This window comes from Hyla sarda, chromosome 2, assembly GCF_029499605.1.
Source record: "Hyla sarda isolate aHylSar1 chromosome 2, aHylSar1.hap1, whole genome shotgun sequence".
NCBI classification, from domain to species: Eukaryota; Metazoa; Chordata; class Amphibia; order Anura; family Hylidae; genus Hyla; species Hyla sarda.
The window spans coordinates 39,531-111,619 of record NC_079190.1 but is presented as its reverse complement, the minus strand read 5'-3'; the positions used below and the strand labels follow the sequence as shown (position 1 = coordinate 111,619).

The 72,089-nt window shown below is 48.0% G+C and overlaps 2 protein-coding genes across 2 annotated transcripts; both read right to left on the bottom strand.

Annotated features, from left to right (window-relative positions):
* Positions 1 to 34,878: 34,878 nt before the first annotated feature.
* Positions 34,879 to 46,787, bottom strand: LOC130357541 (olfactory receptor 52E2-like). Its single transcript, XM_056560236.1, is given in 3 exon segments — positions 34,879 to 35,470; positions 35,472 to 35,808; positions 46,740 to 46,787. Coding segments are annotated over 3 exon segments (966 nt in total). The 5' UTR covers positions 46,777 to 46,787.
* An 11,512-nt stretch (positions 46,788 to 58,299) lies between these two features.
* Positions 58,300 to 59,247, bottom strand: LOC130357540 (olfactory receptor 52E2-like). Its single transcript, XM_056560235.1, has one exon. It carries the CDS (start codon positions 59,236 to 59,238, stop codon positions 58,300 to 58,302), a length of 939 nt encoding a protein of 312 aa, XP_056416210.1. The 5' UTR covers positions 59,239 to 59,247.
* Between the last annotated feature and the right edge of the window lie 12,842 nt (positions 59,248 to 72,089).

Below are 72,089 nucleotides of genomic sequence, written 5' to 3'. Positions count from 1 at the left end.
CAGGAGGAGAGGATAATGTGGAGGCCGCACTGCGGGAGGATATACAGGAGGAGACGATAATGTGGAGGCCGCACTGCGGGAGGATATACAGGAGGAGACAATAATGTGGAGGCCGCACTGCGGGAGGATATACAGGAGGAGACGATAATGTGGAGGCCGCACTGCGGGAGGATATACAGGAGGAGACGATAATGTGGAGGCCGCACTGCGGGAGGATATACAGGAGGAGACAATAATGTGGAGGCCGCACTGCGGGAGGATATACAGGAGGAGACGATAATGTGGAGGCCGCACTGCGGGAGGATATACAGGAGGAGACGATAATGTGGAGGCCGCACTGCGGGAGGATATACAGGAGGAGACGATAATGTGGAGGCCGCACTGCGGGAGGATATACAGGAGGAGACGATAATGTGGAGGCCGCACTGCGGGAGGATATACAGGAGGAGACGATAATGTGGAGGCCGCACTGCGGGAGGATATACAGGAGGAGACGATAATGTGGAGGCAGCACTGCGGGAGGATATACGGGAGGAGACGATAATGTGGAGTCATTATGGGGAGAAATATTTGGAGATAATAATAATAAATCCTGATCCAGTTATAACCTATAAACCTCCAAACATAATGGAAGAGACAGAAAATCAATTACTGAGGAAATAATCATCAGAACGAGGGGATAATAATGGGGACCAGAGGGGGCGCCCTACTAGACTTAATATTAACCAACAGACCTGACCAGAGGGGGCGCCCTACTAGACTTAATATTAACCAACAGACCTGACCAGAGGGGGCGCCCTACTAGACTTAATATTAACCAACAGACCTCACCAGAGGGGGCGCCCTACTAGACTTAATATTACCCAACAGACCTGACCAGAGGGGGCGCCCTACTAGACTTAATATTAACCAACAGACCTGACCAGAGGGGGCGCCCTACTAGACTTAATATTAACCAACAGACCTGACCAGAGGGGGCGCCCTACTAGACTTAATATTACCCAACAGACCTCACCAGAGGGGGCGCCCTACTAGACTTAATATTACCCAACAGACCTCACCAGAGGGGGCGCCCTACTAGACTTAATATTAACCAACAGACCTGACCAGAGGGGGCGCCCTACTAGACTTAATATTACCCAACAGACCTGACCAGAGGGGGCGCCCTACTAGACTTAATATTACCCAACAGACCTCACCAGAGGGGGCGCCCTACTAGACTTAATATTACCCAACAGACCTGACCAGAGGGGGCGCCCTACTAGACTTAATATTAACCAACAGACCTGACCAGAGGGGGCGCCCTACTAGACTTAATATTAACCAACAGACCTCACCAGAGGGGGCGCCCTACTAGACTTAATATTACCCAACAGACCTGACCAGAGGGGGCGCCCTACTAGACTTAATATTATCCAACAGACCTGACAGAGTAACTAATGTGCAGGTAGAAGGACACCTAAGAAATAGTGACCATAATATAATACATTATAACTTGTTCTTCAATAAGGGAATCTCTGGAGGGGCCACAAAAACAATGAACTTTAGGAAAGCAAAGTCCGATCAACTCAGAGAAGCCCTGAACAATATAAAATGGGAAAATGTCCTCAAAAACAACAATACTGACACTAAATGGGATACTTATAAATATCTTAAATTCTCACTGTAAAATGTATATACCTTATGGGAATAAAAGGGTCAGAAATAAAAAAAAAATGTTCTTTAGCCATATAAATAGCAAAAAGGTTAAAAATTGAAGTGTTGGCCCTTATAGAAATTATAGACGGGGATCAGGAAAAACCAAATATATTAATCCCATTCTTCTCCACTGTATTCACTGAGGAAAATGAAATACCAGGTGAAATAAAGAGAGATAAGGTAAACTCCCCAGTACAGGTCACCTGTCTAACCCGGGAAGAAGTACAGGTCACCTGTCCAACACAGGAGGAAGTACAGGTCACCTGTCCAACCCAGGAAGAAGTACAGTGCTGCCTTCAAAAAATCTAAATAGACAAATCACCAGGTCCAGATGGCATTCACCCCCATGGTTTTTTCTCTAAAACTTTCTCTCCGGCAGAAAAGAATTACTCCATTGGAGATCGTGAACTTCTAGCCATCAAGTTAGCACTCGAGGAGTGGAGGCATCTATTGGAGGGTTCCAAACACCCCATTGTCATTTACACTGACCACAAGAATCTCTCGTACCTCCAGTCTGCTCAGCGTCTGAACCCTCGCCAGGCTAGATGGTCGTTGTTTTTTGCCTGCTTTAACTTTGAGATACACTTCCGTCCTGCAGACAAGAATGTCAGAGCTGATGCCCTTTCATCTTCCTCTGATGCCACCGAATCTGAAACCCCTCTGCAGCATATCGTACCTCCTGAGTGCCTGGTCTCCTCTGCTCCATCTTCACTGGGACAAACCCCCCCTGGAAAGACTTTTGTTCCTCCACGCCTTCGCCTCAAGATCCTCAAATGGGGGCATTCCTCTCACCTTGCTGGCCATGCTGGCATTAAAAAGTCCATCCAGCTCATTTCCCGTCTGTATTGGTGGCCTACACCTGAGGGTGACGTTACTGATTTCGTTCGGGCCTGTACTATTTGTGCCTGGGATAAAACCCCTCGCCAGAAGCCTGCTGGACTCCTCCTTCCTTTGCCCGTCCCTGAGCAACCATGGTCCCAAATTGCCATGGATTTCATTACTGATCTGCCCGTATCACATGGCAACACCGTCATCTGGGTGGTCGTTGATCGTTTTTCCAAAATGGCTCACTTCATTCCGCTTCCAGGTCTTCCTTCTGCGCCACAGTTGGCAAAGCAATTTTTTCCGCATATTTTTCGCCTTCACGGGCTTCCCACGCATATCGTCTCAGATAGAGGCGTTCAGTTTGTGTCGAAATTTTGGAGAGCTCTCTGTAACCAATTAAAAATCAAATAAAATTTCTCGTCCTCCTATCACCCCCAATCCAATGGACAAGTAGAGAGAGTTAACCAGATTCTTGGTGACTACTTGCGACATTTTGTCTCCTCCCGCCAAGACGATTGGGTCGACCTTCTGCCCTGGGCTGAATTCTCGTACAATTTCAAAAATTCGGAATCCTCTGCCAAATCCCCATTCTTTGTGGTGTACGGCCGTCACCCTCTGCCTCCCCTCCCCATTCCCACTTCTTCTGGACTTCCTGCTGTGGATGAAGTAACCCGGGACTTCTCTGTTATCTGGAAGGAGACTCAAAAGTCGCTCCTACTGGCCTCGTCTCTTATGAAGAGACATGCAGATAAGAAGAGAAGAACTCCTCCTGTCTTCGCTCCTGGGGACAAAGTGTGGCTCTCTGCCAAATATATCCGGTTTCGTGTTCCTAGCTACAAGCTGGGTCCACGTTACCTGGGACCATTTAAAGTCAAAAGTCAAATCAATTCTGTCTCCTACAAACTTCTTCTCCCTCCTTCTCTTCGTATTCCTAACTCCTTTCACGTTTCCCTTCTCAAACCTCTTGTTCTTAACCGCTTTTCCCCCAAGGTCACCGCTCCTGCTCCTGTCTCTGGCTCCTCTGATGTCTTCATGGTAAAAGAAATCCTCGCCTCCAAGGTGGTCAGAGGTAAAAAAAAATTCTCATTGACTGGGAGAATTGTGGCCCCGAAGAGAGGTCTTGGGAGCCCGAGGACAATATCCTCGACAAGGAGCTCATCCATAGGTTCCTGGGCTTCAAAAAGAGGGGGAGACCAAAGGGGGGGGTACTGTTATGCCGAGCGCTCCGGGTCCCTGCTTCTCCCCGGAGTGCTCGCGGCGTTCTTCTCTGTGCAGCGCCCCGGTCAGACCCGCTGACCGGGAGCGCTGCACTGGTATCACCGGCGGGGATGCGATCCGCGTAGCGGGACGCGCCCGCCCGCGGGTCGCATCCCAATCTCCTCACCTGCCCCGTCCTCTTGCTGTTCTGTCCCGGCGCACGCGGACCAGCTCTCTAGGGTGCGCGCGCGCGCGCCGGCTCTCTGAAATTTAGAGGGCCAGAGCACCATTAATTGGTGCCTGGCCCAATCAGTACCTACACCTTCCCTATGTGTATAAATACCCACTTCCCCTTCCTGTCCTTGCCGGATCTTGTTGCCTTGCGCCCTGTGAAAGCGTTTAGTCTGTTCCCAAGCCTGTGTACCCAGACTTTCTGCTGTTGCTCCTGACTATGACTCTTGCTGCCTGCCCTGACCTTCTGCTACGTCCGACCTTGTTCTTGCCTTGTCCCTGTGTACCGCGCCTGTCTCAGCTGTCAGCTGGGGTTGAGTCGCTATCGGGTGGAATGACCTGGGGGTTACCTGCCCCTGCAAGTCCATCCCGCTTTGCGGCGGGCTCTGGTGAAAACCAGTAACCCCTTAGACTCCGTTCCCCTGGTACGGCCCATGCCATCACCCCACTGACACAGAGGATCCACCACCAGTGTCCTCGCTGCATACCAGTCCGGATCCTGACATGTGTGGTTACCTTGGATAGGCTTTCTTTAACCAGAAATTATAAAAATATCATGGAGAAGTATTTATAGAAAACACAAATCATTTAGCCCCTGTGGTCTCACCGATTGTAATCGGTAGGTCCATTCCGCTTCCCTTTGACCACTTCCATGATTTGTGCTTTTAGATCTTCACGGCTGCTGTGGTGGTATTGTTTGAATTGGTTGGCTACCGCAGTGTTCCGTTCATGCAATATCACTTATACGTTCTTGCAATCTTTTCATGTCTTCCCAACATCATTTTTTTGGGCATGGGCATTTAAAGCGCAACTGTCATGACATTTTGGTGCAATAACCTGCACAGCCTTTGTACTGTGTTCAGGTGGTGGGTATAACAATGTTTTTACCTGAAATTTGGCAGCTTTCATGACTGCAAAAAAGGCTTTTATTCAAAGCCACTGACGGTCGGATAGGCGTGGCGCTAGGTACGTGATGCCCCGCCGCCGCCACGCCCACCCCCACGCCTACCCCCGTATGTCCGCGCTGGGACCTCTGTGTGATTGACACACAGGTCCCAGCGCATGCGCCCTTCAGCTAATCTAACCTACGTTCCGCTTTGTGTCATCCAGCAAGCGCTCGCTCCCGTCGCCGTCTTCCTCCTCAGTGCGCCTGCACAGAGCAGCATGCAATCAGGTTAGTTCTTGATACTAGGTGCAGAGAGGAAGCGCCTAGCACCTAGCACTGCGCAGGTGCACTGAGGAGGAAGACGGCAGCGGGAGCGAGCACTTGCTGGATGACACAAAGCAGAACGTAGGTTAGATTAGCTGAAGGGCGCATGTGCTGGGACCTGTGTGTCAATCACACAGAGGTCCCAGCGCAGACATAAGGGGGTAGGCGTGGGGGTGGGCGTGGGGGTGGGCGTGGCGGCGGCAGGGCATCGCGTACCTTGCGCCACGCCTATCCGACCGTCAGTGGCTTTGAATAAAAGCCTTTTTTGCAGTCATGAAAGCCGCCAAATTTCAGGTAAAAACATTGTTATACCCACCACCTGCACACAGTACAAAGGCTGTGCAGGTTATTGCACCAAAATGTCATGACAGTTGTGCTTTAAGTAGGTGCACTGCCCCTAAAGTGTCTAAAGCAGTTAGCAAAGTGTCTCATGAGATGTTCATTGCCCGTACTCTAACTTCTAAAGATCCACACATCGCCACCACATATGAGCAGATGGTACAGTGGCCACATGGGTATGTGCCGATAGTTTTTCTTGCCAACCATGTTTCCGTCTTGGCAATTGGGGCCAAATAACTATGTGTAAGGTGATCTCTTAAGTTTTCCCCCTTCTATATGTTATAGATGGAGATGGCGGAATCAAATCCACAATTGCTTTATCCGATTTCAGGATTTCCCAAAAAGTGGAAATGACCTGTCTTACTTCCACCGCTTTCTGGTCGTAGGTACCGATAATTCTAAGGGGTTCTTTTTTTATCTCTCGCTTTTTGGGAGTTAGCAATTCCGTACGGTTACTCAACAGGGCTCTGTGATACGCTTTTTTTAGGGCTTTATTAGGATAACCAAAATTTTTTAGCATAATTTGGAGTTCATTTGCTTTCCTCTTGAATTCCTCAAGGGTAGAGCAATTGGATCTCACACGTATATATTGACTTACTGGGATACCATATTTTAAGGGGGGTAGATGGCAACTCTCCCTTGTATCCACATATTGGTTGCAGTCTCTTTTCAATAAAAAGTAGTGGCAATTTGTCTGTTATGTGTTATAAAAATTTTAAATCCAAAAAAGTAAGTTCTTGTTTATGAATTGTGGGTGTAAACCTTAATCCAAGATTATTTTGGTTCAGGACTCCTACAAATTGGTTGAAAAGTTGCTCCGTTGATGAACAAATAAGGAAGATATAGTATATATACCGGATCCATAGATTGATGTATCCGTCCATGACGACATCTCCTCCAACAACACAATTTGGTCCTCCCAGTACCCTAGATACAGATTTGCATTACTGGGGGCGCATGGGCTCCCCATGGCCACACCACGTTTCTGAAGAAATGTGGTACCTTCAAACATAAAATAATTTCTGGACAAGATTAACCTAAGTAAATCCAACACAAATTCGTTATGCATTGCATATTTAGGAAAAACTTAACTGCTGCACAGCCTTTGTTGTGGGGGATGGAGGAGTAGAGACCCTCCAGTCACTTCAGTATGTCCATGGTGTCCCTCACATATGAGGACAGATCGTATACAAAAGGACGTAGAATGAGATCAACATATTGACTTGGATTCTGGGTAAGGCTGCTGATTCCCGAGACTATTGGACGCCCCCTCAGTGGGAGGTCCCTTTGTGGATTTTCGGAATGCTGTAAAATGACACCACTTTGGGACAATCAGGTTTCATTTATCTCATCTCAGCTTCATCAATAAGTTGATGCTGTCTCGCTTTTTGAAGTAGATTAGTCAACTCTGTACTGATTACGGCACGCCGAAGCAAGTTCAGGATCTCAGGTTTACTCTTTCCACTTTTACAACAATGTGTGATAATGAGTAGTACCGATATTCTGTGTGGGACTGTTTTTGCTGGCTAGCAGTGTATGGATAATTAACCATACACTGCTAAAAATCAGCCTCACTTATAACAACTCACCCCAGAAAATCGAATACCTAGATCTCGAAATTCAGAACAAGGACGGAAAAATCACTTCCACCACCCACTTCAAAAAAGTAGACCCCAACAGCTATCTTTCCTTCAACAGCAGTCATCAGAAAAAATGGAGAACCAACATACCATACAGCCAATATAAAACAATCAGAAAAAACTGCACAGAAAAAAACAACTTTCAGCTCCAAGTGAAAATACTACACAACCGTTTTAAAGAAAAAGGCTATCCAGAACCCCTCCTTAAAGAAGCATACAACAGAACCAAAGACCTCACACAAGAAGACTGCCTGAAACCAAGGCACACCTCATTTGGGAAGGACCCCCAACAAAGCAATACCAACTTCATCACCACATACAACTTTGCCCATAACCAGATCCAAACCATATCCAACAAACATTGGCATATCCTACTGGCCGATCCCCTCCTCAAAACCTCACTCCCAAGAAAACCTAAAATCACCTACCGCAGAGCCCCCACTCTTAGGAACATGGTTGCACCCAGTCGGCTCAAACAACACACCAAGAAAACCAGACAAACCTCAATAACCCCCAATGCACCAAAAGGATCATATATATGCAATACAAAAAATGCCTCTGCTGCAACATCATGTCTCACAAGAAGGACCACTTCATCAACTCTGCATCCGGTGAAAAATTTCCCATCAAGTATCACCTGACATGCAAATCCAGCTTTGTCATTTTTGTCATCTTCTGTATTTGTGGCAATAATTATGTCGGGAGAACCACCCAAGACTGAATAAACACCCAAACAACATAAAGAAGAAATTTCTCTTACACAGTGTATCAAGACACTGCGCCGAGAAACACTTGGACAACAAAAACCCAATCACCATCTGCCACATAGACCACATTCCAAATCACAATGCCAACAGATTCCAAAATCTAGTCAAAAGAGAAATGTTCAGGGTTTTCAAACTGGGGACGCTCCAGCCCCAATGGCCTTAATGAAGCCACCGATCTTATCAAATGACCATCACTCTTTCTCCCCTTCAAATATTCCCAAACTCTCTCCGCATCACACTTAAAGGGGTACTCCACTGCCCCAGCATCCGAAACATTTAGTTCTGAACGCTGGGTGCGGGCTGCGGGGGTCGTGACGTCGCTGCCATGCCCCTTGTGACAACATGCCACACCCCCTCAATGTAATTCTATGGGAGGGGGTGTGACAGCTGTGTGTGATTGACATGGCATAATAGGATGTACTATGAGAGAAATGTTGTGACACCGTTGGTTTATAGTGGTTGCTGGGGATGTTCCAGTAGGTGCGCCCCATCTTGTGTTTTTGCAGTTGGTGTGAGGACTTTTTGGTGTTTATCTTTTTTTTGTGATTAATAAAACATTTTGTGAATCATTTTCCAGTGTCTTTTGTAGGTTATGTATTTTTATTTTTTATGTGACCAGAATCTATATGACCAGGATCGGGTCTTATGTGATCAGGATCGGTCCTTATATGATCAGGATCGGTTCTTATATGATCAGGATCGGTTTTTATATGATCAGGATCGGTTCTTACAGTGTATAATCAGGATCGGTTCTGATATGATAAGGATCGGTTTTTATATGATCAGGATCGGTTCTTATATGGTCAGGATTAGTTGTTATAAGATCAGGATCGGCTCTTACAGTATATGATCAGGATCGGTTCTTACAGTTTATGATCAGGATCGGTTCTTATATGATCAGGATTAGTTCTTATATGATCAGGATCAGTTTTTATGTGATCAGGATTCGTTCTTATATGATCCGGATCGGTTCTTATATGATCAGGAATAGTTCTTATATGATCAGGATCGGTATTTATGTGATCAGGATTAGTTCTTATATGACCAGGATCGGTATTTATGTGATTAGGATTAGTTCTTATATGATCAGGATCGGTTCTTACAGCATATGATCAGGATCGGTTCTGGTATGATCAGGATCGGTCCTTATATGATCGGGATCGGTTCTTACAGTATATGATCAGGATCGGTTCTGATATGATCAGGATTAGTTCTTATATGATCAAGATTGGTTTTTATATGATCAAAATTAGTTCTTATATGATCAGGATCGGTTCTTATATGATCAGGATTAGTTCTTATATGATCAGGATTAGTTCTTATATGATCAGGATTAGTTCTTATATGATCAGGATTAGTTCTTATATGATCAGGATTAGTTCTTATATGATCAGGATTAGTTCTTATATGATCAGGATTAGTTCTTATATGATCAGGATCGGTTCTTATATGATCAGGATTAGTTCTTATATGATCAGGATTAGTTCTTATATGATCAGGATTAGTTCTTATATGATCAGGATCGGTTCTTATATGATCAGGATTAGTTCTTATATGATCAGGATTAGTTCTTATATGATCAGGATCGGTTCTTATATGATCAGGATTAGTTCTTATATGATCAGGCTTAGTTCTTATATGATCAGGATTAGTTCTTATATGATCAGGATTGGTTCTTATGTAACCAGGATCAGTTCTTTTGTCCAGGTAGAAATGACTGTTATTCTTGACCAGTGTTCACACCTGACATACCTGACAAATCCTGCGCTGCCCTGTGAGTTTATCGTGTGTGATTACTATGTGACCGGTGTCTTCAGATGCTTTAGTGTTGTGATCTGTGTTAATATCTGGTTCCTTGTTCTAGCCTAGTTTTGTATCAGTTCTCTGTATTTCCTTGTGTCTGTATCTTGTTGCTGCTCTTATTGCATTTGCCCCTTGGCTCTATACTGTTCAGTCTTATTTCTTGTCTCTGGGTTCTCCGGTTGTTTGTCTTCTGGTTTTGCAGATTAAGAATATCATTGGGGATATTTGCAGGGTCAGTGGTGTCAGTGTTTAGGAAATGATGTAGGGAAAGATTCAGGGAAAGCAAGTGTCGTTTTTTTCTTCGTTTGCTTCTCTTCCTCATCTATATGTTTCTGTTCCTGACCGCCATTTCCATCACTCTTTCTTCCATCATCTCTGGGTCCTGCCATGGTCTATTGGTGAGTTCCGATCCTAGATCTTTGTTACCTGCCTGCATTGATTTGTGTTTTTATGTATTTATTCTTGTGATTGCCTTCTTGTTATATTATTGTGTCCTACTATAAGTGCTGGGGGCAGTTTGGACATATATTGGACTAAATTCTCTCATTTATCTATAAACCTTGAAGGTTAAGGATTTAGATTTGAATGAAGTGCGGAAGGAGAACCCCATGGACTATTTAGGGATTTAAATAATCTTGGAGAAATGATTACAATGATAATTCTCCCACTGGTCCTCTTCATACACTTCTCCATTATGGATCCTGACAGGTATAAAACCAACATCAGATTAAGAATACATATGTCTGGGGCAGGAAAGGGTTAAATACCAAACCCTGAGCCCCTTGTAATAAACAAGACTAGTTATGCCTTCCTTCCCGTATCACAGTATCCTGAGTAGGCTGAGCACAAACCGTAGGCTATACAATTCCACAGCAAAGTGCGCACAGCCTTGATCTGAGGGCTGATCCCAGTGAACTCCTGTACTGAGCCTCATCGTGCACTACAAATCCCAGACAGCTTTTTTTTCCCCAGGTCCATGCAAATATCTGTTCAACTAAGACCTCTAGAGCACCTTACTTACATTAAGAGGGTTTAAGCGCACACACAGTATATCTACCACTTGTAAGGCACCAGCGCAATAAAAGCGCCTCCTTATAACATACATTCCCTTGTAATGCGCCTGAAAGAATAAAGGGAAAACAGAGCGCTCCAATGTGTAGGACGAATGATAGGAAGGGAAGAGCCCCTGGGTTTAAGAAGGACCCACCAGATAAAGTTGTGCGGAAAATAGAGGCACAACGCCCATAAACATGATCTCCTTTCGGAGGTGAAGGTGGATCAAATGTGGACTGCAGCTAATCCCGACAAGGGACAAGGAAAAGTTCACACCGGTCCGGTGCAAACAGAATGGAAATGTTTCACAGCGCTGTCCACACTCAGGTAAATGAAAGTTCTTTTAATTCTGTATTTCAGTACATGTAACGCGTTTCAAGGATGCTCCGTCTTTTTCATCAGACATGTGTTACGCCGAGCGCTCCGGGTCCCTGCTCCTCCCCGGAGCGCTCGCAGCGTTCGTCTCCGTTCAGCGCCCCGGTCAGACCCGCTGACCGGGAGCGCTGCACTAGTGTCACTGGCGGGGATGTGACCCGCGTAGCGGGACGCGCCCGCGGCTCGCATCCCAATCTCCTCACCTGCACCGTCCTCCGTCTGCTCAGTCCCGGCGCGCGCGGACCCGCTCCCTAGGGCACGCGCGCCGGCTCTCTGAGATTTAAAGGGCCAGTGCGCCATTGATTGGTGCCTGGCCCAATCAGTACCTGCACCTGCTCCCTCCTTATAAAAACCCACTTCCCCTTTCTGTCATCGTCGGATCTTGTTGCCTTGTGCCTAGTGAAAGCGTTCCTGTGATTGCCTTACCAGTGTTTCCAGACCTTCTGCCGTTGCCCTTGACTACGAACCTTGCCGCCTGCCCTGACCTTCCGCTACGTCTGACCTCGCCTCTGTCTAGTCCTCCTGTACCGCGCCTGTCTCAGCAGTCAGTGAGGTTGAGCCGCTACTGGTGGACACGACCTGGTTGCTACCGCCGCAGCAAGACCATACCGCTTTGCGGCGGGCTCTGGTGAAAACCAGTAGCAACTTAGAACCGGTCCACCGGTACGGTCCACGCCAATCCCTCGCTGACACAGAGGATCCACATCCAGCCTGCCGAATCCTAACAACATGTTTAAAATGGATAAGAACAGGGATTATATACTAACTGTCGGGAAAGACCATAGGAACGGAAATTACCTCACAAATGATGTTATATTGATATTATATTTTTAGAAATATATTTGGAAACTAAAATTGCACCCCGTGGGCTCCGCATGCCCTTTAAATCATCTTTCAAGGAGGATGCGGATTTCACACAAGCTTGGGAGGTGTATATGGAAGAGTGCTCTGCTCGAATGATTAATCGACTTTTCATTAAAAGACGCACCTTAGCCAAAGGTTTCTGCGAAAAAATTTCGGAAGTCATCCAGACTCTTTCACCCCACCAGCATACGGTGGAGTTTCAGAGACTGGATCTCTCTGTGGTATCTCACTTACAGAAATTATAAATAAAAAAAAGTAGTAAAATACAATAAAGATAAAGAGGATTATGCCACCAATCAGATAAGAAAATGGCCAAAATATAATGCACATGAAAAATGGAACGCACCAAAAACCACTATTCATTTAGATCCAATACAAACGGAAAAAAATCTGAATGAAGGAATAAATGTAAATGAAAAAGAAGGAGATTTCAAAAGAGCACCGTATAAAAGGTTCTCATAATTATAATAATAAAACGAATCATAATAGAGCACGTAACCAGATAACAAATGGTAATAGTAGAACGATTATTAATTCCTCTTGGCGAAAAAAACTTTTCACCTAAAAATCACCAGGAGTCGAAAGATTCCCCCGCAAGATCAACTGTGAATCCTCGTATACTGAAATTGTTACCGCACCATCTGAATCCTCAGTGAAAATTAACCCATTGTGTTACACATCTATGGCACCAAAGGAAGATCACGCAGTAAATGCACAGTCTGTTCCAATACCGGGTCCAAACTGTGTACCTACACCTAATACTGTAACGGATATCACACAACATTCTATTCATTATCCTTTATCTCCCACTGTAATACCGTATTTATCGGCATATAACTCGCACTTTTTAGGCTAAAATTTTTAGCCTAAAGTCTACCTGCGTGTTATACGCCGATAAGCCGCTGCAGTTCAATGATTTAAAGTGGGCGCTTTAAATCAATGAACTGCAGCGGCTTTGCAGGTCCAGAGACCGCCAGCGCTGCCGGCTTCTCTGCCCCTGCCTGCCCTGGGGTCTAGAGACCTGCTGCCGGCCCTTCTCTCCCCCTGGCTATCGGCGCCGCTGCCCGTTCTCTCCCCCTGACTATCGGTGCCAGGGGGAGAGGAGCGGCGCCGGCAATGGGGCAGCGGCGCTGACAGACAGGGGGAGAGAAGGGGCAGTGGACCCATTGCCAGCGCCGCTGCCCCGTTGCCCCCCCCATCCCCGGTTGCATAATTACCTGTTGCCGGGGTCGGGTCTGCGGTGCTTCAGGCCTCTGGTGGGCGTCCTCTACGTCGTTGCTATGCGCTGCACGGCGCAATGACTTCGTCATTGCGCCTCACCGTGCAGCGCATAGCAACGACGCAGGGGACGCACACAGTAGGCCTGAAGCAGCACGGACCCGACCCCGGCAACAGGTAATTATGCAACCGGGGATGAGGGGAGGCAACGGGGCAGTGGCGCCGGCAATGGGTCCACTGCCCCTTCTCTCCCCCTGTCTGTCGGCGCCGCTGCCCTATTGCTGGCGCCGCTTCTCTCCCCCTGGCTATCGACGCCGGCAATGGGGCGCCGGCACTGATAGTCAGGGGGAGAGAACGGGCAGCGGCGCCGATAGCCAACGGGAGAGAAGCGGAGGCAGGAGGGCTCTAGACCCCAGGAAAGGCAGGGGGAGAAGCGGGCCGTGACGGCCTCTCTCCCCCTGCCTTTCCTGGGGGTGTATCGGGGTATACACGCGCACACACACGCACACTCATTTTACCTTGGATATTTGGGTAAAAAACTTTTTTTACCCAAATATCCTTGGTAAAATGAGGGTGCGTGTTATGGGCCGGTGCATGTTATACCCCGATAAATACGGTAATTACAAAACAATCAAATCATGGAATTACACAATCTAATTATTCAGTCACAGATACAATGAATTCATGTGTTTCAAATCTGGAAACTAATCCCAATACTGTAATCATATGATGACCCACAAGCATTAGACCTTCCTATCTGCACAATTCACGATCTATCACTTTCACCTTCCATTTCATCACATACATCCAATACAATAACAGCTGATTTTTCTGAATCGGACAGTTTTATTGTCTCCCGCCCTGTGAATGTAGACATTGTCACGTTAGTCACTCCAATCCCCAGCCCGAGAACCACGAAAATCACGCAATATTTCACTCCAGATCAATCGCTCACTCCACAATCCACAAAAACAATAAAAAAGAAAAATCGGAAAAAAAGGATGCGGTAGGGAGAAAGAAAAAAATTACACTTACAGTAAGTGAAATTGAGAACACAAGTGATACTAACACATTGGTTAAATTATTTAACTTATCAAATTATAAATTAAGAGAAAATGAAACATCCCTCTTGTAACGCCGAGCGCTCCGGGTCCCGCTGCTTCCCCGGAGCTCTCGCGGCGTTACTCTGCTTGCAGCGCTCCGGTCGGCGCTGCTGACCGCGAGCGCTGCTACCCTGTCACCGGAGGGGATGCGATCCGCGGGACGGGACGTGCCCGCTCACGGATCGCATCCCATGTCTCTTCTCACCTGCTCCGTTCTTCCTCTGTCCCAGCCCAGCGCGCGCGGCCCCACTCTCTAGGGCGCGCGCGCCGGCTATCTGAAATTTAAAGGGTCAGTGCACCACTAATTGGTGCCTGGCCCAATCTACTCCAATTACTGTTTTCCCTATAAAACATCACTTCCCCTTCCTGTCCCTGCCGGATCTTGTTGCCTAGTGCCTAGTGAAAGCGTTCCAGTGTGTCCTTGCCTGTGTTTCCCGAATCTCTACTGTTGCCCCTGACTACGAACCTTGCCGCCTGCCCTGACCTTTCTGCTACGTCTGACCTTAATGATTATTTTAGAAAACTCACCCTAGCAAGGCATTTCTTCATTCAGAATAATAAATCTTGTAAATATGATGATGATAAAAATATAAATGAGATAATCCCTGAGCATAATTTCAAACATGTTAATGTATTTTGCCGAAATCATCTTTTTACCCCCTAGGTTCTCGTGGAAATTTTATAGAAACTTTTTATGCAATGGTCAGTGAGGATTTTCGTAAAATTAATGAAACCCCGATTTTTCAACCTCACCAAAAATGGGAAAATAGGTCTAAATACATTAAAGAAAAATGAGGAGATTGTAATCAGACCAGCGGACAAGGGGGGGGGGGGACTGTGATTTTAAATAGAGAGGACTACATCCAGGAAGCTCTGCGTATTTTATCTGACTCGGAGTATTATAGGATTTTATCATCAGATCCGTCAGTGGAATATTTGAAAGAATAGAACAATTTGATACAGGAAGCAGATAAAAATAATATTTTAAATAAAAAGGAGAAAGCTTTTTTACAAGTTAGACAATATTCATTACCTGCATTTTACCACCTGCTCAAGGTCCATAAGGACATAAAAAAAAAACGGACCGCTCAATAATTTCGGGCATGAATGCAATAACTTGTCACATTATGTGGACCTTTTTTTACAAACATATGTTTTAGAATTACCTGCGTATTTAAAAGACTCCACAAAGCTTATTAATGAATTATCCACTTTAAATATAGAAGGAGATTTAGCATTTTTAACTTTAGATGTCAGTGCATTGTATTCGAATATACTTGAGGGCAATAAAAATTTTTGCTTGATTCAATTACATTTATTTTAAATCACAATATTTTTTCTTTTAACAATGTGGTTTATCGCCAGACGAGGGGCTGTGCGATGGGCACGTGTTTCGCACCAAGTTATGCAAACCTCTATATGGGTTTGATTGAGAGTGTGTCCATTGCACAGTCCCCCTGGCATTTTAATGGTAATATTTTATATTTCAAGAGATTTATTGATGATTTATTTATTTTATGGAATGGGACACAGGAAGAAGCCTCGGTTTTTGTGGAATTTTTTCATAATAACGATTGGGGTTTAAATTTTACTATGAATTTTTCATTTAATTCTATAGTTTTTCTAGACTTAGAAATTTTTAAAAATATGGATTTTAAAATATGCACAAAAACGTATTCCAAAAAGTGGACGTAAATAGTTTCCTTGGCTTTGACATTTGTCACTATTCAAAATGGCTTACAAATATCCCCTACGGTCAGTTCCAGAGGATAAGAAAAAACTGTACTTTCCCCGAAGATTTTAAGGAACAATCTAAAATTTATACAAACGTTTTAGGGAGACAAATTACCTTGAATAATGCTTTTAAAAAAGTAGAGAGATTGAGACAGACCGACTAATTAAATATGGTGAAAAACAAAAGGAAAATTATGCACCTAAATTAAATTTTATCACCACTTTTAATAGTGCCACAAATAAAATAAGAAATATATTAAATAAACATTGGCCAATAATCATGATGGATCCTATTTTAAAACCTTTCGTTCCAATACGTCCCCTTCTAACTTTCAGACGAGCTAAAACTTTAAAAATCATTTAGCCCCAAGTAAATTAAAAATAAAGCTAGTAAACATAATTCCTGTAAACCCACCTTGATCGGTACATTTCGCTACGGCAATAAACGCTGCTTGTGTTGTGAATGGATTGCGGTTCCTCCATGCGATTCTGTAACGTCCTTTTCTACGAGCAAAGTTTTTTCTCTGAAAGAAAAATGAGATTGCCCCAATTCTTTTGTTATATATCTCCTCATATGTGAATGCGGACTTCAATATGTGGGCCGTACGATACAAACTATTCGAGCCCGCATAAATAAACATAGGTATAATATTAAAAATAATTTTGTATTACATAGTGTCAGGCCCAAGGCCTGATTATTAAAATCCTATATGTGTATTATAAATTATAACTGTGTGTGATTTATCATCCAAGACCTGGGGGTGGAGGTCATTCAGACTGTGGGTTTGTGTATTGCATTTTATTGGGGGTCTGTCTGTTTGGTTTCTCCTTTGAAGTCATGCACCCTGGTCCCATCATATAATCAAACAGATAAGTGGCCAGGAAGAGAGAAGACCCCCTGGTGGGATCAGAGGGGAGGGGGGAATGGAGTCTCCCTCCCAAGAAAGCAGATATAATATTTAAACAATGCTAGACTCAGGGTGTTCAATGCTGTGCAACAAGCTGACAAGACCATCCTAAGAACAGCTGGAACTCACTCTCATGGACTGCTATATCATCATGCTGTAAGAACTTCATCTTTTGTTTTCTGAACTTGCCTTGCCAAACTCTTTTATATATTTTTGTACCTGTATGTCATTTGTTCATTTTTATATAGTCAGCACTGTGATACCTTTTATCAGATTAAATGTTTAATTAATCAGCTCTGGTCTTTGATCTCTAAATTTAGGAGCTCACCTTTCTGAAGGCAGCTCGGGTGAAACACGTTTATCTAAGGGTTAATTTGGTGACTTGCTGGGACTAGTAGTGGATACCCAGAGGTCTGGCGGCTTTAACCCTTGCACCATCACACACTCTCTAGCGTCTTAGCTGGACCGATAGGGTGTGATCGTGACAACTGGTGGCAGCGCCGGGATATATTTAGAGATTTTTAGTCCTTGCTGGATTTTACCTGTAAGGAAATCTTAGCACTAAAAAGAAATTGCATACATCTTCTTGTGTGTAAATTCTAAAGACAGAGCTCAGTGCTGGTTTAAAAGACATACAAAAAGATTGCAAGACAGTTCTGTCCTCCCCATCTCCTGTTTTACCTCCTCTGTCTCATCTGGGAAATATGGAGGCATATCGCAAGCCGTCCAAGCCTGCACTGGAGCTAATGTGCCAAGAAAAGGACATCCCTACTGCAGGAAAGAACAAGGAACAACTTATTGCTGATCTTGTGGAGTATGATGCCCGTGCAGAAGAGCTGAGTGACATGAGACAAAGTCCTACAGCTGGGACTGCCATCCAAGGACTGATATCTCCTGGGGAATACAACATTACTCCCCATCAGGACAGTACTCCACATGAGGCCTTGGACTCTTATATGCGGACTGCCTTACAACACCTTGGGAATGTGGATGCCAATATGAAACTCCAACTGCTTCTCCAGTACCAAACTGCAGAGAGAGAGGCACAGATACGAGCTGCAGAGAGAGAGAGACCACAGAAAGAGAGGCCCAGCGGAGGCATGAACTGGAGGTTCTGAGGCTGAGAGGGGATGCTTCATCCGCACGGAGTGATGTGCAGGATCAAGGAGACAACAAATCCCGCTTGGAACATTTCCCCATGTTGGAGAAAGATGGTGATCTGGATGTGTTCCTGAGGGGATTTGAAAAGGTTTGCCAGCAGTTCCATCTACCTAAGGAACAGTGGGGATGATATCTAACCCCACGGCTGCGAGGGAAAGCTCTGGATGTGTTTACTTCTCTTTTCTCTGAGAGTGACCAGGACTATGAGGCAATAAAATCTGCCCTGCTAAAAAGTTTGAATCTGACTCCAGAGACTTATCGGAAAAGATTTAGGACTTTGCAACAAAGCGCCACAGAAAGCTGCACTGAACATGCAGGTCAGCTAAGGACTGCATTCAGGCTATGGACTGGGGGCCTACAAGTCACTACCTATGAGGCCCTGGAGGACTTGATGGTCCTGGATCAGTTTCTCCAAACAGGGAGCTTTGAAGCCAGAGAGTGGATTTTGGACCGCAAGCCCAAGACAGCAACGGAAGCAGCAGAACTAGGAGATGACTTTGCCAACAACCGGGCGCCAGCAGCAAAGCGTGGATCTGCACAAGCTGGAGCAAGTACCAGGAGGGGAACCACACAACCACAAAGCACCACCAGGTCAGCCGGGAAATTCTTGCCATCATTCCCAAAAGCCACAGGAGCCACATTGGGTCAGGGGGACACCCGCCGATGTTACAGATGCAACAATATTGGGCACCTGAGTGCCACTTAGCCCAACAAAAAGAATTCTCCACCAGTAGCTGGAGGAAACACAGCTGTTCTTCTGGTATTCGGAGCGGTGGAGAAAAGAGCAGATAACCTGCAGAGTGTAACTGTGGGTGACCGGGTGACAGTGGGTTTGCGAGATTCTGGAGCCTCCTTTTCCTTAGTGCGGCCTGAAGTGGTGGATACAGAGGACATCATCCCTGGAAGAACCATGGCTTTAAAAGGAATTGGAGGTGTGCGGCCTGCTGTGCCCATGGCCCGTGTGTACCTGGATTGGGGATTGGGGTACAGGCAAATATTTGCGGGAGGTGGGGGTCTCTGAGGACATCCCTGTTAATGTTCTGCTGGGGAATGATTTGGGTCGGATGCTCTGTCATTATGCTCCAGAGGACACTACCTGCACACCGGAAGGGCTAGGAGAGAGCCCTGTTCATTCTGAGGTACTGTGCGAGACTTTGGGAGACACTGTGAAACGTGGTAACTGGGAGGGAGTGCAGGGGATTGATAATTGTTTACCTGTGACTGAACCAGTAATGTTTTCCAAAAGGGAAATGGGGTGTATTGTGACATGTGGTGACAATGCATTGCCAATGCCAAAACCTAGTGGAGATGGAATAGGGGGAGGGGTTGGTGTGCCCCTGGTGACATGTAAGGATGAGGGACCAGCAGTGAGTTATATGTCCCAATCCTGTGAGCCTAAGGAGGAGGAGGGAAGGAGTGATAGCCCTGTGTATGATGCCTGTATTGTTATGTCTGGAACTGAGGGAGAGGAAGGTAAACCCCAGGGAGGCATACCAATGGTGGCAGTGATAACACGTCAGCAGCATGCCAGGGCTGCAGCTTTAAAAGGAAGGGAGGATGGTGATACAAGGGGCAAGCTGTATGACTTGCAAGCCCCAGCAGAGGAATGTTACGCCGAGCGCTCCGGGTCCCCGCTCCTCCCCGGAGCGCTCGCAACATCCTCGCAATCGCAGCGCCCCGGTCAGACCTGCTGACCGGGTGCGCTGCGATACCTCTTCCAGCCGGGATGCGATTCGCGATGCGGGTGGCGCCCGCTCGCGATGCGCACCCCGGCTCCCGTACCTGACTCGCTCTCCGTCGGTCCTGTCCCGGCGCGCACGGCCCCGCTCCTTAGGGCGCGCGCGCGCCGGGTCTCTACGATTTAAAGGGCCACTGCGCCGCTGATTGGCGCAGTTGGTTTAATTAGTGTATTCACCTGTGCACTTCCCTATATAACCTCACTTCCCCTTCCCTTCCTTGCCGGATCTTGTTGCCATCGTGCCAGTGAAAGCGTTTCCTTGTGTGTTCCTAGCCTGTGTTCCAGACCTCCTGCCGTTGCCCCTGACTACGATCCTTGCTGCCTGCCCCGACCTTCTGCTACGTCCGACCTTGCTCTTGTCTACTCCCTTGTACCGCGCCTATCTTCAGCAGTCAGAGAGGTTGAGCCGTTGCTAGTGGATACGACCTGGTTGCTACCGCCGCTGCAAGACCATCCCGCTTTGCGGCGGGCTCTGGTGAAAACCAGTAGCAGCTTAGAACCGGTCCACTAGCACGGTCCACGCCAATCCCTCTCTGGCACAGAGGATCCACCTCCTGCCAGCCGAAACGTGACAGTAAATCCGGCCATGGATCCCGCTGAAGTTCCACTGCCAGTTGTCGCCGACCTCACCACGGTGGTCGCCCAGCAGTCGCAACAGATAGCGCAACAAGGCCACCAGCTGTCTCAACTGACCGTGATGCTACAGCAGCTACTACCACAGCTCCAGCAATCATCTCCTCCGCCAGCTCCTGCACCTCCTCCGCAGCGAGTGGCCGCTTCCGGCCTACGACTATCCTTGCCGGATAAATTTGATGGGGACTCTAAGTTTTGCCGTGGCTTTCTTTCACAATGTTCCCTGCACTTGGAGATGATGTCGGACCAGTTTCCTACTGAAAGGTCTAAGGTGGCTTTCGTAGTCAGCCTTCTGTCCGGAAAAGCTCTGTCATGGGCCACACCGCTCTGGGACCGCAATGACCCCATCACTGCCTCTGTACACTCCTTCTTCACGGAGATTCGAAGTGTCTTTGAGGAACCTGCCCGAGCCTCTTCTGCTGAGACTGCCCTGCTGAACCTGGTCCAGGGTAATTCTTCCGTTGGCGAGTACGCCATCCAATTCCGTACTCTTGCTTCCGAATTATCTTGGAATAATGAGGCCCTCTGCGCGACCTTTAAAAAAGGCCTATCCAGCAACATTAAAGATGTTCTGGCCGCACGAGAAATTCCTGCTAACCTGCATGAACTTATTCATCTAGCCACTCGCATTGACATGCGTTTTTCCGAAAGGCGTCAGGAGCTCCGCCAGGATATGGACTTTGTTCGTATGAGGCGTTTTTTCTCCCCGGCTCCTCTCTCCTCTGGTCCTCTGCAATCCGTTCCTGTGCCTTCCGCCGTGGAGGCTATGCAAGTTGACCGGTCTCGCTTGACACCTCAAGAGAGGACACGACGCCGCATGGAGAATCTGTGCCTGTACTGTGCCGGTACCGAACACTTCCTGAAGGATTGTCCTATCCGTCCTCCCCGCCTGGAAAGACGTACGCTGACTCCGCACAAAGGGGAGACAGTTCTTGATGTCTACTCTGCTTCTCCACGCCTTACTGTGCCTGTGCGGATATCTTCCTCCATCTTCTCCTTCTCTACTATGGCCTTCTTGGACTCCGGATCTGCAGGAAATTTTATTTTGGCCTCTCTCATTAACAGGTTCAACATCCCGGTGACCAGTCTCGCCAGACCCCTCTACATCAATTGTGTTAACAATCAAAGATTGGACTGTACCGTGCGTTACCGCACGGAACCCCTCCTGATGTGCATCGGACCTCATCACGAAAAAATTGAGTTTTTGGTCCTCTCCAATTGCACTTCCGAAATTCTCCTTGGATTACCGTGGCTTCAAAGCCATTCCCCAACCCTTGATTGGTCCACAGGAGAAATCAAGAGCTGGGGTACTTCTTGTTTCAAGGATTGTCTTAAACCGGTTCCCAGTACTCCCTGCCGTGACCCTGTGGTTCCCCCTGTAACCGGTCTCCCTAAGGCTTATATGGACTATGCTGACGTATTTTGCAAAAAGCAAGCTGAGACTTTACCTCCTCACAGGCCTTATGACTGTCCTATTGACCTCCTCCCGGGCACTACTCCACCCCGGGGCAGAATTTATCCTCTGTCCGCTCTAGAGACTCTTGCTATGTCTGAATACATCCAGGAAAATTTAAAAAAGGGGTTTATCCGCAAATCCTCCTCTCCTGCCGGAGCTGGATTTTTTTTTGTGTCCAAAAAAGATGGCTCCCTGCGTCCTTGCATTGATTACCGCGGACTTAATAAAATCACGGTAAAGAACCGCTACCCTCTACCTCTTATCTCAGAACTCTTTGATCGCCTTCAAGGTGCCCACATCTTTACCAAACTGGACTTAAGAGGTGCTTATAATCTCATCCGCATCAGGGAGGGGGACGAATGGAAGACTGCATTTAACACCAGAGATGGACACTTTGAGTATCTGGTCATGCCCTTTGGCCTGTGCAACGCCCCTGCCGTCTTCCAAGACTTTGTTAATGAAATTTTTCGTGATCTCTTATATTCCTGTGTTGTTGTGTATCTGGACGATATTCTGATTTTTTCTGCCAACTTAGAAGAACACCGCCAGCATGTCCGCATGGTTCTTCAGAGACTTCGAGACAATCAACTTTATGCCAAAATGGAGAAATGTCTGTTTGAATGTCAATCTCTTCCTTTCCTAGGATACTTGGTCTCTGGCCAGGGATTACAAATGGACCCGGATAAACTCTCTGCCGTCTTGGATTGGCCACGCCCCTCCGGACTCCGTGCTATCCAACGTTTTTTGGGGTTCGCCAATTATTACAGACAATTTATTCCACACTTTTCCACCATTGTGGCTCCTATCGTGGCTTTAACCAAGAAGAATGCCAATCCTAAGTCCTGGTCTCCCCAAGCGGAAGACGCATTTAAACGGCTCAAGTCTGCCTTTTCTTCTGCTCCCGTGCTCTTCAGACCTGACCCATCTAAACCCTTCCTATTGGAGGTAGATGCCTCCTCAGTGGGAGCTGGAGCGGTCCTTCTACAAAAAAATTCTTCCGGGCATGCTGTTACTTGTGGTTTTTTTTCTAGGACCTTCTCTCCGGCGGAGAGAAACTACTCCATCGGGGATCGAGAACTACTGGCCATTAAATTGGCACTTGAGGAATGGAGGCATCTGCTGGAGGGATCAAAATTTCCAGTTATCATTTACACCGATCACAAGAATCTCTCCTATCTCCAGTCTGCCCAACGGCTGAACCCTCGCCAGGCCAGGTGGTCGTTGTTCTTTGCCCGTTTTAACTTTGAAATTCATTTTCGCCCTGCCGACAAGAACATTAGGGCCGATGCCCTCTCTCGTTCCTCGGATGCCTCGGAAGCAGAGGTCTCCTCCTGGGGTCACTCCTCCCACCTCGCAGGCCATGGGGGCATCAAAAAGTCCCTGCAACTCATCTCTCGTTTCTATTGGTGGCCGACTCTGGAGACGGATGTTGTTGATTTTGTGCGGGCCTGTACTGTCTGTGCCCGGGATAAGACTCCTCGCCAGAAGCCTGCTGGTCTCCTTCATCCTCTGCCTGTCCCCGAACAGCCTTGGTCACTGATTGGTATGGACTTTATTACTGACCTACCCCCATCCCGTGGCAACACTGTTGTTTGGGTGGTCGTTGATCAATTTTCCAAGATGGCACATTTTATTCCTCTTCCTGGTCTTCCTTCAGCGCCTCAGTTGGCAAAACAATTTTTTGTACACATTTTTCGTCTTCACGGTTTGCCCACGCAGATCGTCTCGGATATAGGCGTCCAATTCGTGTCTAAATTCTGGAGGGCCCTCTGTAAACAGCTCAAGATTAAATTAAACTTCTCTTCTTCTTATCATCCCCAATCCAATGGGCAAGTAGAAAGAATTAACCAGGTCCTGGGTGACTATTTACGGCATTTTGTTTCCTCCCGCCAGGATGACTGGGCAGATCTTCTACCATGGGCCGAATTCTCGTACAACTTCAGAGTCTCTGAATCTTCTGCTAAGTCCCCATTTTTCGTGGTGTACGGCCGTCACCCTCTTCCCCCCCTCCCTACTCCCTTGCCCTCTGGTTTGCCCGCTGTGGATGAAGTAACTCGTGATCTTTCCACCATATGGAAAGAGACCCAAAATTCTCTTTTACAGGCTTCATCCCGCATGAAAAGGTTTGCCGATAAGAAAAGAAGAACCCCCCCCCCCCCCCATTTTTGCTCCCGGAGACAAGGTATGGCTCTCCGCTAAATATGTCCGCTTTCGTGTCCCCAGTTACAAACTGGGACCACGCTATCTTGGTCCTTTCAAAGTCTTGTGCCAGATTAATCCTGTCTCTTACAAACTCCTTCTTCCTCCTTCTCTTCGTATTCCCAATGCCTTCCATGTCTCTCTCCTTAAACCACTCATCATCAACCGTTTCTCTCCCAAACTTGTTTCTCCCACTCCTGTTTCCGGTTCTTCTGACATCTTCTCCGTAAAGGAGATACTGGCCTCCAAGACGGTCAGAGGAAAAAGATTTTATTTGGTAGATTGGGAGGGCTGTGGTCCTGAAGAGAGATCCTGGGAACCTGAGGACAATATCCTAGACAAAAGTCTGGTCCTCAGGTTCTCAGGCTCCAAGAAGAGGGGGAGACCCAAGGGGGGGGGTACTGTTACGCCGAGCGCTCCGGGTCCCCGCTCCTCCCCGGAGCGCTCGCAACATCCTCGCAATTGCAGCGCCCCGGTCAGACCTGCTGACCGGGTGCGCTGCGATACCTCTTCCAGCCGGGATGCGATTCGCGATGCGGGTGGCGCCCGCTCGCGATGCGCACCCCGGCTCCCGTACCTGACTCGCTCTCCGTCGGTCCTGTCCCGGCGCGCGCGGCCCCGCTCCTTAGGGCGCGCGCGCACCGGGTCTCTACGATTTAAAGGGCCACTGCGCCGCTGATTGGCGCAGTTGGTTTAATTAGTGTATTCACCTGTGCACTTCCCTATATAACCTCACTTCCCCTTCCCTTCCTTGCCGGATCTTGTTGCCATTGTGCCAGTGAAAGCGTTTCCCAGTGTGTTCCTAGCCTGTGTTCCAGACCTCCTGCCGTTGCCCCTGACTACGATCCTTGCTGCCTGCCCCGACCTTCTGCTACGTCCGACCTTGCTCTTGTCTACTCCCTTGTACCGCGCCTATCTTCAGCAGTCAGAGAGGTTGAGCCGTTGCTAGTGGATACGACCTGGTTGCTACCGCCGCTGCAAGACCATCCCGCTTTGCGGCGGGCTCTGGTGAAAACCAGTAGCAGCTTAGAACCGGTCCACTAGCACGGTCCACGCCAATCCCTCTCTGGCACAGAGGATCCACCTCCTGCCAGCCGAATCGTGACAAGGAAGGTGGAGATGCTAGTTCTTCTGGGGGAAATGTGCTCCCTGATGCCCCAAGATGCGGGGAGGGAAATGAGCATTTCCGGGAAGCTCTGCGCAGTGGCCCTTCCTTTGAAGGGCTGAGACAACGTGCTGAACATACAGGTGTTGACACAGATGGGCATCAGGTATATTGGGAAAATTATATCTTGTACTGGGAGTCCCTTTCCAAAGGCATGCTAGGGGACCAGGAGAGAGAAAGGCAGTTAGTGGTTCCTAGGCAGTACAGGAAAGAGCTGCTGAGGTTGGCCCATGAGACCCCCCTGGCAGGACATTTGGGAGTGGCCTATGCGGTCATAGAGAAGGAATGTCTAGCTGTGGTCTGGGCTTTGCAAAATTACAGCCATACCTGTACGGCAGGGATTTTACTGTCATAACTGATCACAACCCTCTACATTGGTTGGACAGAGTGTCTGGTAACAATGGCACCTTGAAACAAATGCTTAAAACATTTGTAGAATCGGAGGGCAGAGACTGGGAAAAGTATTTACCCCATCTGTTATTCGCTTACAGGGAGGTACCCCAAGAGCCTACAGGTTTCTCGCCCTTTGAGTTATTATATGGTCACAAAGTGCGGGACCCCGAGATTTAGTTAGGGAAGAATGGGAAGGGGGGCTACCTGCCCCTGAGACTTCTGTGGTGGAGTATGTTCTGAGATTCAGGGACAGGATGCAGACATTGACTGGGCTGATACATGACAACCTCACAGCAGCACAGTCCAGACAGAAGTACTGGTACGATCACAATGCAAGGGACGGGGGCTATGAAGTGGGACAGAAGGGAATGGTTCTGAACCCCATCAGGCAGAATAAGTTGCAGGCGGCCTGGGAGGGTCCCTTCCCCATTCTGCAGCGCCTAGAACCCACCACATATGTAGTTGCCTTGATGAGAAAGGTCAGAGGCAGAGACAGTACCACATTAATATGGCATACTATGACCCTGAGAAGGTGGTACTCAGTGTATGTAGTGCACCAGAGGAGGGGCTGGGTAGTGGAGGAAGCTAAGAGCCAGGGATCCCTTCAGGATGTAGAGATCAATCCACAGGAGGAGGCAGCTTAATCAGGTACTAGGCCCCTTCAGTGCCATCTTTACTGGGAATGCAGGGCCTGTGGTGTCAAGAAGAGAAATAGACGGTTAAGGGAGACAGATCTATCAGCCTGGATAGGCAAGATCTCTCTGTCCCCATCTTAAGGGGGAGGTGTCAGAAGTCATGCACTCTGGTCCCATCACATAATCAAACAGATAAGGGGTCAGGAAGAGAGAAGACCAGAGGGGAGGGGGGAATGGAGTCTCCCTCCCAAGAAAGCAGATATAATATTTAAACAATGCTAGACTCAGGGTGTTCATTGCTGTGCAACAAGCTGACAAGACCATCCTAAGAACAGCTGGAACTCACTCTCATGGACTGATACCATCATACTGTAAGAACTTCATCTTTTGTTTTTTGAACTTGCCTTGCCAAACTCTTTCATATTTTTGTACCTGTATGTCATTTGTTTATTTTTCTATATATATCACTGTGATACCTTTTATCAGATTAAATGTTTAATTAATCAGCTCTGGTCTTTGATCTCTAAATATAGGAGCTCACCTTTCTGAAGGCAGCTCTGGTGAAACTCGTTTGTATAAGGGTTAATTTGGTGACTTGCTGGGACTAGTAGTGGATACCCAGAGGTCTGGCGGCTTTAACCCTTGCACCATCACACTCTCTCTAGCGTCTTGGCTGGACCGATAGGGTGTGATCGTGACACATAGTGTGTTTAGACATACCATGGCTCAGCATAACAGTAACCACAAATGTTTAAAATTGATCATCCAGGAAAACATCTCTTCAGAACATAGTGATCGCTTCCAAAAGTTAGTTAATAGGGAACCTTTTCAGATTTATTCTCTCAACACGTTGTGGCTGAGGGGTTTAAATGAGACTATAGAAAAAACAAGTTAATAATATGTGCGGAGCAATATAGGAAATAAGTTATGTATTTCTATGTATCTTTTTATTTCTATTTGTCATTTATTATTATTTTTTTTATTTTTTTATTGTACTATGTAATATTTTTGATTCTACATGTAAGACGTTATTTTATGCAAATCATTTGTGAGGTCATTTCCGTTCCTATGGTCTTGCCCGACAGTTAGTATATAATCCCTGTTCTTATCCATTTTAAACATGTCTGATGAAAAAGGACGGAGTGTCCTTGAAACGCGTTACATGTACTGAAATACAGAATTAAAAGAACTTTCATTTACCTGAGTGTGGACAGCGCTGTGAAACATCCCCATTCTGTTTGCACCGGACCGGTGTGAACTTTTGCTTCCTTGTAATGTGCCTGTTCATCTTGGATTAAAACACACTGTGTGTTTTTCTGGTTGTAAAGTAATAGTACAATAGATGCGTCTACGTTTAATGCGCATCAGCCCTCTAAAGCGCTAGTATGTCTATATTCTTGGTTTAATCAAACACACATTATATTTTCCCGATTGTAAGATAACAATGTAGTTCAACGTGTTGAAAGTTAAAGTTGACAAGTTGGTGAGTAATAAATCACGCCAAAAAGATCAAAATAACCTCAAAGTATGTCTGGTAAAGAAATTGTTGGAGGATGGAGCTCCCCTGCCATGGCCTCTGCCAGTAAGAATTTTTGTGGTAGTACCAGCACCAGTACAGGTGGCAGGCAACAGCAGCCAGGTGCCTGGTGGTAATAGTAACAGCTGAGTCAGCTGTCCCAAGTTCTCACTGTCTTCCAGGGGTTGAATAGTTTCAGAGAATAGTCCGGCCCTTGTGGACTGGTTTGAGGTCTTCTTAGGAGAAGGAAGAAGAGTCTGACAATATGACGGTAAATTCCTTATCGTCTACAGCTATGTGGCACATTAATGATGTCCGTCCTAGACGGTCTGTTTCGTCCTACCTTTATTTCACTCTCGTACTGTTACACAAAAGGATAGCACGAGCCATGAGGAGCAGTTGTGTCAGGGTCAGCCATTGGAGCGTATTGCTGAGGTGGTGGAGGGGGATGCAGTGGCTGGCATAGCATTAGTGGGACTGGTGGTGGTAGGCATGGTGGGGATACTGTAAGGCATCATGGTGGATGTGGTGAGGGGGAACAAGAAGGCCACAATCACACATCAGAAGATGATGTGTGCGGGACTTCTGGTCCGAGCAACTTAGGAGCAGGGGAATGTGACACTGGTGCTGAATCTGCAGGCTTGAGAAAAAAAATGTTGTAGAAGAGAGGAATAGTCTGGTGGTGATGTACAGGAGCACAGTCGGGTGGTGATGTACAGGAGCACAGTCTGGTGGTGATGTACAGGAGCACAGTCTGATGGTGATGTACAGGAGCACAGTCAGGGGGTGATGTACAGGAGCACAGTCTGGTGGTGATGTACAGGAGCACAGTCTGATGGTGATGTACAGGAGCACAGTCAGGGGGTGATGTACAGGAGCACAGTCGGGTGGTGATGTACAGGGGCACAGTCGGGGGGTGATGTACAGGAGCACAGTCGGGTGGTGATGTAAGGTGCACAGTCGGGTGGTGATGTACAGGAGCACAGTCGGGTGGTGATGTACAGGAGCACAGTCAGGGGGTGATGTACAGGGGCACAGTCGGGTGGTGATGTACAGGGGCACAGTCGGGTGGTGATGTACAGGAGCACAGTCGGGGGGTGATGTACAGGAGCACAGTCGGGTGGTGATGTAAGGTGCACAGTCGGGGGGTGATGTACAGGAGCACAGTCGGGTGGTGATGTACAGGAGCACAGTCGGGGGGTGATGTACAGGAGCACAGTCGGGTGGTGATGTAAGGTGCACAGTCGGGTGGTGATGTACAGGAGCACAGTCGGGGGGTGATGTACAGGAGCACAGTCGGGTGGTGATGTAAGGTGCACAGTCGGGGGGGTGATGTACAGGGGCACAGTCAGGGGGTGATGTACAGGAGCACAGTGGGGGGTGATGTACAGGAGCACAGTCAGGGGGTGATGTACAGGGGCACAGTCGGGGGGGTGATGTACAGGGGCACAGTCAGGGGGTGATGTACAGGAGCACAGTGGGGGGTGATGTATAGGAGCACAGTCAGGGGGTGATGTACAGGGGCACAGTCAGGTGGTGATGTACAGGGGCACAGTCAGGTGGTGATGTACAGGGGCACAGTCAGGGGGTGATGTACAGGAGCACAGTCTGGTGGTGATGTACAGGGGCACAGTCAGGTGGTGATGTACAGGAGCACAGTCTGGTGGTGATGTACAGGGGCACAGTCAGGTGGTGATGTACAGGAGCACAGTCTGGTGGTGATGTACAGGGGCACAGTCGGGTGTGGTGTACAGGAGCACAGTCTGGTGGTGATGTACAGGGGCACAGTCAGGGGTGATGTACAGGAGCACAGTCAGGGGTGATGTACAGGAGCACAGTCGGGTCGGGATGTACAGGGGCACAGTCGGGTGGTGATGTACAGGGGCACAGTCAGGTGGTGATGTACATGGGCAGAGTCAGGGGGTGATGTACAGGGGCACAGTCGGGTGGTGATGTACAGGGGCACAGTCGGGTGGTGATGTACAGGGGCACAGTCGGGTGGTGATGTACAGGGGCACAGTCGGGTGGTGATGTACAGGGGCACAGTCGGGTGGTGATGTACAGGGGCACAGTCGGGTGGTGATGTACAGGAGCACAGTCGGGTGGTGATGTACAGGGGCACAGTCTGATGGTGATGTACAGGGGCACAGTCTGGTGGTGATGTACAGGGGCACAGTCAGGTGGTGATGTACAGGGGCACAGTCAGGTGGTGATGTACAGGGGCACAGTCTGGTGGTGATGTACAGGGGCACAGTCAGGGGGTGATGTACAGGAGCACAGTCTGGTGGTGATGTACAGGGGCACAGTCTGGTGGTGATGTACAGGGGCACAGTCTGGTGGTGATGTACAGGGGCACAGTCTGGTGGTGATGTACAGGGGCACAGTCGGGGGGTGATGTACAGGGGCACAGTCGGGTGGTGATGTACAGGGGCACAGTCGGGGGTGATGTACAGGAGCACAGTCGGGTGGTGATGTACAGGAGCACAGTCGGGTGGTGATGTACAGGAGCACAGTCGGGGGGTGATGTACAGGGGCACAGTCGGGTGGTGATGTACAGGGGCACAGTCGGGTGGTGATGTACAGGGGCACAGTCGGGGGGGGTGATGTACAGGAGCACAGTCAGGTGGTGATGTACAGGGGCACAGTCGGGGGGGGTGATGTACAGGAGCACAGTCAGGGGGTGATGTACAGGAGCACAGTCAGGGGGTGATGTACAGGGGCACAGTCGGGGGGTGGTGATGTACAGGAGCACAGTCAGGTGGTGATGTACAGGGGCACAGTCGGGGGTGATGTACAGGGGCACAGACTGGTGGTGATGTACAGGGGCACAGTCAGGGGGTGATGTACAGGAGCACAGTGGGGGGTTGATGTGCAGGAGCACAGTCAGGTGGTGATGTACAGGGGCACAGTCAGGTGGTGATGTACAGGGGCACAGTCTGGTCGGGATGTACAGGGGCACAGTCTGGTGGTGATGTACAGGGGCACAGTCGGGTGGTGATGTACAGGGGCACAGTCGGGTGGTGATGTACAGGGGCACAGTCTGGTGATGATGTACAGGGGCACAGTCGGGTGGTGATGTACAGGGGCACAGTCTGGTGATGATGTACAGGGGCACAGTCGGGTGGTGATGTACAGGGGCACAGTCTGGTGATGATGTACAGGGGCACAGTCGGGGGGGGTGATGTACAGGAGCACAGTCAGGGGGTGATGTACAGGAGCACAGTCAGGGGGTGATGTACAGGGGCACAGTCGGGGGGTGGTGATGTACAGGAGCACAGTCAGGTGGTGATGTACAGGGGCACAGTCGGGGGTGATGTACAGGGGCACAGACTGGTGGTGATGTACAGGGGCACAGTCAGGGGGTGATGTACAGGAGCACAGTGGGGGGTTGATGTGCAGGAGCACAGTCAGGTGGTGATGTACAGGGGCACAGTCAGGTGGTGATGTACAGGGGCACAGTCAGGTGGTGATGTACAGGGGCACAGTCAGGTGTGGTGTACAGGGGCACAGTCAGGTGGTGATGTACAGGGGCACAGTCAGGTGGTGATGTACAGGGGCACAGTCAGGTGGTGATGTACAGGGGCACAGTCAGGTGGTGATGTACAGGGGCACAGTCTGGTCGGGATGTACAGGGGCACAGTCTGGTGGTGATGTACAGGGGCACAGTCGGGTGGTGATGTACAGGGGCACAGTCGGGTGGTGATGTACAGGGGCACAGTCTGGTGATGATGTACAGGGGCACAGTCGGGTGGTGATGTACAGGGGCACAGTCTGGTGATGATGTACAGGGGCACAGTCGGGTGGTGATGTACAGGGGCACAGTCTGGTGATGATGTACAGGGGCACAGTCAGGTGGTGATGTACAGGGGCACAGTCGGGGGGTGATGTACAGGGGCACAGTCAGGGGGTGATGTACAGGGGCACAGTCTGCTGGTGATGTACAGGGGCACAGTCAGGGGGTGATGTACAGGGGCACAGTCGGGTGGTGATGTACAGGGGCACAGTCGGGTGGTGATGTACAGGGGCACAGTCTGGTGGTGATGTACAGGGGCACAGTCGGGTGGTGATGTACAGGGGCACAGTGGGGGGGTGATGTACAGGGGCACAGTCTGGTGATGATGTACAGGGGCACAGTCTGGTGATGTACAGGGGCACAGTCGGGGGGTGATGTACAGGGGCACAGTCTGGTGGAGATGTACAGGGGCACAGTCGGGTGGTGATGTACAGGGGCACAGTCGGGTGGTGATGTACAGGGGCACAGTGGGGGGGTGATGTACAGGGGCACAGTCTGGTGGTGATGTACAGGGGCACAGTCTGGTGATGATGTACAGGGGCACAGTCGGGTGGTGATGTACAGGGGCACAGTCGGGTGGTGATGTACAGGAGCACAGTGGGGGGGGGGTGATGTACAGGGGCACAGTCTGGTGATGATGTACAGGGGCACAGTCGGGTGGTGATGTACAGGGGCACAGTCGGGTGGTGATGTACAGGGGCACAGTCGGGTGGTGATGTACAGGGGCACAGTCGGGTGGTGATGTACAGGGGCACAGTCGGGTGGTGATGTACAGGGGCACAGTCGGGTGGTGATGTACAGGGGCACAGTCGGGTGGTGATGTACAGGGGCACAGTCGGGTGGTGATGTACAGGGGCACAGTCGGGTGGTGATGTACAGGGGCACAGTCGGGTGGTGATGTACAGGGGCACAGTCTGGTGGTGATGTACAGGGGCACAGTCGGGTGGTGATGTACAGGGGCACAGTCGGGTGGTGATGTACAGGGGCACAGTCGGGTGGTGATGTACAGGGGCACAGAATAACTATAGACAATAAAAAGTAAGGCACATGGTAGTGACGAAACTATATGTCTGTGTCTGAGGCTGAAAGGAATGAGCTGTATTCACAAATGTTATGGTGAATTGTGGATTCAAGAAACAGCCATGGAACTAGGGATTGAAGGGGAGGGGGGAGTGCTGCCTGGTTGGCTAAACCAAGTGTGCGTGCATATGGGGGAGTCATGAGCCATTGGCTGGACCCTTAGATTTATGTCCCTCAAATGTGAAGCTATGATCACCCACACAGGTTCCGGACACCAACAAGCACCGCTTCCATCTAACCCCCCTCAAAACTGTAAATCACCCCGAACAAAAAGTAAACATATTTGGTATCACCCCATGCAAAAATGTCCAAACTATTCAAACATAATGTTATTTGTGTTACTTTCAGTCACATCACACTATAGATTATGGCGCAAAATGAGCCCCAAAAGAGCTTAAAAAAGCTATGTTTTTTAGAAGTAGTGAAATATACAAATTGGGAATCATTGTGATTGCACCGACCTGAGGAATACAGATAATGTGATGATTTTATCACCCAAATTTGCAAAATTCCTTTTTTGTTTTAATTATACATCACCAATATTGTTTTATTGTTATGCAGGGTATTTTGTGATAAAATGAAAGGTGTCATTATAAAATACAAAAAACAAGCCTCATGTGGGTCTGTGGATGGAAATTTGAAGGAATTATGTCTTGGAAGACAAGTAGGGGAAAAAAATGCAAAATCTAAAATTGGCCCTGTCCTCAATGGGTTAACACATTTTAAAAAAAAATTGTGTGTTTAATTTTGCATTTGATCATTACAGTGTGACCAGAAGACGTGATCCCTGACCATCTCTACCTACAGGTATAATAGATCGATTTGTGAACATCCCGTAGACCCCATGAGGAAGAACCTCAACACGTTAGACTGGTTGTTGTTGGGTGTTTTTGGTTAGCAGATTTCTCATTGAAATATTTTCAGACGTATTAAATAAAGACTTATATTTATTCACTTCCATGATGGGCTGTATTTTATTCTTTAGATAAAGGGCGGGCAGATGGCAGCTCACTATAACACATCTTTTGGAAATTGACATCACTGAGTTTTCACTAAGTTTCTCCAGTCAATCATCCAACAATTTCAGTGATGGAACCAATGGAGGCCAATGTGTCATATACAGATGAGATGGATCAATCTGTATGTGAAAATATTAAAAATACAATAGCATTGGGTTCATTCACAGAGAGATCTGCCCCCTCCTCCCTGTATATAGATAACACCGGATCCACTACCATTCACATCAGAGATCAGCCTCCTCCTCCTCCCTGTATATAGATAACACTGGATCCACCACCATTCACAGCAGAGATCAGCCTCCTCCTCCCTGTATATAGATAACACCGGATTCACCACCATTCACAGCAGAGATCAGTCTCCTCCTCCTGTTTATAGATAACACTTGATCCATCACCATTCATAGCAGAAATCAGCCTCCCCCTCCTGTATATAGATAACACCGGATCCACCACCATTCACAGCAGAGATCAGCCTCCTCCTCCCTGTATATAGATAACACTGGATCCACCACCATTCACAGCAGAGATCAGCCTCCTCCTCCTGTATATAGATAAAACTGAATCCATCACCATTCACAGAAGAGATCAGCCTCCCCCTCTTGTCTATGGTGCCCAACATCTACAGAGGAAGGATGGACTACGAAAGCTCAAGTCTTATCAGATTCCATTACATGTGAAGGGTGGAGCAAGATCATCCTGGTCTTCAATATAAAAATAAGAAGCTCTGCTCAACTGAAACCGGGGGACCATCAGGACAGACACGGTGGGGGATCAGGGCAGCTCAATGTTATCCAAGCTCAATTCTATACCCCACAATTGTGTAGAACAACCCCTTTAATATCTTATTGTATATGTTACCCAGGAAAATGAAGTCAGACAGTAATGGATGACACCGGTCACTGGACCTGGGGGGAACTTTATATCACTCTGCCAAGGAGGTTACCGGAAATATCCAAACCCCAAACAGTAGAAGAATGACTGAGAAGTTCTATGAGCTGCTATATCTTCCATAACTTCTATATCCCAGTAGATATGAAGGAATATGAGCCCCTACACATACAATAACTATTGGTATCACAACTACAGACTTTATAATATCGGGCTAACCCTGGCAGAGCACAAGACTCAGACGATCCCCTGACGAATCTTCTTGGTCCTCACCCCATAAATAATTGGGTTCAGCATTGGGGGAACCAAAATGTAAATATTGGCAACACTGATATGGATCTGTGGTGGAATGTTGTGGCCGAAGCGATGGGTCATAAAGGTGAACCCGGCCGTGGTGAAGAAAACCAAGATGACTATAATGTGGGATGTGCAGGTACTGAGGGCCTTCAGACCCGCCTGCCTGGTGGGAAGGTTTAGAGCGGTATATAGGATTAGGGTGTACGAAGTGATTATCGATAGTAGATCAAAAGTGCCCATCAAAAAGGCCACAACCAAGCTGTAGGACTTGGTCATCTTTGCGTCTCCACATGTCAGCTTCACCAGACCCATGAACTCGCAGTACGTGTGAGGGATGATATTGGATTGACAGAATATCAGGCGTCTTACAATGAATGGATGAGGTAAGAAAAACACCAGAGCTCGAAAGACCACAGAAATCCCAATGACAAGAACAGTTTTATTGCATAAAATAGATGAATGTCTCAAGGGGTTACATATGGCCACGTAGCGGTCAAAGGCCATGGCCAAGAAGAAACCCGACTCGATGGCAGTGGATGAAGAACATCTGAGTTAGACAAGCCTCGAATCTGATCTCCCGGAGATTAAACCGGAAGATGCCCAACATTTTAGGAAGGGTGGAAGATGACAGAACGATATCGGTCACCGACAACATGGACAGAAAGAAGAACATGGGCTCGTGAAGACTCTTCTCAGATCTGATGATCAGGAGGATGATAATGTTCCCGAAGAAGGCAACGAAGTACATACAGAAGAAGGGGATGGAAATCCAACACTGGACATCCTCCAGACCGGGGATCCCAAGTAAGATGAAGACTAAAGGATGGGAGTCATTCATCAGAAGCATGGTGGCCACGGGCAGACATAGTCCTTCAAATACAGAAGAGGGAGGTCACCACATGGGGTTATACTGCACAAGGTTCTATATCTACATGTACATTTTATTTGTGTATCCATAACAGGACCATGTGGTAATAAGAATCAATGACACCAGCCATGCTGAGGATCACATGGCTAAAAAACTTACCATAAAGAACATAGGTCACTGGTTGGGTCGGCTTCACACCGACCAATCAAGGACAATTTACAATTGTAAAAAAAGTAAGTGAACACAGTGATCACTATTAATACAATGTTATCTGATTGTTCTGAAAATCACATATAGACAAACACAAAGTAACTAAACTGAAAACACAGACAGCTCTACAAGTCATGTCTTTAACTAAGAACATTAAGTAAACTTCCACAGTGCAGGGAGTTAACGTAAGTGATCTCCAGATTTGTAGGGGTACTCCGCCCCTAGACATCTTATCCGCATCCAAAGGATAAGGGATAAGATGTCTGATCGGGGGAGTCCGCCGATGGGGATCCCCACGATCTCGGCTGCTTCACCCCAGACATCAGGTGCACGGAGCGAACTTCGCTCGGTGCCGGTTGCCTGGGGATGCGGCTCATGACGTCACGGTCATGCCCCGCTCATGATGTCACGACCACGCCCTTTCAATGCAAGTCTATAGGAGGGGGCGTGACAGATGTCACGCCCCTCCCATAGACTTGCATTGAGAGGGCGTGGCCGTAACATCATGGGTGGGTGTGACCATGACGTCACGAGCCTTCAGCACTGCACACAACGCTCTAAAAGAACGCCGGGTGCAGCAGGGGGAACCCAGGGGAACCATAGAAGATCTACAGAAGATTCTAGAGACTGAAAAATCTTCTGTCCATGTTTTCAATATTAGTGAAACTCTGAACAAGAATGGTGGGGACACCACAAAAGAGGCTACTGGTGGCCAAAAAACATGGCGTCCCATATAAAGTTTATCTGAGATCATCGGGATGACCCACAATGCTTCTGGGAAAATGCTCCATGGACCGATGAGACAAAAGTGAAACAATTTGAAGGGGTTATCCGGCCAAAGACATCCTATCCCCTATCCAAAGGGACCATCTCCATGCAGCAACCGCATTCTATGCGTGGCTGCGTCTCCAGTCTGTGAAAGCTCTTTGTTTCCGGGACTGGAGACGTGACGTAATGCCACACCCCCTCCATTCATGTCTATGGAAGGGGGCGTGATGAAGGGAACATGATGGAGTGGTGTTACGTCACCGGGGGGGGGGGGGGGGTTACGTCACGTCTTCAGTCCCAGAAACAAAGAGCTTTCCCAGACTGGAGACACAGCCAGGTGCTGCATGGAGATGGTCCTTTTGGATAGGGAATAAGATGTCTTTTGGCTGGTTAACCCCTTTAACTCAAATGCACAACGCAAAGGAAGGATGGGAGATGGAGCATCATGGTTTGGGGCTCTACTGCCTCTGGGTTGGATGCCTTGTCATGACTGAGGGAACAATAAATTCAGAGGGGTATGAGAACATAAGGCTGACCATCCATTAGCTGAAGAGATGGAGACTGGAGACAATGACCCAAAGGAAGGAAATCAACTAAGGAAAGGAGGAAAAAGAAGAAGATTTGTGTTTTGGAATCAGATGTTGACCTTTATCCAGGAATAGAAAAAACTAATTATTTTTTTTCCAAAAACAGCACCACCCTGTCCTCAGGCTGTGTGTGGTATTACAACTTGGCTCCATTTACCTTAATGCAACTGAGCTGTAATGCCACACTCAGCCTGAGAAAAGAGGGGGCGCAGTTTTTTGGACGGAATCAGCTCAGTTTTTCCTACCCTGGATAACCCCTTTAACTCTATGAAGATGCTGTGGCCTGACCTGAGGAGGGCGCTGTGTGGTTCCAAAACCATCCACATCTACAAGGTACAAAAGTCCAAAATTCCTCTTCAAATTCATGCAAATCGTTTTTATAGGTACAGATAAATGGGGGAGGAGAATAAAAATGAAGGGGTTTACAGGTTCATTAAAGGGGTACTCCGCCCCTGGCATCTTATCCCCTATCCAAAGGATAGGGGATAAGATGTTAGATCGCCGCGGTCCCGCTGCTGGGGAACCCTGGGGATTGCTGCTGCAGCACCCCGCCATCATTACTGCACAGAGCGAGTTTGCTCTGTGCGTAATGACGGCAATACAGGGGCCGGAGCATCGTGACGTCATGGCTCCGCCCCTCATGACATCACCGCCCGTCCCCTTAATGCAAGTCTATGGCAGGGGGTGTGACGACCCCCACGCCCCCTCCCATAGACTTGTATTGACCGGGGCGGCCGTGACGTCACAAGGGCGGAGCCGTGACGTAACAATGCTCCGGCCCCTGTATTGCCCGTCATTACGTGCAGAGCGATCTCGCTCTGCGCAGTAATGATAGCGGGGTGCTGCAGCGGCGATCCCCAGGGTCCCCAGCAGCGGGACCCCGGCGATCTGACATCTTATCCCCTATCCTTTGGATAGAGGATATGATGTCTAGGGGCGGAGTACCCCTTTAAGGTTCAATAACTTTTTCCTTCTTATAATTGGGACATGATAACAATAAGATCACATATAGTCAGTAATCAATGTAGAAATGTAGGTGATACCAAAGGGTTTCCTTTCCCCCTGCACTGTGGATGTTTACTCAATGTGCTTAATAAAACACATAAACAATAAGACTGTCTGTGTTGTAGGTTTATTTACACTGTATTTGTCAATATCTGTGACTTAGAGAACAATCAGATGACATATGTTCAGTAATCAATGCAGTCAATACCAAAGGGTTCACTTACTTTATCTCCTGCACTGTGGATGTTTACTCATTGTTTCTCAATAAAAGACATGAACAGTAGTGTTGAGCGGCATAGGCCATATTCGAATTCGCGAATATATGGACGAAAATTCGTCATATATTCGCTAAATTCGCATATTCGTAATATTCTCGTTTTATTTTCGCATATGCAAACATTCACACGCCAGTCTCACACAGTAGTATTAGAGGCTTCTTTACACCACACAAGCTGGAAGCAGAAAGGGATGATCACTGTGATGTGTACTGTGAAAAATAAAATACGAATATTCGTAATTACGAATATATAGTGCAATATTCGCGAATATTCACGAATTCCCGAATATGCGATATTTGCGAATAAAATTTGCATTGCGAATATTCGCGAGCAACACTAATGAACAGTACAGCTGCCTGTGTGTTATTAGTTACATTGAATTTGCCTTGGCTGAATACATAGGACTAGTGCTGCCACCTGCCATGATGGGGATAGCGGGGTCGTTTTTCCTGTTGTCGTGGCATTTGGGTTTTCTTTTTATCTTTCTGCACAGGGACGGGGCATTCAGGTATCTGTTATCTTGGTGACCAGGGATGGGGCGTTGTGATTCACGTGTGGTCGAGGACCTTGCACAAGCTTCATCACATGGGGCATTTGCGCAAGAAAACTCTCAGACACAGAATGTGATCCCGGGTAGAATAATGTGAAAACACGTAGACAAGTCTGAGCACCAGGGGCCACGTTTCCATCTGGTGGTGAGACCCGGCGATTTGGTGCATTGGGTGGATGGGTTTGCTCACTTCTAATGGGAAGAGTCATTACAAAAAAAAATAACTTTTGATTTCTTATAGAAACATATGGAAAGCTTAGATCGGGTGCATTCTCTCTTGGTTTCGTGTCACCTGACCAAGACGGTCTCATAAGGGAGGTCTTCTTCTCATAGACATTAGAGTCAGGAGTGAAGGGCACGGCAGCGCTCGTTGTAGATGTCTCCCAAGGACAGATCAAAAGTTTTTGTCCACTTAGTGACAAGTCTGGTGGACAGAAGTGATATATTAGTGTCCCTTTCTATCCTCACATTTGCCCGTCCAAGAATCGACCATCACCGTCTCAGAGCTCTACAGTACTTACCAATGACCGCGCCCAGTCTATGGGAATCAGACACACGTTTCATGGCTTCTCTCTCTTATATTTGTTATAGTCCTATAGCAGAGGATCCCAAATGTGTCACTAACAACCTCCACTGGCCCCGAGTTGCTGTGGCCCCTGTGTGAAGCCCCTGTGGTAACCATCCTGGGAGTTCACAGAAGGACATTGAGTATAATTAGTCTAAGTACCACGATACCCCAGGGGTGGAGAAGTTCCCAAGTTAGTTTTGTGATGTTTGATCTGAGGAGCTTCCCCGGATACCATCATATACAATCCGGTATTCTTTGTAGAAGATGGTAAGACATTATTTATTTAACCCCTTTAAAAGTGTACTCCGCTCCTAGACATCTTATCCTTTATCCAAAGGATAAGGGATAAGATGTCTGATCATGGGAGTCCCGCCGCTTAGGACCCCCACGATCTCGGCTACGGCACCCCAGACATCCGTTGTATGGAGCAAACTTCGCTCCGTGACGGATGACTGGCGATACGGGGCTCCGCTCGTAACATCACGACCATGCCCCGTCAATGCAAGTCTATGGAAGGGGAGTGACAGTCATCACGCCCCCTTGCATAGACTTGCATTGAGGGGGCATGGCCATGACAGCCCAAATGGGGCGTGACCGTGATGTCACAAGCAGGGAGATGGTGGGGGTCCCCAGTGGCGGGACCCCTCCGATCATAAATCTTATCCCCTATCATTTGAAAAGGGGATGATATGTCTAGGGGCGGAGTACCCATTTAAGGACAAAACAATTTTCATTCTTGCATTTTTGTGTTTTTTCCCATAACTTTTATTTTTACATTGACAGAGACGTATGAGGACTTGCTAATTATTTTATTTTTTTTGGCTCCCCTCACTCTCGTTTCAGTACCTTAGATATGGGGATGTGGCCCCTGTGCTGTGTGTTAAGGAGCACTAGTCATGGGGGAGGAGACACAATATATTTTAGTATTGCTCGCCTTCCTCCATCCCAGTCCAATTTGATTGACATTTGGAAGCTTCTGCCAATCACGTGGTCTGGGAGGGAGGAGGAAATGGTGGATATATCTACTACCTATGACTACTTGATGCTCATTACTAGAGATGAGCGAATTTCTCAAAAATTAGATTCGCCGATTCACTGAATTTTCCAAAAAAAGTCGGTTCGGAACGTATTTATTTGCAGCTAATCTCTATTAAAAACGGCTATTTCTGGCCTACAGAGAGGCTCAATAGGGGTATAGAACACTTTGCCTTGTTCTAATACACATAGGGTGTGTGCTGTGTTAGTGAAATAATACTGTTATTCAGTATGACATGCAGATCAGTGGCACTGCTATTAGAATCACTGCCACAGAGCATCTGGATGTGGCAGATTTTTTATGTAATTTTTATTTAATTTCATTTGAATTTATTTTAATGTTACCCATTACCCATTCTGGTGAGCATCGAGCTGGCGAGATACCACCCGTTCCAGCCCCTGCCTCTCAGCGTCCCCTTACTATGAAAGCGCAAATGTTTAATTTAATCAGTTATGGTTCATTGTTATCGCTCCAAGCGGTTTCACTGGATTCTTGTAATAATTCCACAGGTCATATGATGTAGATGACCATAGGGCCTCAGTCTTGAAAAGATTACATACATTTTTTAAAGATTTATATTAGACTCCCAAGTTTAATGTCCCAGGGTTTACTTTGAACAAATACTGTATGACCACAAAACCCAAACTAACAAGGAGTCCCATGGCAGCACAATTACAGAGCATAGAGGTGGCGGAAACATGAGGAGACAATAATCTAGCAGAATGACACAGCCTGGAATTGGCGGCAGCAACAGGAGACCATATACTGGCTGAATGGCTCAGCCTGGAGTTGGCGGCAGCATAAGGAGACCATAGGGCCACACAATCCCTAAGATTAAAAAATAAATTTTCAAATTTAAATTGAAGATTTGTGGCAGATAGTGCTACCATAATTTTTTTTAGGTAATGTCCCAGGCCCGGCAGCATCAGTAAATCATATAGCTGAATGGCACAGCCTAGAGGTGGCGGAAGCATGAGGAGACCATATAGTGGCTGAATGGCAAAACCTGAAGTTGGCGGCAGTAGAGGAGAACATATAGTGGCTGAATGACACAGTGTGGAGGTGTTGGCAGCATGAGTAGACCATATAGTGGTTGAATGGCACAGCGTGGAGGTGTTGGCAGCATGAGGAGACCATATAGTGGCTGAATGACACAGTGTGGAGGTGTTGGCAGCATGAGGAGACCATATAGTGGATGAAAGACACAGTGTGGAGGTGTTGGCAGCATGAGGAGACCATATAGTGGCTGAATGACACAGCGTGGAGGTGTTGGCAGCATGAGAAGACCATATAGTGGCTGAATGACACAGCCTGGAGGTGTTGGCAGCATGAGGAGACCATATAGTGGCTGAATGACACAGTGTGGAGGTGTTGGCAGCATGAGGACACCATATAGTGACTGAATGACACAGCGTGGAGGTGTTGGCAGCATGAGGAGACCATATAGTTGCTGAATGACACAGCGTGGAGGTGTTGGCAGCATGAGGACACCATATAGTGACTGAATGACACAGCGTGGAGGTGTTGGCAGCATGAGGAGACCATATAGTGGCTGAATGACACACCCTGGAGGTGACGGCAGCATGAGGAGACCATATAGTGGCTGAGTGACACAGCGTGGAGGTGGCGGCAGCATGAGGAGAACATATGGTGGCAGAATAAGACAGGATATCCTGGAGGTGGCAGCAGCACCATCAGGAGTGCTGAAAGTGACCCGGTCACAGATTGGTGTGGTGGGTGGCAATACCAGTACTAGGTGACAAAGGTGGGTGAAAAAAGGTCTGATGCAGAGGAATGTCTGTAACTGGGGAGCAGCGCAGTAAATCTGTTTGGCACTATCCATATTTGTGAAGTGTTGGTGTGGCACCATGGTCAATCTACTCTGAGTCATCTTGGTGGCTGGAAATCCTGGCTAATCCATCCCTGATTCATCTTCACAAAGGTCAGTCTCTCCACATTTTTCGTGGACAGATGAGTTTGCCTTTGGGTGACTATGGCCCCGGCCGCACTAAACACCCACTCTGATGGCACACTACTGGCCGGGCAGGATAGCTTTTCCAGGGCAAACTCTGCTAGTTGCGGCCTTAAATCAAGTTTGGCTGCCCAGAAGTCCAGCGGATTTTCAAGGTTTGTTGGCATGGCCATGTCAAGGTATGCCACCACCTGCTGGTTCAGGTCCTGCTCCAGGTCTACCTGCTGCTGATGAGTTGCTTCACTATACGGGTGAAGAAAGCTACTCATCACCGACTGTAGACTTAGGCTGTTGATAATGGAGCTGGTACTGCTCCTGCCACCCCACCCCTCCCCAGCAGCCATGGCAGTGGGAGGTGAGCGCAGAGGTCCCCCGATTCAGACCTGTGAGAGGATGGACAATGGCACCGATAGGCATCGGGCAACTGACTACCTAGGATGTCTCTGTAGTAGGTCAGTTTGTCCTCCCTCTCAGTGGGTGTAAAAAAGGCCCCCATTTCGTGCCGGAAGTGAGGGTCCAATAAGGTGGAGAGCCAGAAGTCATCCCGCTGCCAAATGGTGACAATTTGGCAGTCATTATGCAAGCAGCAGAGCATGCATCGTGCCATTTGTGCAAGTGACTCAAAGGCACTCCCTGTCTCCATCTCCACTGCATACTGCCACGGTGTGTCTGGGTCCTCTGTCTCGCCTTCCTCATAACCCTTTAGCTCCTCTGGCTGCTCCTGGTACTCCTGTGAGATGACTAGAAACGCCGCCCATTTTGGAAACCTAAACTGTGCTCCACTGTGCCCCTCCTCCTCCAGTTAAGCCCCCACAGGGCTCATATGGATGTGAGATGTAGGCGCCACATCTCCAGAGCCCTGACCAGCCATTGTTTCCAACAGGTGTTGTAGGAAATGAAGCAGTGGAATGACGTTGTTCATCCCATAATCCTGGCGACTGACTAATGTGGCTTCCTCAAAGGGCCTGAACAAACGGCAGGTGTCACGTATGAGCTGCCACTGGTTCACATTGAAGTTACACAGGGGAGTACTCCTATCTGCTTGGATCATCAAGAAATTGGTGATGGCTTTTCTTTGTTCGTATAGTCGGTCCAACATATGGAGGGTGGAATTCCAACGTGTGGCAACAACGCAAATCAGACTATGTTGTGGGATACCGTTCTGATGCTGCAGCTCAAGGAAGGTGTGCTTGGCGGTGTAAGTGGCTGAAGTGCATGCAAAGTTTCCTTCCCATTGTTAGGATGTCTTGCAAATGGGGGGGAACACTTCAGAAACCGCTTTACAACCAGATTCAACACGTGTGTCATGCAGGGTGCATGGCTCAGCCTTCCTTGTCGCAGCGCATGCAAGATGTTCTTCCCGTTGTCAGTCACCATGGTTCCCATTTCCAGTTTTCATGGAGTAAGCCATGCTCCGATTTCTTTATGAATGACTTTTAGCAGTTCCTCCCCTGTGTGACTTCATTCGCCAAAGCAAACCATGTGAAGAACAGCGTGACACCGCCGTGCCCTGCACACATGGTATGCTGAAGGGCCACTGAGACTTGTCCGTGCAGTAGAGGCTGAGGACACGGTAGAGGATGAGGATTCAGAGTCTCACACTGTCACAGAACCAACTGTCTGAGAGCGTGGAGGAGGGAATGGCATGACCTGTCCAAGTTGGGTTTGTGGCTGTGTAGGAACCACATTCACCCAGTGAGCCGTAAAGGACATGTATTGTCCCTGACCATAGTTACAGCTCCAGACGTTGGCGCTGCCATGCACTTTGCTACACACCGACAGGCTCAAGGACTGGCCCATCTTCTGTTCCACAAAATTGTGCAGGGCTGGTACTGCCTTCTTCGCAAAGAAATGACGGCTTGGGACTCTCCACCTCGGCTCGGCACAAGCCATCAGTTCTCTGAAAGGTGCAGAGTCCACCACTTGAAAAGGGAGGGACTGCAACACCAGCAACTTAGGAGCACATTCAGCTACTGCGTCATTGGATGAGTGGGCGCATACTGTTGTCTCTTGGACATGGCTTCGCCGATGGATTGCTGGCGGAATGACTGACTCGAAATTGGAGGAGCAGGAGCATCTGGAGCGACAGAAGGAGGGTATGACACACAGCTCCCTTCGGCTGAGGTGGTGGAGCCTTGGCTGGCTGAAGAAGTGAGCAGCTGGCCACTGGGTGATGCAGCAGGCTGGACCACTACATCGGAGCCACGGTTCTCCCAGAATATGTTGACGCAGGGCCGTGGTGCCAACTTTGGGACCCCGGCCACGCTTCACCTTCTGCCGACATATCTTGCATGTGGCTATGTTAACCTCCTCCGGATGCTTGATGAAAAACTGCCACACCACCGAGTAGCTGATTTTCCCACCTGCAGTCTGCACTAACTGACTGCTACTGGCGCCATCTCCAGGGACCCCTGGCACTACCTCCCGGGAAGGAAGGCTGCCGCGAAGCAAGTGGTTTCTCCTGGGAACATTTGTCTCCTGAATTTCCACTTCTGCCACCACGCTGACTGCCAACCGTGCTACCGCCTTGCTGGCTCAGCTGCTGCCTCACGGGAAACCTGCAACCCTCTTCTCCTGATGATGATCAAGCCCCCTCTGCACCTGGCTCCCAATTGCAATCGGCTTCATCATCATCGAGTTGTGTCTGCACGTCACTGATGTCCTCCTCAGGTTCCCCAACAGTGTCTGCTTCAGGACCCTGAACCCTGGCAACCGCTTCCCACGTCACTCTCCTCATCCCTTCTTGCGTAGGAAGCAGCAGATGTCTCCTCCCCTTCTTGGCTGTCCAGTAGCTGCTGACTGTCCTCTATTAGATCGTCCTCAGTAAATAGTGGAGCTGAACCCACAGCATAAGATGCTTCTCTAGGAGAGGGAACAGCATAGGACAAAGGCAATGGGAGGACAGGGACTGCTCCCGGGCCATGCCAACTGAGGGTTGTGTCTGAGGAACCCACCGACTGTTGACTGGGGGTGTCAGATGTCACTTGTGATGAAGTGGATGACCGTGTTAACAAATCGATGATGGCAGATGGGTTGCTGGTCGAAACACGACCGCTAGCTGATAACGGGAGCTCAGGCCTCTCGCTGAGACTCCTGCTGCCACTCACCCCTAGTCTGCTGTGACCTCTGCCTTATGAATTTAGGCCTCTGCCACTCCTCTGTGCACATCCTGGCACTTCTCTGCCTGACATACTTAGTGTGTATATGAGAGGAGTACAATACGCTTCACTACGCTTAAAACAGTATTTGTCTAGAACAGCAGCAGGTGTGTACTTTTGCCTCACCTTTTACAGTAAATAGGCCTTTAAGACTTTATCAGTAACAAAATGGTACACCACTTAGATGTAGATATGTGGTATGCACTTACGAGGGCAGAAAAATGTGCTACAGTACACTTAGTATTTGTGTAAACCTCAAACACATAAAGGGTTATGAATATAAAATGATGATGAAATAATACTGAATACACAGGGTATAATGCCCTAAAATATATAGAATAATATCAAATATAACCCAAAATAAGGACTGCTATTATGAACTCCCACTAACCATAGCAAAAAAGAAGACAAAATAAGGAGTCATTTACTCAAGATACAAAAACCACAATTTTATTAATGCACTTATTTAAAACACATGGAGAAATTCCACAAAAGTGGGTGAAAGACACCAAGAAGTGTCACACTGGACCCTGGCATAACACTTCACAAGCTTAGACCATACTGTAACATATATAGATACTGTATATATCTAGTGCATACAACTCAGATATAGACATTATTTACATTGTAGTATACATACTTATCAAAAAGGGAAACAGTGAGTACCAGGGAGCAGAGTGACACCACCCCAACGTGGCGTTTCGGAATCAACCTTTGTCGAGGGGTAGTGTCCTCCAGGATGGGCTGAGTATTTATATTTCTATCCACCAATGATCATGCTGCAAAATAATTACCTCTTACCCTCATACCTGCAGGTGCCCGGCTTGTGTTGGCGCATGTGAAGACGGGATCTTCTGGGCTCCGCTCACTTCCAGCGACGCGTCACAAAGAGCAGGTCAGCTGACCGGGCCAGCAACAGCTGACCTGGACAGCCGCCCCGCCCCGCTGAGATGACGTGCGCAGCAAGGAACAGAGGCCGGCGGCCCGCACATGCGCACTGGCCAAAAATGGGACTTGGTCTGCATAACACTATTAAAGTGCTTAGTGCATATAGTGCATTCCCCCAGGGCCGGCCATCTTTACACAGAACATAGATATTATATAAAAATATAATTAATTGCACCTATATTAATTGCACCTTTAGCTTTACCCAACACTTATAATATTCATGCTGCTATGATATATGCTTTTTTTTTTTTTTTTTTTTTTTTAAGGAACACATTTTTTATTTCACCCTCAATCATTTTGTTATCATTGTCCACATAAATGATATAATTTACAAACTTTTTTTGTGATTGTTTCTAGCAGTATGGTGTTGTATTCTGCTGGACTTTTGGGGCCCATTTTTGTGTCAGAATCTGGGCCCGCTAAAGGATTCTTTTTTTTTTTTTATATATTCAAGGTTTATTAACGTTTTCAAGTAATACAAAAATACAATGAAACGTCAGCTGACCTGCTCTTTGTGACGCGTCGCTGGAAGTGAGCGGAGCCCAGAAGATCCCGTCTTCACATGCGCCAACACAAGCCGGGCACCTGCAGGTATGAGGGTAAGAGGTAATTATATTGCAGCATGATCATTGGTGGATAGAAATATAAATACTCAGCCCATCCTGGTGGACACTACCCCTCGACAAAGGTTGATTCCGAAACGCCACGTTGGGGTGGTGTCACTCTGCTCCCTGGTACTCACTGTTTCCCTTTTTGATAAGTATGTATACTACAATGTAAAGAATGTCTATATCTGAGTTGTATGCACTAGATATATACAGTATCTATATATGTTACAGTATGGTCTAAGCTTGTGAAGTGTTATGCCAGGGTCCAGTGTGACACTTCTTGGGGTCTTTCACCCACTTTTGTGGAATTTCTCTACGTGTTTTAAATAAGTGCATTAATAAAATTGTGGTTTTTGTATCTTGAGTAAATGACTCCTTATTTTTTCTTCTTTTTTGCTTAACAGTATTTGTCTAGAACAGCAGCCGGTGAGTACTTTTGGCTGGACTTTCCCAGTATCTTGGCCCTTGAGAGTTTAACAGGTACAAAAAAGTACACTACTTAGATGTAGGTATGTGGTATGTACTATGCACTTGTGAGGGCAGAAAATGCGCTACAGTACGCTTAACCCCTTAAGGACGCAGCCCTTTTTCACTTTAAGGACTGAGCCCTTTTTCGCAATTCTGACCACCGTCACTTTACAAATTAATAACGCGAAAACGCTTTTACCGAATATTCTGATTCTGAGATTGTTTTTTCGTGACATATTCTACTTTATTTTGGTGGTAAATTTTCGCCGTTAATTGCATCCTTTTTTGGTGAAAAATCCCCAAATTTCATGAAAATTTGGAAAATTTTGCATTTTTCTAACTTTGAAGCTCTCTGCTTGTAAGGAAAATGGATATTCCCAATAAATTTTATTTTTATTCACAAATACAATATGTCCACTTCATATTGGCCTCATAAAATGGAGATACTTTTGCTTTTTGAAAAAATTAGAGGGCTTCAAAGTAGAGCAGCAATTTTCAAAAATGTCATGAAAATTGCTAAATCTGAAGGGACAGATGTTACAGAACTACAACTCCCAGCATGCCTGGGCAGTCGAGGCATGCTGAGAGTTGTAGTTTGGCAACATCTGGAGGGCTACTGTTTGGGCACCACTGTAATAGTGGTCTCTAAACTGTGACCCTTCAGATGTTGCATAACTACAACTCCCAGCATGCCCAGACAGCCTTTGGCTCTCTGGGCATGCTGGGAGTTGCAGTTTGGCCCCCCTAGTGGTTGCCACAGTAAAGATCGATTTACTTTCACTTTCAATTCCCCCCCCCCCCCCCTCCCCACTGTCGATTCCCTACCTGATCAGGATCCTGCAGGCTCCAGCGAAGATCCCAGGTCCCCAGGCATCTTCTCCTGCAGGTACGGCCTCCATCTTCTTTCCAGAGCCCCTCGACATCCAGGGGCGGGCAAAACGGGGGGTTGCCATGGCAACCCCCTGTCCTGCGCTGCCATTGGTCAGAACTCCGTTCTGACTAATGCCAGGGGATAGGAGTAGATCGCAGCTTTGCGACCTCACTCCAATCCTTAAGGCTGATCGGGGCTGTTGCTGACAACTCCGATCAGCCCTATTTTCCGGGTGATCGGGTCACCAGAGACCCGATCAGCCCGGAATTGGAGAAAATCGCATGTCTGAATTGACATGCGATTTTCTCCGATCGCCGACATGGGGGGGTCTCAGGACCCCCCTGGGCGATGTGCCAGGGTGCCTGCTGAATGATTTCAGCAGGCATCCGGCTCCGGTCCCCAACCGGCTAGCAGTGGGGACCGGATTTCCCACGGGCGTATGGATACGCCCTCAGTCCTTAAGGACTCGGAATGCAGAGTGTATCCATACGCCCTGTGTCCTGAAGAGGTTAAAACAGTATTTGAATAAAACACCAGCCGGTGAGTACTTTTACCTGGACTTTCACAGTATCTAGGCCCATGAGAGTTTAACAGGTACAAAACAGTACACCACTTAGATGTAGGTATGTGGTATGCACTTATGAGGGCAGAAAAATGTGCTACAGTACGCTTTTTCTGTGTAACACGCAGCACTATCTGTCTTTATATATCTCTCTGCAGTGAAAGGCTGAAGTGACTGGCCGCAATATGGCTGCCGATTATATAGGACTGTGAAATCACAGGGGTGACTGGCTGCTGATAGGCTGCATCCTGCATGTGATTCAGGGTCATCCCGCCGACCCTTGTTCCCAACTTCCCAGGATTCCTTGCCCCATGTCCTCACATGTGGATCCCCCATTTTAGATGCCCTGGAGCCTGGACCTCACTAAAAGAAGTTTAGTGAAGTGATTTGTGCAATAGAATCGCGGCGATATTCGCATTCATTGCAAATTAAGTTTTTCCAGAAATTTGTAACGAATTCGGATTCGTCAGATTCGATTCGCTCATTTCTACTCATTACCATATGGCACAAGCGTTGATGTAATTATGTTTTTTTTTTTGTCTGTTTGTGACATAGGATGGAGCCTAGAAGAACTTCATAAGGACCATGTTCTCCACATCTATGAGGTACTGGGGCAGAGCTCAGTGCTGGGCAATGTCCAGACGCCCAATGAAGAATGAATGGAGCACTGGCCATACAGCGCGGTTCCCTCCATTCATTCGTGGTGACAATTTGCCTTCTTTTTCTTAATTGCTGGGGGGTGCCAGAGGTTGAACCACCAGTGATCAGCTTGATATCCCATATCTGTGAATAGGACATACATTTTGTAGATGGGAATACCCCTTTAAAACAAGGTGGACGGTGGAGGAATACTCTGCAGAGATTATAAATAAAGTGAACCAGTCCTCAAAAGTACATTGGGAAAAGAAGGAAATGAGAGAGAATTGGGTCCAGATAAAGATAATTTAATATAATATAATGGGCAAAATACATAAAAATGAAGTGAACCTCCTGTCGCCTTAGCAGGGCCCTTGCATCAGGTGAAGGAGTTGAGCTAATGGTAAATTTACAATAGTCCTGGGTATATATAAAAAATGTATGAAAGACAGTCTGTAAATAGGTTTATCCTACTACTGAAGAAAAGGCCTGTGGCCTTGAAACGCGTCTAGCATTATTACCTACTCACCCCTACCTGTATACAAACTATAGAACCCCTTTTGCACACTTGCAATAGCTGGATGCCGCTCATTTTGGGACCACTATTGCACGCGCGCTCCTAGTGCATCACCGACACGAGGACGCCGGTATCCACTCCCGTACCAGGACTCACCTTAATCTCGACACCAACCATCACGACGATCACCTACCCATAAGCCGGACGCTGTCCCGTGCCAGCTGTGCACCGCTAAACACATTTGGAGACCGAGACCCCGCAGCATCGTGCAGACGGGCATCATTCAGAGTGTCGCACGCCACCGCGCCAGCTCGGACTTCTGATTCTCCTATACCCCAACGGTCCGTGAGTGGTGCCGTGGGCCAACCCTGCATCTTCCTATACTACTAACGATCACATGATAAGAAGGGAACTTGTGCCTGGTGACAACTGTCGCACTGCGCTACTAATGAATTTTTAATATTTCTACTGTGCATTATACCATGAACGATATATTACTGCTGAATATCTCTACATTACCGTATTTATCGGGGTATACCACGCACCGGCCTATAACACGCACCCTCATTTTACCAAGGATATTTGGGTAAAAAAAGTTTTTTACCCAAATATCCATGGTAAAATGAGGGTGCGTGTGTGCGCGTGTATACCCCGATATACCCCCAGGAAAGGCAGGGGGAGAGAGGCCGTCGCTGCCCGCTTCTCTCCCCCTGCCTTTCCTGGGGTCTAGAGCGCTGCTGTCGGCCCTTCTCACCCCCTGGCTATCGGCGCCGCTGCCTGTTCTGTCCCCCTGACTATCGGTGCCGGCGCCGCATTGCCGGCGCCGATAGCCAGGGGGAGAGAAGCAGTGCCGACAGCCAGGGGGAGAGAAGGGGCAGCGGCATCCATTGCCGGCGCTGCTGTCCCGTTGCCTCCCCCCATCCCCGGTGGCATAATTACCTGAGTCGGGTCCGCGCTGCTGCAGGCCTCCGGCGTGCGTCCCCTGCGTCGTTGCTATGCACGGCGCGGCGCACTGACGTCATGCGCCGCGCCGTTCAGCGCTTAGCAACGACGCCGGGGATGCACGCCGGAGGCCTGCAGCAGCGCAGACCCGATCCAGGTAATTATGCCACTGGGGATGGGGGGAGGCAACGGGGCAGCGGCGCCGGCAATGGGTGCCGCTGCCCCTTCTCTCCCCCTGGCTGTCGGCGCCGCTTCTCTCCCCCTGGCTATCGGCGCCGGCAATGGGGCGCTGGTACCGATAGTCAGGGGGACAGAACGGGCAGCGGCGCCGATAGCCAGGGGGAGAGAAGGGCCGGCAGAGCTCTAGACCCCAGGAAAGGCAGGGGGAGAGAAGCGGGCAGCGACGGCCTCTCTCCCCCTGCCTTTCCTGGGGGTGTATCGGCGTATAACACGCACACAGACTTTAGCCTAAAAATGTTAGCCTACAAAGTGCGTGTTATACGCCGATAAATACGGTATATTTGCACTTTGCACTACGTCACCAACGAACTATCATACCATCTAGTGCAATTCATCATATCCTATCCAGCCGTTTCTATCTTAGTTGGTATACCCATTTACAGACTGTCTTTCATACATTTTTTATACATTTATCTTTTTCATATATACCCAGCACTATTGTAAATTTACCATTAGCTCAACTCCTTCGCCTGATGCAAGGGCCCTGCTAAGGCGACAGGAGGTTCACTTCATTTTTATGTATTTTGCCCATTATATTATATTAAATAGTCTTTATCTGGACCCAATTCTCTCCCATTTCCTTCTTTTCCCAATGTACTTTTGAGGACTGGTTCACTTTATTTCTATTACCTCCATTTTTGGGCCTTCTAAGGTGAAGGCAACACCGTTAACCTCAGGTACATCCTCTTGCAATTCTAAGTGAGCTACAGACTTTTCTTTTTTCTGCAGAGATTAGATGGCGGGATTATGTTACACTGACGTATAGTAGTGTCCCAGCACCAATGTTCTGGTTACTATCCTGACGTCAGGTGACTGAGAGGAAAAGGTTTTGCATAATGTGTATGAGGCTCTGGAGAGTTGTTGCAAATGTATTTATTTATGTATTGCATCCTCTTTATTGTGTACACTGAGGTCTTACAGAGTGCAAAGGGTTAATATTCCTGCATTTATTGTAAACAAATGAATGATACTTTGGTAACATGATTCTCCCAAGCAAGAGAAGTGCCTCGTCCAACCTCACTCTCCCAGGAATCCCTACCAGTTAGTGTCCGTTCAGGCCTGGCTCTTACCAAAGACACATCCCCTAGCTCTGCTATATCTACATGTACATAGACCTAGGTCATGTCCCTTAGAACGCCCCCTGGAGGTCATTGGTTCCCCCCAGTCTCAGGTCTTAAATCAGCGAGGTCTCCTAAGATGTGTCAGACGTTGTCTCCAGCTGATGCCATGAGGAAGAAGTATATCGGAGAGTTGTACATAAGTATTCGTCATAAGACGCCTAGGACCGTGCGCTTTGGTCAGGTATTTGCAAGAGGCCATGGACGCTCATTTCTTTTTTTATATCAACAATTTTTATTATTTTTGAACAGAAGTCATTACATTCAAAACAGAGATGACATAGGACATCTTTATCTACTGCACATGTCAATCACGTTACATAAATACTAATAAAACAAAAAACAGGAATTAAAAAAGAGAGAACTGCGTTATAAAGTAGTCTGAGTATAGATGGCCCTCTAATAAAAGGCCTTTAAGGGGGTACTCCGGTACTAGACATCTTATCCCCTAGTCACAGGATAGGAGATAAGTGTCTGATCGTGAGGGGTCCGACCACCGGTACCCCAGTAATTCATATGCACGAAGCAATCTCGGCTCTGTGCCCAAACACAGGATCTTCATCTCTCCCATAGACATGAATGGAGGAGGCCACTTGGTAGCCTTGTACAGCTGGGGTGCCTAGATGTCCAGTACTGGAGTACCCCTTTAATAGTGTTGAGCGGCATAGGCCATATTCGAATTCGCGATATTTCGCGAACATATGGACGAATATTCGTCATATATTCGCTAAATTTGCATATTCGTAATATTCGCGTTTATTTTTGCATATGCGAAAATTAGCATATGTGAAAATTAGCTTATGCGAAAATTAGCATAAGCGGAAATTCGCATGTGCGAAAATTCGTACGCCAGTCTCACACAGTAGTATTAGAGCCTTCTTTACACCACACAAGCTGGAAGCAGAGAGGGATGATCACTGTGATGTGTACTGTGAAAAAAAAAAAATAGCGAATATTCGTAATTGCGAATATATAGTGCTATATTCGCGAATTCGGGAATATGCGATAGTCGCGAATAAAATTTGCATTGCGAATATTCGCGAGCAACACTATCCTTTAATTGGTCATTCCATGGATCTGACTGTCCACAGTACGTGCATGTTAGAAAGTAAGTTACGAGGTGCACGGTGGAGGGTCTGTGGGGTCCTCTGTCTAAAAGCCATAACATACAACCTAAACATAGGCCTCAAAATCTACAGTCATCTTCCTAAGTGTGTATTCTTAAGACCCCCAGATTTCCCCTCGGCCCCTCTAGGGTGTACCATTCACCATTGCCTTTCAGTATCTGCCCTTTGATGGTCTATGAAAGCCTGCCATTTAGGAAAGGCACCCTTTGTTTTTTTGCCGGGGTCCATAAGGGCTTCCACGAAGTCAAATCTTAGCCGTCTACTCATGTATGAAAGGGACGGCATTGGGTCCTGTAGCCAATAACTCACCAGACATGTAACAGGGGCCAACAGGGCCACAGGCACACCCTTAGTCACCAGAGCGAGGGGAGGGAGGGTTACACGGAATGTGATGAAAAACATGGCTGAGGAACGGACGCTTATTTCGATAGATTTTATTGTTGAGATGCCCAACACTCATGGGTAGAACACTGTTTGGGTGGGTTTGGATAGGTCCACCTCATTTCCTTGTCTGGGTTGCCCTCTGATCATACGTTGGCTGCTCCATTCATGGTAGGTCAAAAAACATTTTGGGGGAGTTTACTAACACTGTCTAATTTGTAAATGCTAAGAAAGAAGAGCGGAAAATCGCTCCCTAGTGTAACTAAGTAGTGTGAATATTCACCAATGCCCTGGTTACACTTACCCGAAAAGGTTGTGTCAACCATGCGCAACCCCGGCAACAGGTGAACAATAACACAGGTCCCTCTGCAGCCTCTCTGTCCATAGACACAGCCATAGACAAAAGGTTCTTCTCACAAATCGACAGGAGTCCAGGGCACTGAGCCATACGGTAAAAGGAAAGTGGAGTTTACTAACCGAAATGCGTGAAACGCAAGAATACTGACTAACAGGTATTGGCTCCACCCCTAGTCCTGGGATAGAGAGGGTGGACTAGGGACTTCTGCAGCCATTGGTACTGGAAGACTTCACTTCGATCCTGACAGATTGGGGTCAGGAAAGATTTTTTTTTTTACATCATAAAAAGGACATAATATTTCTGCCCCTGTTCAGACCTTCATATAGGGTTTTGGGTTTGCATATAACCTTATGGTCCTCCTTCAGCCATTCTCTTTGTGATCTGTTGTTCCCGATAGGAAGCATTACCCTGACGATTGTGGCATATGCTATAGAGATGGGCGGCCATGTGGACATCAGTCACCCCATAGATGAATTTGAGATTCTTTCTTTTCCACAAGGTTTGTCCATCATCTGCAGTCTGTCTTTAAGACACCACCAGATTAATGTAGACGCCATACAGCAAGCGATTCCAAGAGGTAAGAAGGGTGTCCAGGGACTCAGGACATCCCCAATGATCAGAGGTGGCAGCCCCTGGGCCTCATCTTCCATTGTCCATTTATTATACTGGGGTCTTCACATGATGAGGGGAACCATTAGGATGCCTCATACACCTGGGCTCTTAAAGGGTTACTCCACCCCCTCCCATAGACTTGCATTGAGGGGAAGTAGTCGTGATGTAACGAGTCTCTGGCGCTGCAGCAGACGCTCTAAAAGGATGCCGGGTGCAGCAAGGAGATTGAGGGGTTCCCCAGCGGCAGGACCCCCGCGATCAGACATCTTATCCCTTATCCTTTGGATAGGGTATAAAATGTCTAGCAGTGGAGTACCCTTTTAAGGTGACCATGCGCATGCAGATTATCATCTGCCAATTTTGGATGGACCAGCTGACAATCCTATGTGTCTGGGTCTTGCAGGTCTGGATGATGTGTGGATTTTGCAGTTGGATTTCAATTGCCCAATTGTCAGAATCTCACCGTTTCCTACATCACATCTGTCCCGACAAGATCCACCGGCATCGTCCAACACAGTCTTGATGAGAAGGTCGCTCATCACTGTAAGACATAGCCAGTTCAGAAGATAGGGGTGCCGGGCCAATCACTCGTGCACACACCTCCTGCTGGCAGGATTGGGATTGTGGTGTGAAGCCTCACTAGCGTTTACCCTGTATACCTGAATTACTGGACTATGGCTTTTGCCTGTTTCCTGAACTTACCAGATGATTTGGATCTGACCCTGACTGTCCTGGTTAGATCCTTGCTTGTTACATGTTTTTTACTGATTTTGTACTGTGCTGCCCTCCTGGTTCTGACCTTGTCTCTTGCCTGCTGATTTGGATCTGACCCTGACTGTCCTGGTTAGACCTTTGCTTATTATACATTTATTCTGATTCTGATTTTGTACTGTGCTGCCCTCCTGGTTCTGACCCTCTGGCTATTCTCTGGTTTTCCCTTTTGGCATTCTCATTCTGTCTTCGGCATTATCAAATGTTGCTTATCTGGTCTGTTTAAACTCCCTTTAGCGCTGGTCCTGGTTTATTATTGTAAACGTGACCTGTTTTGTTGGGTTGTGCACCAGAATTTCAATTCAAAAACCTGACCAACTCTCCATTTTACTTAGAAACCCCGAAAAAGGGGGCGTGTCCCTGACATTTTGGTTTCCACAGAAAATTTGGTGGATTTGAGCTGAGAAAACCCCCACAGATGAGAGCAGGTGTAAAATATGCAAAACGTAGGGAGACCTTAGTAAATAATCTGCGCGAAGTTGGCATGTTCGCAAATTATGAATATAAATACACCATTCGTTTGAGCTGCATTTGTGCTGATTTGTGCCACAAAAAATGAACATTTGTGCCAGTTTGGTTCCTGAGATATTGCGAGTTAGATTTTTATGAAGCCCCACCCACTTTCCACCCCATGTTCTTAAATTTTAAAAACAAATACACCATTTGTTTGTGCTGCGTGGGGAAACTCTACTCTTAGTAAATAAGGGCAAGTGAGTATAGGGGCCGTCACCCAACATTCATCCCATATCCATCTAGAACATATGACTGCTACCTCTGCGCTGTATAAAGCTATACATCTTATCGAAACATTAACCTATTCCTCACAGGGATTAAAGACTGGTAAATAATACCTCAATCTGTATATACAAAGCACATATGAATGCTGGGAGGTAGAAAGAACAAAATAGAAACTCACCAATAGATTGGAGGAACGAATGATTAAAAATGGACAAGGGAACAAAGAAATGATGATGCCAGTCAGGGATTAAAGCAGATGATCAACAGGAACAGCAACAAACCCAGCTAGCTTTCCCTAATCTTCCCCTACATATTTCTCTAAACACCAACCTAACACCAGACCCTCACTTACCCTCACTGTCCCTGAAAGTATCCCTATAAGAACCACATAAAGTAACACTGGCAGAGCACTAGAACCCAGGGATAAAAAGAAGACTAAACAGACATCAAAACAAACAACTAAGAAATAAATTAAAGGATAGGGGATAAGATGTCTGTTCACGGGGGTCCCGCCGCTGGGGACCCACGCGATCTCAGCTGCGGCACCCCAGACATCCGGTGAACTTCGCTCCGTGCCAGATGACTGGCGATGCGGGGTGGAGGCTCGTGACGTCATGACCACGCCCCACTCGTGATGTCATGGCCACACCCCGCTCATGATGTCACGGTCACGCCCTTTCAATTCAAGTCTATGGGAGGGGGCGTGATGAACATCACGCCCCCTCCAAATAGACTTGCAATCAGGGGGCATGGCCGGGACATCACGAGTGGGGGGGCGTGGCCATGACATCACGAGCCTCCGGATGCTCTGAACGAATGCCGGGTGCAGCAGGGAGATCAAGGGGGTCCCCAGCGGTGGGACCCTTACAATCAGACATATTATCCCCTATCCTTTGGATAGGGGATAAGATGTCTAGGGGCGGAGTACCCTTTAAAGCACAAAGAACATACAGGGAAGAACCAGGAATCAGCTGAAGAACTAGTAACAACACTTATAACAAGACATAGAAACCCCACATGGAATGGTGGAAACAAACTAAGAAAACAAATGCTGCTATTCACCATAGTAATGTAAAAGTTCGGGAATTTCAAACAGAGGCTAAGCGATCAGTAAATCGTAAGAAGCCCAGAGCAGAGCAATCATGACTGATCCAGAGTAATAGATCAGCTTTGAAGCTGTGAGACAAAGGATCAGACAGGAGAAGACAGGATAGTGGGATGATTCCGGATTTATAGAGAACTTTACATCATATGTAATAGAGAAGTGGACGAGGGTAAGTCAATAAATCTGTAAATTCCTAAGTGTAGAAGAACGTCTACAGGGACAGAAGTTTTATGGGCCACTATAACTTTCTGTATAAAGATGAGTATGAGATATTGGTGACTCAACAGATGCAAAGACATTATATGTATCAACATTGATGACATTTTATGTATTAAAGATGATATCTGATGACATTGGGCTCAGACACCAGCAGAGTAAAAGACTCGGACAATCTTCTGACGAATTCTCTTAGTCATCACCCCATAAATAACTGGGTTCAACATTGGAGGAACCAAAAGGTAAATATTAGCAATAATGATATGGATCTGAGGAGGAATGTTGTGGCCGAAGCGATGGGTGACGAATGTGAACGTGGCTGTGGTGTAGAAAACCAAGATGACCAAAATGTGGGATGTGCAGGTACTGAGGGCCTTCAGACCAGCCTGCCGGCTGTGACGGGTGAGGACGGTATAAAGGATTAGGGTGTATGAAGCGATGGTCCATAATAGGTCAAAAGCACCAATCAACGAGGCTATGGTCAGGCTGTAGGACTTGGTCATGGAGGCATCTCCACATGTCAGGTTTATAACCGCCATGAACTCGCAGTACGTGTGAGGGATGATATTGGATTGACAGAATACCAAGCTTCTTACCACAAATGGATGAGGTATGAAAAATACCAGAGCTCGAAAGACCACAGAAATCCCAATGACAAGAACAGTTTTATTGCATAAAATAGATGAATGTCTCAAGGGGTTACATATGGCCACGTAGCGGTCAAAGGCCATGGCCAAGAAGAAACCCGACTCGATGGCAGTAAAGGAGTGGATGAAGAACATCTGAGTTAGACAAGCCTCGAATCTGATCTCACGGAGATTAAACCAGAAGATGCCCAACATTTTAGAAAGGGTGGAAGATGACAGAACGATATCAGTCACCGACAACATGGACAGAAAGAAGAACATGGGCTCGTGAAGACTCTTCTCAGATCTGATGATCAGGAGGATGATGATGTTCCCGAAGAAGGCAACAAAGTACATACAGAAGAAGGGGATGGAAATCCAACACTGGACATCCTCCAGACCGGGGATCCCAAGTAAGATGAAGACTAAAGGATGCGAGTCATTCATCAGAAGCATGGTGGCCACGGGCAGACATAGTCCTTCAAATACAGAAGAGGGAGGTCACCACATGGGGTCAAACTGCAGAATGAATATCAGTTACAAATAATGGGCACGCACAGTGTATCTATGCTTATATAAAAGGAGCATGTGCTAGTAAGAATATCAATGATAATAGGCCATTCATCCCCAACCCCCACAGAAGTCACAGCAGGACCCTCACTGGACCCCCGTACAGAAGTCAAACCAGGAAGGGATAGGGGTTACTGCAAGAAGGGATAGGGGTGACTGAAGGAAGTGATAGGGATGACTGCAGGAAGTGATAGGGGTGATTGCAGGAAGGAATAGGGATGACTGAAGGAAGGAATAGGGATGACTGAAGGAAGTGATAGGGGTGACTGAAGGAAGTGATAGGGGAGACTGAAGGAAGTCATAGGGGAGACTGAAGGGAGTTATAGGGGAGACTGCAGGAAGGGATAGGGGTGACTGAAGGAAGGGATGGGGTAACTGAAGGAAGTGATAGGGGTGACTGCAGGAAGGGATAGAGGTGACTGAAGGAAGGAATAGGGGTGACTGAAGGAAGTGATAGGGGTGACTGAAGGAAGTGATAGGGATGACTGAAGGAAGTGATAGGGGTGACTGAAGGAAGGAATAGGGATGACTGAAGGAAGTGATAGGGGTGACTGAAGGAAGTGATAGGGGTGACTGAAGGAAGTGATAGGGGAGACTGAAGGAAGTGATAGGGGAGACTGAAGGGAGCTATAGGGGAGACTGAAGGAAGGGATGGGGTAACTGAAGGAAGTGAAAGGAGTGACTGCAGGAAGGGGTTGGGGTGACTGAAGGAAGGAATAGGGGTGACTGAAGGAAAGGATAGGGGTGACTGAAGGAAGTGATAGGGGTGACTGCAGGAAGGGATATGGGTGACTGAAGGAAGGGATAGGGGTGACTGAAGGAAGTGATAGGGGTAATTGAAGGAAAGGATAGGGGTGACTGAAGGAAGTGATAGGGGTAATTGAAGGAAAGGATAGGGATGACTGAAGGAAGTGATAGGGGTGACTGAAGGAAGTGATAGGGGTGACTGAAGGAAGTGATAGGAGTGACTGAAGGAAGTGATAGGGGAGACTGAAGGGAGTTATAGGGGAGACTGAAGGAAGGCATGGGGTAACTGAAGGAAGTGATAGGGGTGACTGCAGGAAGGGATAGGGGTGACTGAAGGAAGGAATAGGGGTGACTGAAGGAAGGGATAGGGGAGACTGAAGGGAGTTATAGGGGAGACTGAAAGAAGTGATAGGGTTGACTGCAGGAAGGGATAGGGGTGACTGAAGGAAGGGATAGGGTTGACTGCAGGAAGGGATAGGGGTGACTGAAGGAAGGGATAGGGGTGACTGAAGGAAGTGATAGGGGTGACTGAAAGAAGTGATAGGGGAGACTGAAGGAAGTGATAGGGGTAATTGAAGGAAAGGATAGGGGTGACTGAAGGAAGTGATAGGGGTGACTGCAGGAAGGGATATGGGTGACTGAAGGAAGGAATAGGGGTGACTGAAGGAAAGGATAGGGGTGACTGAAGGAAGTGATAGGGGTAATTGAAGGAAAGGATAGGGGTGACTGAAGGAAGTGATAGGGGTAATTGAAGGAAAGGATAGGGGTGACTGAAGGAAGTGATAGGGGTAATTGAAGGAAAGGATAGGGATGACTGAAGGAAGTGATAGGGGTGACTGAAGGAAGTGATAGGGGTGACTGAAGGAAGTGATAGGGGAGACTGAAGGGAGTTATAGGGGAGACTGAAGGAAGGGATGGGGTAACTGAAGGAAGTGATAGGGGTGACTGCAGGAAGGGATAGGGGTGACTGAAGGAAGGAATAGGGGTGACTGAAGGAAGGGATAGGGGAGACTGAAGGGAGTTATAGGGGAGACTGAAAGAAGTGATAGGGTTGACTGCAGGAAGGGATAGGGGTGACTGAAGGAAGGGATAGGGTTGACTGCAGGAAGGGATAGGGGTGACTGAAGGAAGTGATAGGGGTGACTGAAAGAAGTGATAGGGGAGACTGAAGGAAGTGATAGGGGTGACTGCAGGAAGGGATATGGGTGACTGAAGGAAGGGATAGGGGTGACTGAAGGAAGTGATAGGGGTGACTGCAGGAAGGGATAGGGGTGACTGAAGGAAGGGATAGGGGTGACTGAAGGAAGTGATAGGGGTGACTGAAGGAAGGGATAGGGGTGACTGAAGGAAGTGATAGGGGAGACTGCAGGAAGGGATAGAGGTGACTGAAGGAAGGGATAGGGTTGACTGCAGGAAGGGATAGGGGTGACTGCAGGAAGTGATAGGGGAGACTGAAGGAAGGGATAGGGGTGACTGAAGGAAGTGATAGGGTTGACTGCAGGAAGGGATAGGGGTGACTGAAGGAAGGGATAGGGTTGACTGCAGGAAGGGATAGGGGTGACTGAAGGAAGGGATAGGGGTGACTGAAGGAAGGGATAGGGGTGACTGAAGGAAGTGATAGGGGTGACTGAAGGAAGGGATAGGGGTGACTGAAGGAAGTGATAGGGTTGACTGCAGGAAGGGATAGGGGTGACTGAAGGAAGTGATAGGGGTGACTGAAGGAAGGGATAGGGTTGACTGCAGGAAGGGATAGGGGTGACTGAAGGAAGGGATAGGGTTGACTGCAGGAAGGGATAGGGGTGACTGAAGGAAGGGATAGGGGTGACTGAAGGAAGTGATAGGGGTGACTGAAAGAAGTTATAGGGGAGACTGAAGGAAGTGATAGGGGTGACTGCAGGAAGGGATATGGGTGACTGAAGGAAGGGATAGGGGTGACTGAAGGAAGTGATAGGGGTGACTGCAGGAAGGGATAGGGGTGACTGAAGGAAGGGATAGGGGTGACTGAAGGAAGTGATAGGGGTGACTGCAGGAAGGGATAGAGGTGACTGGAGGAAGGGATAGGGGTGACTGAAGGAAGTGATAGGGGTGACTAAAGCAAGTGATAGGGGTGACTGCAGGAAGGGATAGGGGTGACTGAAGGAAGTGATTGGAGTGACTGAAGGAAGTGATAGGGGTGACTGCAGGAAGGGATAGGGGTGACTGCAGGAAGGGAAAGAGGTGACTGAAGGAAGTGATAGGGGTGACTGCAGGAAGGGATAGGGGTGACTGAAGGAAGTGATAGGGGTGACTGCAGGAAGGGATAGGGGAGACTGCAGGAAGGAATAGGGGTGACTGAAGGAAGGGGTAGGGGAGACTGAAGGAAGGAATAGGGGTGACTGCAGGAAGTGATAGGGGTGACTGAAGGAAGTGATAGGGGTGACTGCAGGAAGTGATAGGGGTGACTGAAGGAAGGAATAGGGGTGACTGAAGGAAGGGGTAGGGGAGACTGAAGGAAGGGATAGAGGTGACTGCAGGAAGGGATAGGGGTGACTACAGGAAGGGATAGGGGAGACTGCAGGAAGGGATAGAGGTGACTGAAAGAAGTGATAGGGGCGACTGCAGGAAGGGATAGGGGTGACTGAAGGAAGTGATAGGGGTGACTGCAGGAAGGGATAGGGGTGACTGCAGGAAGGGATAGGGGTGACTGAAGGAAGGAATAGGGGTGACTGAAGGAAGGGGTAGGGGTGACTGAAGGAAGTGATAGGGGTGACTGCAGGAAGGGATAGGGGTGACTGAAGGAAGGAATAGGGGTGACTGAAGGAAGGGGTAGGGGAGACTGAAGGAAGGGATAGGGGTGACTGAAGGAAGGGATAGAGGTGACTGAAGGAAGTGATAGGGGTGACTGCAGGAAGGGATAGGGGTGACTGAAGGAAGTGATAGGGGTGACTGCAGGAAGGGATAGGGGTGACTGAAGGAAGGAATAGGGGTGACTGAAGGAAGGGGTAGGGGTGACTGAAGGAAGTGATAGGGGTGACTGCAGGAAGGGATAGAGGTGACTGAAGGAAGTGATAGGGGTGACTGCAGGAAGGGATAGAGGTGACTGAAGGAAGTGATAGGGGTGACTGCAGGAAGGGATAGGGGTGACTCAAGGAAGGAATAGGGGTGACTGAAGGAAGGGGTAGGGGTGACTGAAGGAAGTGATAGGGGTGACTGCAGGAAGGGATAGGGGTGACTGAAGGAAGGAATAGGGGTGACTGAAGGAAGGGGTAGGGGTGACTGAAGGAAGGGATAGGGTTGACTGCAGGAAGAGATAGGGGTGACTGAAGGAAGGGATATAGGTCACTGCAGGAAGGGATAGGGGTGACTGCAGGAACGGGATTGGGGTGACTGAAGGAAGTGATAGGGGTGACTGCAGGAAGGGATAGGGGTGACTGCAGGAAGGGATAGAGGTGAATGGAGGAAGGGATAGGGGTGACTGAAGGAAGTGATAGGGGTGACTGCAGGAAGGGATAGGGGTGACTGAAGGAAGTGATAGGGGTAATTGAAGGAAGGGATAGGGGTGACTGAAGGAAGTGATAGGGGTAATTGAAGGAAAGGATAGGGGAGACTGAAGGAAGTGATAGGGGTGACTGCAGGAAGGGATAGAGGTGACTGAAGGAAGTGATAGGGGTGACTGCAGGAAGGGATAGGGGTGACTGAAGGAAGTGATAGGGGAGACTGCAGGAAGGGATAGAGGTGACTGAAGGAAGTGATAGGGGTGACTGAAGGAAGTGATAGGGGTGACTGAAGGAAGTGATAGGGGTGACTGCAGGAAGGGATAGGGGTGACTGCAGGAAGGGATAGGGGTGACTGCAGGAAGGGATAGGGGTGACTGGATGAAGGGATAGGGGAGACTGCAGGAAGGGATAAAGGTGACTGCAGGAAGGGATAGAGGTGACTGCAGGAAGGGATAGGGGAGACTGAAGGAAGGGATAGAGGTGACTGCAGGAACGGGATTGGGGTGACTGAAGGAAGTGATAGGGGTGACTGCAGGAAGGGATAGGGGAGACTGCAGGAAGGGATAGAGGTGACTGAAGGAAGTGATAGGGGTGACTGCAGGAAGGGATAGGGGTGACTGCAGGAACAGGATTGGGGTGACTGAAGGAAGTGATAGGGGTGACTGCAGGAAGGGATAGAGGTGACTGGAGGAAGGGATAGGGGTGACTGAAGGAAGTGATAGGGGTGACTAAAGCAAGTGATAGGGGTGACTGCAGGAAGGGATAGGGGTGACTGAAGGAAGTGATTGGAGTGACTGAAGGAAGTGATAGGGGTGACTGCAGGAATGGATAGGGGTGACTGCAGGAAGGGATAGGGGTGACTGAAGGAAGTGATAGGGGTGACTGCAGGAAGGGATAGATGTGACTGAAGGAAGTGATAGGGGTGACTGCAGGAAGGGATAGGGGAGACTGCAGGAAGGAATAGGGGTGACTGAAGGAAGGGGTAGGGGAGACTGAAGGAAGGAATAGGGGTGACTGCAGGAAGTGATAGGGGTGACTGAAGGAAGTGATAGGGGTGACTGCAGGAAGTGATAGGGGTGACTGAAGGAAGGAATAGGGGTGACTGAAGGAAGGGGTAGGGGAGACTGAAGGAAGGGATAGAGGTGACTGAAGGAAGTGATAGGGGTGACTGCAGGAAGGGATAGGGGTGACTGAAGGAAGGAATAGGGGTGACTGAAGGAAGGGATAGAGGTGACTGAAGGAAGTGATAGGGGTGACTGCAGGAAGGGATAGGGGTGACTGAAGGAAGGAATAGGGGTGACTACAGGAAGGGATAGGGGAGACTGCAGGAAGGGATAGAGGTGACTGAAAGAAGTGATAGGGGTGACTGCAGGAAGGGATAGGGGTGACTGAAGGAAGTGATAGGGGTGACTGCAGGAAGGGATAGGGGTGACTGAAGGAAGGAATAGGGGTGACTGAAGGAAGGGGTAGGGGTGACTGAAGGAAGTGATAGGGGTGACTGCAGGAAGGGATAGGGGTGACTGAAGGAAGGAATAGGGGTGACTGAAGGAAGGGGTAGGGGAGACTGAAGGAAGGGATAGAGGTGACTGAAGGAAGTGACAGGGGTGACTGCAGGAAGGGATAGGGGTGACTGAAGGAAGTGATAGGGGTGACTGCAGGAAGGGATAGGGGTGACTGAAGGAAGGAATAGGGGTGACTGAAGGAAGGGGTAGGGGTGACTGAAGGAAGTGATAGGGGTGACTGCAGGAAGGGATAGAGGTGACTGAAGGAAGTGATAGGGGTGACTGCAGGAAGGGATAGAGGTGACTGAAGGAAGTGATACGGGTGACTGCAGGAAGGGATAGGGGTGACTGAAGGAAGGAATAGGGGTGACTGAAGGAAGGGGTAGGGGTGACTGAAGGAAGTGATAGGGGTGACTGCAGGAAGGGATAGGGGTGACTGAAGGAAGGAATAGGGGTGACTGAAGGAAGGGGTAGGGGTGACTGAAGGAAGGGATAGGGGTGACTGAAGGAAGGGATAGGGTTGACTGCAGGAAGGGATAGGGGTGACTGAAGGAAGGGATATAGGTCACTGCAGGAAGGGATAGGGGTGACTGCAGGAACGGGATTGGGGTGACTGAAGGAAGTGATAGGGGTGACTGCAGGAAGGGATAGGGGTGACTGCAGGAAGGGATAGAGGTGAATGGAGGAAGGGATAGGGGTGACTGAAGGAAGTAATAGGGGTGACGGCAGGAAGGGATAGAGGTGACTGAAGGAAGTGATAGGGGTGACTGCAGGAAGGGATAGGGGTGACTGAAGGAAGTGATAGGGGTAATTGAAGGAAGGGATAGGGGTGACTGAAGGAAGTGATAGGGGTAATTGAAGGAAAGGATAGGGGAGACTGAAGGAAGTGATAGGGGTGACTGCAGGAAGGGATAGGGGAGACTGAAGGAAGTGATAGGGGTGACTGCAGGAAGGGACAGGGGAGACTGAAGGAAGTGATAGGGGAGACTGAAGGAAGTCATAGGGGAGACTGCAGGAAGTAATAGGGGAGACTGAAGGAAGTGATAGGGGTGACTGCAGGAAGGGATAGGGGTGACTGAAGGAAGTGACAGGGGTGACTGCAGGAAGGGATAGGGGAGACTGAAGGAAGTGATAGGGGTGACTGCAGGAAGGGACAGGGGAGACTGAAGGAAGTGATAGGGGAGACTGAAGGAAGTGATAGGGGAGACTGCAGGAAGTAATAGGGGAGACTGAAGGAAGTGATAGGGGAGACTGAAGGAAGTGATAGGGGTGACTGCAGGAAGGGATAGAGGTGACTGAAGGAAGTGATAGGGGTGACTGCAGGAAGGGATAGGGGTGACTGAAGGAAGTGATAGGGGAGACTGAAGGAAGGGATAGGGGTGACTGAAGGAAGTGATAGGGGTGACTGCAGGAAGGGATAGGGGTGACTGCAGGAAGGGATAGGGGTGACTGCAGGAAGGGATAGGGGAGACTGCAGGAAGGGATAGGGGTGACTGGATGAAGGGATAGGGGAGACTGCAGGAAGGGATAAAGGTGACTGCAGGAAGGGATAGAGGTGACTGCAGGAAGGGATAGGGGAGACTGAAGGAAGGGATAGAGGTGACTGCAGGAACGGGATTGGGGTGACTGAAGGAAGTGATAGGGGTGACTGCAGGAAGGGATAGGGGAGACTGCAGGAAGGGATAGAGGTGAGTGAAGGAAGTGATAGGGGTGACTGCAGGAAGGGATAGGGGAGACTGCAGGAAGGGATAGAGGTGACTGCAGGAAGGGATAGGGGAGACTGAAGGAAGGGATAGAGGTGACTGCAGGAACGGGATTGGGGTGACTGAAGGAAGTGATAGGGGTGACTGCAGGAAGGGATAGGGGAGACTGCAGGAAGGGATAGAGGTGACTGAAGGAAGTGATAGGGGTGACTGCAGGAAGGGATAGGGGTGACTGAAGGAAGTGATAGGGGTGACTGCAGGAAGGGATAGGGGTGACTGAAGGAAGGGATAGGGGAGACTGCAGGAAGGGATAGAGGTGACTGAAGGAAGTGATAGGGGTGACTGCAGGAAGGGATAGGGGTGACTGAAGGAAGGGATAGGGGTGACTGAAGGAAGGGATAGGGGAGACTGAAGGAAGGGGTAGGGGTAATTGAAGGAAAGCATAGTGGTGACTAAAGGAAGTGATAGGGATGACTAAAAGAAGGTATAGGGGTAATTGAAGGAAGTCATAGGGGTGACTGCAGGAAGGGATAGGGGTGACTGCAGGAAGGGATAGGGGTAATTGAAGGAAAGAATAGGGTGACTAAAGGAAGCCATAGGGGTGACTGAATCCACCAGTCACTGCCCCAGACAGGAATCTCAGGGCTGGTATTTGGGTATAATGAATTGGCCCCTCACAAAGTCTCCTGACTCCGGGCTGGTTCACATCATGTTTTCTGCAATACGGGACCGCATACGGCAGGGGAGAGCTAAAACCTCGCGCTCCCGTATTGAGCTGTATGCGCTCCCGTATGTAATTTATTTCAATGAGCCGGCCAGAGTGAAACGTTCCGTCCGGTCGGCTCATTTTTCCCCCGTATGCGCTTTTACACCCGTACCTAAAACCGTGGTTGACCGGACGGAACGTTTCACTCTGGCCGGCTCATTGAAATAAATTACATACGGGAGCGCATACAGCTCAATACGGGAGCGCGAGGTTTTAGCTCTCCCCTGCTGTATGCGGTCCCGTATTGCGGAAAACGTGATGTGAACCAGCCCTCACACAGTGCAGCACCAGCAGCAGTTCAGGACATACAGTATATGAACATGATACTGAATCAGGTCCTGAGACTCCTGACACCGTGACTGGTGCTTTACATCTGTATCTGACCTCGGGCAGCCTCAGGCGCCGGCAGAGTATGAATGAATACAGTCATGGCCGTAAATGTTGTCCCTCCTGAAATGTTTCTATATAATGAAGTATTCCTCACAGGAAAGGATTGCAGTAACACAGGTTTATTCCCTTTGTGTATATATATATATATAGATCTCCTCTCCTCTGTATATATATATATATATATATATATATATATATATATATATATATAGATCTCCTCTCCTCTGTATATATATATATATATATATATAGATCTCCTCTCCTCTGTATATATATATATATATATATATATATATAGATCTCCACTCCTCTGTATATATATATATATATATATATATATATATATAGATCTCCTCTCCTCTGTATATATATATATATAGATATATATAGATCTCCTCTCCTCTGTATATATATATATATAGATCTCCTCTCCTCTGTATATATATATATATATATAGATCTCCTCTCCTCTGTATATATATAGATCTCCTCTCCTCTGTATATATATATAGATCTCCTCTCCTCTGTATATATATATATATATATATAGATCTCCTCTCCTCTGTATATATATATATATATAGATCTCCTCTCCTCTGTATATATATATTGCAGTAACACAGGTTTTGCTATACACGTTTATTCCCTTTGTGTATATATATAGATCTCTTCTCCTCTGTATATATATATATATATATATATATATATAGATATATATATATATAGATCTCCTCTCCTCTGTATATATATATATATTGCAGTAACACATTTTTGCTATACACATGTTTATTCCCTTTGTGTGTATATATATATATATATAGATCTCCTCTCCTCTGTATATATATAGATCTCCTCTCCTCTGTATATATATATATATATATATATATATATATATAGATATCCTCTCCTCTGTATATATATATATATAGATCTCCTCTCCTCTGTATATATATATATATTGCAGTAACACATTTTTGCTATACACTGTTACGCCGAGCGCTCCGGGTCCCCGCTCCTCCCCGGAGCGCTCGCTTCTCTCTCGCTACCGCAGCGCTCCGGGCAGCTCCACTGACCCGGTGCGCTGCGATACCGTCTCCAGCCGGGATGCGATTCGCGATGCGGGTAGCGCCCGCTCGCGATGCGCATCCCGGCTCCCGTACCTGACTCGCTCTCCGTCTGTCCTGTCCCGGCGCGCGCGGCCCCGCTCCCTAGGGCGCGCGCGCGCCGGGTCTCTGCGATTTAAAGGGCCACTGCGCCGCTGATTGGCGCAGTGGTTCCAATTAGTGTGTTCACCTGTGCACTCCCTACTTATACCTCACGTCCCCTGCACTTCCTCGCCGGATCTTGTTGCCATTGTGCCAGTGAAAGCGTTTCCTTGTGTGTTCCTAGCCTGTGTTCCAGACCTCCTGCCGTTGCCCCCGACTACGATCCTTGCTGCCTGCCCCGACCTTCTGCTACGTCCGACCTTGCTTCTGTCTACTCCCTTGTACCGCGCCTATCTTCAGCAGTCAGAGAGGTTGAGCCGTTGCTAGTGGATACGACCTGGTCACTACCGCCGCAGCAAGACCATCCCGCTTTGCGGCGGGCTCTGGTGAAAACCAGTAGTGACTTAGAACCGATCCACTAGCACGGTCCACGCCAATCCCTCTCTGGCACAGAGGATCCACTACCTGCCAGCCGGCATCGTGACATACACATGTTTATTCCCTTTGTGTGTATATATATATATATATATAGATCTCCTCTCCTCTGTGTATATATATATATATATATATATATATATATCTCCTCTCCTCTGTGTATGTATATATATATATAGATCTCCTCTCCTCTGTGTATATATACATATATATATATATATATATATCTCCTCTCCTCTGTGTATGTATATATATATATATATATATATATATATATATATATATATATATATATATATATTGCAGTAACACAGGTTTTGCTATACACATGTTTATTCCCTTTGTGTGTATTGGAACTAAACCAAAAAAGGAGGAAAAAAGCAAATTGGACCTAATGTCACCAAACTCCAAAAATGGTCCGGACACAATTATTGACATCTTTCATAATTGTGGATAAATAAGATTGTATAAAACATGTGATGCTCCTTTATACTCACCTGGGGCAAGTAACAGGTGCGGGCAACATAAACATCACACCTGACAGCAGATAAAAAGGAGAGAAGTTCACTTAGTCTTTGCATTGTGTGTCTGTGTGTGTCACACTAAGCATGGACAACAGAAAGAGGAGAAGATAACAGAAAGAGGAGAAGAGAACAGAAAGAGGAGAAGAGAACTGTCTGAGGACTTGGGAACCAAAATTGTGGAAAATATCAACAATCTCCAGGTTATACGTCCATCTCCAGAGATCTAGATTTGCCTTTATCCACAGTGCGCAACATTATCAAGAAGTTTACAACCCATGGAACTGTACGTAATCTCCCTGGGTGAGGACGGAAGAGAAACATTGATGAAAGGTGTCACTGCAGGATAGTCCGGATGGTGGATAAGCAGCCCCAAACAAGTTCCAAAGATATTCAAGCTGTTCTGCAGGCTCAGGGAGCATCAGTGTCAGCGCAAACTATCCGTCCACATTTAAATGAAATGAAACGCTATGGAGGAGACCCAGGAGGATCCCACTATGGAGGAGACCCAGGAGGACCCCACTATGGAGGAGACCCAGGAGGACCCCGCTATGGAGGAGACCCAGGAGGACCCCGCTATGGAGGAGACCCAGGAGGACCCCGCTATGGAGGAGACCCAGGAGGACCCCACTATGGAGGAGACCCAGGAGGACCCCACTATGGAGGAGACCCAGGAGGACCCCACTATGGCAGGAGACCCAGGAGGACCCCACTATGGAGGAGACCCAGGAGGACCCCCACTATGGAGGAGACCCAGGAGGACCCCACTATGGAGGAGACCCAGGAGGACCCCACTATGGAGGAGACCCAGGAGGACCCCACTATGGAGGAGACCCAGGAGGACCCCACTATGGAGGAGACCCAGGAGGACCCCTCTATGGAGGAGACCCAGGAGGACCCCACTATGGAGGAGACCCAGGAGGACCCCACTATGGAGGAGACCAAGGAGGACCCCACTATGAAGGAGACCCAGGAGGACCCCACTATGGAGGAGACCCAGGAGGACCCCACTATGGAGGAGACCCAGGAGGACCCCACTATGGAGGAGACAACGGAGGACCCCACTATGGAGGAGACTCAGGAGGACCCCACTATGGAGGAGACCCAGGAGGACCCCACTATGGAGGAGACCCAGGAGGACCGCGCTATGGAGGAGACCCAGGAGGACCCCGCTATGGAGGAGACCCAGGAGGACCCCGCTATGGAGGAGACCCAGGAGGACCCCACTATGGAGGAGACCCAGGAGGACCCCGCTATGGAGGAGACCCAGGAGGACCACACTTCTGACACAGAGACATAAAAAAGAAAGACTATATTTTACCAAAATGAACTTGAGTAACCAAAATCCTTCTGGGAAAACGTCTTGTGGACAGATGAGACCAAGATAGATCTTTTTGGTAAAGCAAATCATTCTACTGTTTACCGAAAACGGAATGAGGCCTACAAAGAAAAGAACACAGTACCTACAGTGACATATGGTAGAGGTCAGTGATGTTTTGGGTTGTTTTGCTGCCTCTGGCACTGGGGGCCTTGAATGTGTACAAGACATCATGAAATCTGAGGATTACCAATGGATTTTGGGTCGCACTGTACAGCCCAGTGTCAGAAAGCTGGGTTTGCGTCCGAGATCTTGGGTCTTCCAGCAGGACAATGACCCCAAACATACGTCAAAAAGCCCCAGAAATGGAGACAACAAAGCGCTGGAGAGTTCTGAAGTGTCAGCAATGAGTCCAGATCTAAATCCCATTAATCACCTGTGGAGAGATCTTAAAATTACTGTTGGGAAAAGGCGCCGTCCAATAAGAGACCGGGAGCAGTTTGTAAAGGAAGAGTCCAACATTCCGGCTGAGAGGTGTAAGAAGCTTATTGATGGTTATAGGATGAGTGGTCCAACATTCCGGCTTAGAGGTGTAAGAAGCTTATTGATGGTTATAGGAAGAGTGGTCCAACATTCCAGCTGAGAGGTGTAAGAAGCTTATTGATGGTTATAGG

Excerpts from the sequence above, each read along its gene's own strand:
- LOC130357540 (XM_056560235.1), bottom strand. The coding sequence starts at position 59,238 with ATGCTTCTGATGAATGACTCGCATCCTTTAGTCTTCATCTTACTTGGG.